Source organism: Pinus tabuliformis, chromosome 9, assembly GCF_031772625.1.
Source record: "Pinus tabuliformis cultivar Carrire ecotype Pingquan chromosome 9, CPIR1, whole genome shotgun sequence".
NCBI classification, from domain to species: Eukaryota; Viridiplantae; Streptophyta; class Pinopsida; order Pinales; family Pinaceae; genus Pinus; species Pinus tabuliformis.
This window is the reverse complement of record NC_142307.1, coordinates 33,690,841-33,762,929: the sequence shown is the minus strand read 5'-3', so window position 1 is coordinate 33,762,929 and position 72,089 is coordinate 33,690,841. Positions and strand designations below refer to the sequence as shown.

Sequence of the window (72,089 nt, the reverse complement as noted above, 5' to 3'; positions counted from 1 at the left end):
ATGTTTAATTATTTAGAATTAGTATATTGTTGTAACTAGATATGACTCTCCAAATGTGTCGTATCTTAGGCTATATTTTAGGAGATTTGTTAGCTAGTTGGTTTGAATAACATTTATTGTAAATTGACACTTTTTATTTAATAAGTGATCCATAATTAGGGGTAGTTAGGACATGGAGCTTATAAATAGCTCATTGCAAGTGTGTTTTGATGTTTGGGTGTAAACTCTTGCAAATCAATTATGTAATTATTTTTTCTAATTAATAAAATTACATGTCTGAGGACACTTCTGCCATTATTGTGGTATCAGAGCTTCAGTAATGTTGCAGTGGATGTGAAGGGGAGATTCCAACTCTACAAGTTTTTGGAAAACTCTATTAAATTGCTCAGCGTATGATTGGTATGGAATTTGTCCAGTTTTTTGTTTTAAAAGAACATAAATTTTATTATTGATTTTAGATTTGTAAATTCTAAAATCATTTTTATTATCAAAATATGAAAATCTGTTTTGGTTTCTGATCTTCTTGGAGAAGTTCTTCAATCCTTGGTGTAATTTGAGCACTGATTGAGCTATAAAGCTGGGTCATCATTTCATCCTCAGCTTTCTGAACTTGACAAAGCACCGCAACCTTTGAGAACATATGCAGCAAGACTATTCAAAACCGCTTCTACATAACCGCGAACAATATTTTGGATTTGGATGCCAGATTGACTTCTTTTTTTATGTGTAATCCGTACACAACAACCTCACGTTGCATCGCTTGTTGTAGCTGAAAATAGTAACGTAGTCTGATTGATTTCTATTTCAGAGAGCAGATCATGGAACGCAAAGCTTGATTTTCTCTGCGGCTTGTAGGGTGAATCGTCATGTTTTTATTCACAAAGGCTAAGATGAAATGAGCTATTGTAGAGGAAAGCGGAGTTTGTATCTTCAATTTGTTGTAAAAAATTTAAGAATATGCTTGTAACTTCATGCTTTTGAGTCATCATTTCAAATTGTTTGCAAACTGCAATTTATTGCTGCGAATTCCTTCAAAGGCTCTGAACGCTTTCCGTATCTCTAAATGTATTGCTATTTGATGTGTAAAAACCCCACCCATTCTTGCCGCGGAGCTTGAGGTAATTTAACTGTTTATCGCCATCGAAAACAACAGATGAAGGAAGAGGAGTCGAAGCTTATTGGATTCGATATCGCCATGGTATTACCTTGTAAGTAGCCGTGATGTCACACAGAATGCCCTAATATTCTTTATCAGAGATATTATGCTTGGACAATAAGATTCAGAGTTGTCATTTCCTCGAACCTGTATAGTATGGTCAGAATTTTATTCTTCAACAAATTCAGATTTGTAGATTTGGACTCAGCAAACAAACTTGGATCTTGAATAGAACAGTTTGGCCTTGCTGAAAAATGAAAAACCAACGGTGAGGAACATTTAAAAAGTTTGGAGAGAATTAATTTAATAAAATTATATGTTTTAGTGTTTCCTTATGTAGCCAGCTAGTGTGAAGCCAGAGTGAAGTACTCAGCATGAGCTAGCCCGCGTAAGCCAGCCAGCGTGAGAAAGAAGCCTGCCAGCAAGAAGCCAGCAGAAGCCATCCTAAGCCAGCAAGAAGCTAGCCTGCAGCCAGTGTGGAGGACAACCTGGAACAAAAAAAACAAAAATTCAGCCTCTTAAAGTGTTTTTTATTTGAAAGTTTATAGCTGAATTGAAATTTGAAGAAATGAGAAATAGTTTTTTAATTTTGTAATGTTAATGGAGTGATAAGGATTATTTATTTATTTTATTTTATTTTATTTATTTATTTTATTTTTTATTTTTATTTATTTTTATTTTTTTTTCCATTGTTTGTAATTTTGTGAATTTTGTGGAGAAATAAGGAATATTGTATTTTGGAGTAATAAGGGGATTATTTTTGAAGGGATAAGTGTAACTCAAAGTAATTTTACTTTGAGGGGGGTAACGTTTTTTACCAAGTTTTGCAAGAGCATCATTGTAAAAGTCAAATTTTGAAAGTTACCTTGTAATTTTTTGAGAAATTGACTAGAGCCAAGTGCAAAGCTCAGTCATTTTTCTCCTGCTTCAACGACTATATGAGGGTCAAGGCCAAGCCCTGATAGATCGTGTTTTTTGCGTGGTGTTTTGTGTTGTCCATCTTGTCATTTCTGTTCTGATTCTTGGTGCGAATCTTCAACGCTACAATGTCTAAGTTGATTAATTTGTTTTCTGATTCCGACAAACTTGAAGGCACAAAATCTTATAAAACATGGCATTTTCTCATCGAAAGCACTCTCATTTACAATGAATTATGGCAGGGTATATGTGATGGAGATGTTAAGCCGAATAAACCCACAGATGCAGCTGCACTAGCAAAATGGGAAGTTAAGAATGCCAAAGCCTTAGCTCTTATTAAATCTTCTGTGAATGATGAAATGTATGTCCATATAGAAAATGCCACAGATGCATGGTCTGCTTTGAAAACTTTTAAAGACCTCTTTGATACTTAGCCTGAATCAAAGAAAGTTGATTTACAATTAAAATTGTTACAACAAAAATTTACTGAAGGAGTGATGTACTTGAATATATCTCAAGACTTAAGAATATTAGGCAAGAAATCATTAATGTTGGTTTTCTAGCAATTGATGATAGATTTATGGTCACAATTGTAATTGCTGGACTTCCTTCTTCCTACACGCATTTTTTGGAGACTCTACAATTAACTGGGAAATTAGAGAAACTAAAGTTTGATGAACTCTGCGAAATGTTGACTCAACATGATAAAACTTTTGGGAAGAAGAAGAAAGTTGGTGAAGATGTTTTTCTCACAGAGGCCAGCACTAGTAAATCATTAGTAGACAGTTCTCGAGGCAGAGGCAGAGGCAATCAGAATCAAGCAGCACATAATGTACAAAGTCGAGGTCGAAGCCAAAGCAGAGGAAACAACTTTAATAGAGGCAACAGTTCAGGAAGGAATAATTTTCAAGGTAGAGGAAACAACCAAGGAAGAGGCAATTTTCAAGGACAAGGAAATAATAATCAAGGTAGAGGACAATCTCAACATAGAAGTCAAAGCAGAGGCAGAGGACAATCTTCAGGAAGAGGAAGAGACTTAAGTCAAATTGTGTGTCAAAGATGTAACAAAGTTGGCCATTATGCTGAAGATTGTCGAACTTCACTTAATAAAATTCCCAAGTTTCAGCAGCATTCAGCGCAATTTGCAAATGATCAAGATGATGATAACTCAGAATATGTTTTTACTTCCTCGCCAGCATCACAACTTTCATCCCATCTTAGAAGTGACTATGAAGATGCCTGGATCTTGGATTCAGGGGCAACTCAACACATGACTTGTCGATGTGATTTTTTTTGGAATTTTCAAGATTGCCAACTTAATTCCATTTTTCTTGCTGATGATACAAAACATACTCCTTATGGAAAAGGAGCAGTTAAAGTTTTTCTCCCTGGAATTGGAGAAAAATGATTTCCAATGTATGGTATGTACCAAGTTTTAAGAAAAATTTGCTCTCTTTAGTCACGATTCAACAAGCAGGACATCAGGTGATTATGGAAGATGGTTTAGTCAAGATTAATTCAGTCAAATAGAACTTGAAAATAGTCATGATAGGTTATGAAGATGGAAAACTGTTACAGATGAAATGGATAGTTATTCCAAGGCATTCTGATTTTGCAAGGGCAGTGAGTACAGGTATTTCACCTGTAAGACTATGGCATGTAAGATATGGACATTTAAATTTTGAGAGTCTTTCTCAATTGCAGAAACAAGGAATGGTTAAAGGACTTCCCACTTTCAAAAGGGAAAATGTAAAATGTGAAGCTTGCATTTATGGCAAACAAAGTCGAGAAAGTTTTCCAACAAGCTCATGGCGTGCAAACATGCAGCTACAACTAGTTCACAGTGATGTTTGTGGTCCACTACAAACTTCATTTGGTGGTTGCAAATATTTCTTACTATTCATTAATGATTTCAGCAAAATGACTTGGGTTTACTTCTTGAAGAACAAGTCAGAAGCATTTGAGAAGTTTAAAATTTTTCGCCAACTTGTTGAAAATGAAGTCAAAGAAAAGATAGGTACTCTCAGGACAAATAATGGGGGAGAATCCACTTCAAATGAATTCAAAACTTATTGCAGTGAAAATGGAATAAGACGACATCTTACTAATGTTTACACTCCATAGCAAAATGGAGTAGTCGAAAGAATGAATCACACCTTGTTAGGAATGGTGAGATCCATGTTAACTTTCAAGAGGTTAAGTCCAACATATTGGGAAGAAGCAATACATACAATTGTCTACTTAAGAAACAGATCTCAAACTACTTCTTTAGACGAAATCACACCTTATGAAGCTTGGTTTGGTTTCAAACCTCGAGTTAACATCTTAGAGTTTTTGGATCAGTATGTTATGCCTTAGTTCCGAAAGAAAAACGAACTAAGCTTGACTCAAGAAGTTTAAAATGCACAATGATTGGATATTCTGATGAGAAGAAAGGGTATCGTCTTTTGACCAATGGAAAATTCATTGTGAGCAGGGATGTCATTTTTGATGAAACTGAGAGTAAGAGTGCTGAAGAAATTGAAAATCTTCTTCACAAGTTAGAAACTAAGGGAAGTAAAAGAAATGGAAAAATGAAAAGCCAACCAACTTCACCAAATTGGTATGAACTTGATTTTCCTTCCTCTGAAGATGAGTCATCTAGTCCATCTACATCAACAACATCATCTGGGTCTTCTAGCAGTTGATCTGCATCTCCAAGCAGTAGCAGTTCTTCTGACAGTGATTCTCCACATTCTTCACCAGAACGAAGAACATCAGTTTATATTAATCCTCTTTACAATGATGGAGATTTTACAGAAGCGTAAAGAAGTGAGCACCAACTACCGAAATGGGCAGTTCAACTTTTTAAAGATGTAAAGCCTGATGAGCAAAATAAAACAGGCATCAGAAGGGAACATAGAAGTGAAGGCAATTTTGCCTTGATAGCAAATGATTTTACTGAACCTTCCATATACAAAGAAGTAGTAAAACATAAAGAATGGAAACATGCTATGGTTGAAGAATATCAAACAGTAATTGATAACAACACTTGGAAACTTGTTGATTGTCCATCAAATGTTAAACCCATAGGATGCAAATGGGTTTACAGAATTAAGTATAATCAAAAGGGAGAACTTGAAAAGTATAAAGCACGACTTGTCGCAAAAGGTTTTGCGTAGCAGGAAGGCATTTATTATGAGGAGACGTTTGCTCCTACAGCTAAATGGAACACCATCCGATGAACACTTGCATTGGCCACTCAGAAAGGATGGAAAGTTCATCAAATGGATGTGAAAAGTTATTTTCTCAACGTAGATTTACAGGAGGAAGTATATATGACCCAACCGCCAGGTTTTGAAATTGAAGGACAAGAACATAATGTCTGCAAATTGATCAAGGCTTTATATGGGTTAAAACAAGCTCCCCGAGCTTGGTATGCAAAGATGGATGAATACCTTAAGAAAGTTGGTTTTCAACGAAGTGAATCTGATGATACTTTGTATGTGCGACAACCGGGAAAATATCTGGTAATTCTTGTTATGTATGTAGATGATTTGATCATTACTGGCAACCATGATGATCATATTGCACAGGTGAAAAAGGAGTTACATGCAGGTTTTAAGATGACAGATTTGGGATTACTTCACTATTATCTTGGAGTTGAAGTCTTCCAACGTCCGCATCATATTTTCATTTCTCAGAGTAAGTATGCAGCAGAGGTTCTTCAGCGATTTGGCATGCAGGATTGCAAGCCTGTTCTCACCCCCATGGAGCAAACTTGAAACTTTCAAAATTTGAAGGGGGGGAAAGGTGGATAGTAAACTTACAGACAGTTGATTGGCAGCTTGATTTATTTGACAAATACTCATCCTGATCAATCTTATGAAATCAGTATTCTTTCACGTTTTATGCAGGAACCACGAGACAACCACTGGAATGTAGCCAAAAGAGTTCTTCGATATATCCAAGGAACAAAAGATTTTGGTCTTCTTTACACAAAGACTAAAAATTTTGTACTTGGTGGATATTCCAATGCCGACTTTGCTAGGAGTATTGATGATCGAGCATCAACATCAAGTTATTTAATGAACATCGGGTCAACAGAAGTATCTTGGAGTTGTAAGAAACAAGCTACAGTGGCCACCTCTTCAGCAGAAGTAGAGTAAATTTCAGCATGGGAAGCAGCGTGTGAAATTGTTTGGTTGCACATAATTTTGCAGGACTTGGGCATTTCTCAGGCAGAAGCTACATCATTATTCATTGACAGCCAGTCATCCATAAAACTTGCCAAGAACCCAGTTTTTCATTCAAAGACAAAGCATGTGGACACCAAGTATCATCATATCAGATCTCTCATTGCCAAAGATGTCCTCAAGCCAATTTATTGTCCTTCCGAAGATCAGATCTCCGACATTTTCACGAAACCGCTTGGTAGAATAAAAATTACTAAGTTCAGGGATGAACTTGGTATCTGTTGTAATGTATCTTTGGATCATAGGGGGGAATGTTAGATGATCCAAAAATATTATCTCATCATAGGTTATAAAATTAGAATAAAATAATTTAAGATATTAAATTAATAATTATTATTCTAGAATGTTTAATTATTTAGAATTAGTATATTGTTGTAACTAGATATGACTCTCCAAATGTCTCGTATCTTAGGCTCTATTTTAGGAGATTTGTTAGCTAGTTGGTTTGAATAGCATTTATTGTAAATGGACACTTGTTATTTAATAAGTGATCCATAATTAGGGGTAGTTACGACATGGAGCTTATAAATAGCTCATTGCAAGAGTGTTTTGATGTTCGGGTGTAAACTCTTAAAAAATCAATTATGTAATTATTTTTTCTGATTAATAAATTACGTGTCTGAGGACACTTCTGCCATTACAATTTAATAAATTATTACTCATTTATGAGAGAGGAGATTATCACTTAATCCACATTCTAATATGCACCCAATTTTATAATTATCTTATGGAGTGACTTAAAAGGTGGACAAAATCAACCTTTAAGATACATGTTTTTTTAGTAGGGGTGAAGTTTTAATTAACAAAATTCAACTTAGAAATATATCACTGGTTAATGGGAGCGGAGATTATAACTCAATTCATATTCTAATATGCACCTACATTTATAATTATCTGATGGAGTGGCTTAATAAGTGGACAAACTCAACCTTTAAGGTGAACGATTTTTTTTTAATGAGAGCAAAGTTTTAGTTAACATACTTCAACTTGGAAATATGTTTATGGGATAGGAGATTATCCCTCAATTCACATTCTAATATGTACCTAAATCTATAATTAATTTTTGGAGTGATTTAATAAGTGGACAAAGTCAACCTTTAAGGTGAAAGGTTTTTTTAATAGAGGAAATGTTTTGATTAATGAACTTACTCCACTTTTAAGATGAAAGCCTTTTTTTAATGGAGAAAATGTTTTGATTAACAAACTTATCAATTTTTAACAAATTTAATTTAATTATCAAGTTATTATTATTATTATTTTTTAACAGAAACGGATATGATCTTTCATTGACTGGGCGGCCAGAAGCCATGAAATGGCTTACAATAGGTTGATGGATTTTCTACTTGACTTTTCAGCCAGCAAACCATGCCCTCTACTCTAAACAGTCTCTTCTTTTTACATTTAGCAAAGTGTGTTTCTGCTGCTAATTTCCCTAGATGGAAGATACAAACAAACTGGTATAGAAGGAGACAGAAAAAATTTCACTTTAGGGAATTGGGTCCCAAAGGAATTTATTATCTCTGAGAAGGGAGCCAATGTCTAGTTGGGCTGCCTTATTTGCCTTGCTGTCTGCTTCTCTATTGTTTGTTCTCAAGACATGGAAGAAATTCAGTTTCATAGTCTTTGTCAAGCCTTTGATCCTTGAGATTATTCTTGCAAGTTTTAGGTTCGTTGAGATGGAATTGTTTGCCAATGCATGGATAATTACCTGGGAATCTCCAAAAACATTTGCCTCCTTATAGCCCAGTTCTTTGAGAAATTTGGATCCTTGGTAGAGGGCCATCGCTTCTGCTTGGATGCTTGTAGAGTGGCCTAATCCCCAATCTGTGGACAACTGCTCTGTCTGGTTTTATTATGATACCTCCGGCTCCCGCAATACCTGGGTTCCCTTTAGCAGCCCCATCAAAGAAGAGCGATGGTAGAATTTGGTTGGACAGCCAGGTTTGAAATTCTTGTTCATTTTTCCTGATTTGCCAATCTTTGGAAGGAGGGGGAGAACTGTTTACTTTTGGGAATTTGAAGTTAAGAGCCAAACCAAGCTCTATGTCCTGTTGGCTTAGATTGGCATCATCCCCTTTGTCTTCCAGCCACTCAGTTAGCTGGCATTTTGCTGCATTGGCCACTAATCTGAAATCCTGCTCTTTATTTCTAAAGATCCTGCGGTTCCTCTCCAGCCATACTTGCCAACTGATAAACTTTGGTAACGCGCTCCATGCTGATCTGACTGTTTTATTTTTTGGAGGATGGCCGAGATATTTGGTCATCCAATTTGCAAATAATTCAGGGACTGAAGGAGGAAAGGTGAACTTATGGTTCCAAGGGAATAGGAGCTCCTGCCAGATAGAGGATACGAATATGAATTCGATCATAATATGAAGGGCAGTTTCAGGATTTTCCTTAGATAAGGAGCATCTAGACGGCCCATGGAAGCCCCTTATCTACAGCCTGTCTTCAGTCAATATTTTCTGGTGGAAAAGGAGCCAGCAGAAGTGGTCAACCTTGGGGATTGAAGGAATTCTCCAGATACCTGTCCAGGGAGCAGGGTTGGGTGGCACATGAGGCCTCTCTAGGCATTTGGCATAGCCCTGAGGTACAGAATAGCCTGAACGATTTACTCCCCAGCCTCTCACATCGTGCTTGTTTTTTAGAGAGGAAGCAAGCCCATGCAAATGCGAGTATAGAGAATTCAGATCAGAGCGAAGTTGAGTAGGAACAATGAGTTGTTTCCAACCAGCCCACACGTTTTCCTCCCAATTCGAAAGATCCCACAGCGTAATTATATTGGCTTCTGTCATCCAACACTGTAATACAGGCTTGCGCAAAACTTCAGCCAACGGGGGTTTGTTAAGAATGCTATCATTCCATATTTGAGTACGCTTTCTGTTGCCTGGAACCCAGAACGCATGATATCGAATCAAAGAGCTGGTTTTGTTGATGAATTTGTTGAAAGGGGTGTTAAAATTGTTCTTGGGCTGGTCTAAGCATCGAGTTCTTGGTCCTTTGTAATATTTTCTCCATAGTGCAATTTGTACCTAGCCAGGATTTGGAGCTTTGATCCTCCATATTACTTTGGCTCCTATGGCTATGTTTTGTGCATTGATATCTTTTAGATTCAAGCCTCCCTCCTGGAATGGTCTGGAGAAAGTATCCCAATTTATCAGTGAAAATCTTTTCTCGTTTTGTTTACCTCCCTTCCATAGAAAAGTTTTTATTAAGTCCTCCATCTTTTTTATGATTCCTGCGGGTGCCAATAGGACTAAAAAATTGAAAAGAGGGAGACTGTTGAGGACAGATTTTATGAGAACCATTTTCCCTGCTAAATTTAGCCAGGAGGACCCCCAAGCCTGCAATTTTTGTTTAAATTTGTCTAACAATGGTAGCTAGTCTTTGCCCAACGCCCTTGAGTGAAAGATGGGCAGACCCAGGTACTTGAACGAGGACCATGAAACAGATATTGTAAATCCCAGGTAGCGAGCAATATAATTTGTAGTAGAGGCGGGAATGTTCCAACTGTATATGTGAAATTTGGAGTCGTTTAGAACACTGCCTGAAATCTTACAGTATTCATCCAGGACTTCTTTGAACTTGGACGCTGAATGCATTGATGCAGCCCCCAGTAAAATGGTGTCATTCGCGAAGAGCGCATGGTTGATGCTTTTGGCCCCTCTAGCTATGCATAGGCCGTCTAATTCATGGTCCTATTGTTTGCGCTGAAGATAGAAGCTGAAAACAGAGGCTTGAAGAACAAAAAGGAGAGGGGACAGGGGCACCCCTGCCTCAACCCTCTAGAGGCTTTGAAGAAGTCAACTGCCCTTCCATTTACCAGTGGGGCAATCCATGGCTCCGATATGCAGACTCTAATCCATTTGATAAAGCTTGGGCCGAACCCTATTTTTTGCATAACATCAAACAAAAAACTATGTCTAACTCGGTCAAAAGCATTTGCAAGATCTAGTTTGACAACCATACCTTTCTCCTTGTGGTGGAGGGTGGAGTGAATTGCCTCTTGGACCAGCACAAAGTTGTCCACCAATTGCCTGCCATGGATAAAACCACCTTGATTATCAGGGATGATTTTGGGGAGGATCCTTTTCAGCCTATTGGCTATCACTTTAGTTATGACTTTATACCCAATATTACAAAGAGAAATTGGGCGAAATCCGCTGAATGTATTAGCTCCTTTCTCTTTGGGGATTAGAGCGAGAAAGGCTGAGTTTGTACTGCCACCTATCTTTTGGCAATCTTGAGATTTCTGTATCATTTTGTACAAATCATTTTCTACTATTTTCCAAAAAACCTGGAGGAACCTGGGCGTGAAACCATCAGGACCTGGGGCTTTGTCCGGGTCCATTGAGAGCAGGGCTTCCTTAACTTCCTTTAGAGTGATTTTTTCTTCTAGAGACTGGTTCATTTTAGAGGAGATCATGAGAGGGATAGCATCCAACCAGACAACGTTGACATCATCTCCAGCTTCTTCTCTGTACAACTATTCAAAGTGGCTGTAGCTGCCTTTTTTATGCTGATAAAGTCCTTCAGTACGTGGTTGGCTTCCTTTATCCCACTGATGGAGTTGCGGCCTTTCCTGGCTTGGGCTTGTTTATGGAAGAATGAGGAATTTCTATCTCCAGATTTGAGCCAGAGGCTCCTAGACTTGAGCCTCCAGAATTCTTCCTCTGCCAGACAGGCCTTGTGGAAACTTTGTTGAAGTTTGGCCTCCTTTTCCAATTCAGCCTTAGTAATTTCCGCTGTTTCAAAGTGCAGATGTTGTCTTTCTAGCTCACTTTGGATTTTTTTCCTTTCCGCTGCCGGGTTAGGCAGGGTTTTGGCCCAAGCTTTTAGCATGATTTTAACTCTTCTGAGTTTTTCCTCCCATACAAAAAACGCTGATCCATTGACTGGCTTCTTCCAGCACTCTTTGATTTTATCCATAAAGTCTTTTTCTTTGATCCATAGGGAGCTGAATTTGAAGGGAATAGGTCCCAAGTCCTTAGTGGTCATTAGTTCAAGGCTGATGGGTTTAAGATTTGATATGCTGCTGTGGAGAATATGCGATTTGGCTTCTAGACCAAGGAGAAGAAAGGAGCTTTGCACTAGAAATCTGTCTAGTCTTGCTGCTATATGTCCCGCGCCAACCCTCTTGTTTGTCCACGTGTATTTGCTGACAGTTGGCTTGATATCTATCAGATCCCAATTTTGCATGAGGTCTTCCTCTGTTTCTCTTGCCGGGTCTCTGACTATACTGCCTCCTCTTTTTTCTGACGAAAGGAGGGTAGGGTTGAGGTCCCCGGCTATGATGACATTTTCCAAATTTTCCTGATCTTCCAAGCCTTTGATGGAGTCCCAACATGTTTTCTTTTCACTTGCATTGTTAGGGGCATATACATTGACCAGACTAATAATTTCCTTAGTTTCTAAATGCTGTAGCTTTAAAAAAATCCAATGAGTATTCAGGGACTCAGAGATAAGGGAGAACTTATTTGAGTTCCAGAGCAACCCAAGTCCTCCAGATGCTCCACGGGCGAAGGTTGCATGCGCTCCATATTTTTTCCAAAACTTTCTGCTTGCTTGGAGGAAGGTTGTATCCTCCAGCTTTGTCTCCTAGATGAGAAGAATGTCCGGGGCTTCCAGCCTTATTAGGCTATTCATTGCTTCTTCTTTGGCTTTGGAGCCCATTCCCCTGCAATTCCAGGAGACTATCTTCATCATTTACTTTTGTTGTGGTGAGCTCCTTTGGAGCTCTGGGTATGAATCTTCTTCGTCTTCGGGGTTTTTGCTAGAAGTTTCTCTAGCGTTGGCTGGCTGCCTGGAGATTTTCATTGTATGTTTCTTGCTCCCTTTTTTCTTTGGATGACATTCGACCTCTTGTAGATCTTCTGGGGGTGGATTGAGACTCTCCTATTTCCCCTTCTTCCTCTGAGTCCTCGGACTCTTGGGTTTCCTCCTCATCTTCTGATATCTTCCCTTTAGTCCTCTCTGGTTCGCCTTTATATTTGGGTGGGGAGACTTCTTTCGCAGTTTCGGTCTCCTGGGTGGTCATGTTTTCAGATCCTAGTACCTCAAATTTATTTCCTTGGCTCTCTATGGGTGGGAGCTGAGAAGGGCCCGATTGGGTGGCTTTGGGGTTAGTATTTGCAGTCTTCCTGAACGCCGTTTTGGATCTTTTAGCCTGATTCCATCCTTCTTCTTTCCCTTTTTCCTCTACCCCTTTGGACGGGCAATCTCTAGCGAAGTGTCCATATACTTGACACTTCTGACATTTGAACGACAGCTATTCATAGTCCAATTTCTGTACATGCGTTTAGGGACCAACCCTTATTTTGATGGTTTATGGTAGTCCGACCTCCAGATCAACCTCCACACAGATTCTAGCGTAGTCGTACTGATCCTTGCTATTGGCCTTGTCTATGAACTTCCCAAGGGTGTTTCCGATGTGTTTCAAAGACAATGAACCGGGAGGTTGGGGAGCCTTACCCAAACCGGGACCGCTGAAGGCACGTCCATCGCCGGATCGAAATCCGGTGTCCATTTATTCAGGTATGTTATCACTAAAAAGCCTGTTGTCAAATTTTTTTAGCATATCTAAAACACAGGGTGTTTTCGAAGCGCATAGACTTGTTAACAGTTTCGCAGCGCCATCTGTTTTAGTAATTTCGTAGCGAAAGCACTGACCTTGCACTGGCTGCGCTACGAAATTAAAGATTTGCTCAGTTTTTCAGCTGAAGGTTCATATACTAAAATTAGATGATGAGAGCAGTGACAGTGTGTTCAAGGAGGCACCCTATGATGATACAGCTATTGTGGGATTGGCATCAAAGTACATTAAGGGAGTATCTCTGAATTCTGGCTCATGGGTGATTGTGAAAGATGTACATACTAATGTGGTAGACTTGCAAGAGATTTTCTGTTGAATCCTCCAGACAAAGAATCTATTAAATTCCAGAAATCATAGAGTGTTTGACATTTGGAATTGTCTTTTCACCGTCTGTAACTTCTTTCACGAAACAGGGTGCTACAATGGATTGAAAGATTAAAAAATATTTATGATTAATTTCATGTTCACACCATGTTCAAGGATACAGATAAGAATACTTCAGTGTTTCAATCTGAGGATGATTGATTTTTCTGTCATAAGTGATCTCTAAGGTAGGTAAGCGCCATGCAGGTGTTGGTATTGATGCATTGAAGGAATTATTTTTAATCAGTTTGCTTCCAGATAGGAAACTGAAGTATTTTGGCCAGCAATCTCTCCATGTCCTATCAGAATCAAAGGATGCAAATTCATTTCTTCTATTTTGGTATTGGGAAGATTGTTTAAAGCAGAGGTTTGAGCGCTTTGTCGTTGCATTGGAAGATGTTTCAAAAGATGCGCTACCTTTTTTAGAAGACAAAGCCTTGAAGACAATGTTTGATCTTCTTAAGGATAAACCTGAACAATAACGCAAGCTCCTTTCGACACTTGTGAACAAGCTTGGTGATCCAGAAAGAAAAGTGACCTCAAACGCTGGGTATCTCCTCTCATGTCTAATAATTGCTCACTCAAATAGAAGGTATCCCGTTGTTGATGGCATTGTCATGAGGAGCCTTGATGGGAAATAGGAGAGAAGATTCAGTGAATGACTCAGTCATTTCGGTTAGCTGATGATGATTGTAAAACCAAACTAGCCATAGTGCAGAAAAGACTTCCCGCACTTACAGAGTCTGGTTACAGTGCTTCTTGATATTAATAGTGACCTGGCACATTTTATGAGAAAAAAGAGCAAAGATTGAGGGTTGCGCATTTGATTATAAGGCGCGTATGAATGCTATATATTGCCATGTCCGTGAACTAGCATGGAGGATGCGCATTAACTGTTTGACAATATCAGCATTCGAATTTTCTCTTATGCAATGCAGTGATTAAATGCCAAATGTAAAGTGGTTTTTATAAAGGTTTTGATTGCCACAGGGTCGCCATGATTAATGACACCGAGATAGAGATGTGGCAAACGAAGATATTAGCTGTTCGTTCATTTGCTCTGCCACCGATGAAAGTCAGAGACACCTGGTTGATATTTGTTTTTCATTGCCATCTGCAGATTGCGCAAAAGGGGTCGTATTAGTTAAAGTCATTCCACCAGCACATTGATACAAATGGTATTGTGACTGTATCTGCTAGAGAAAAAGCAATGAATACTGGTGATTGGTATCGTAAAGTCTATGAATTCAGATTTCCGAAGATGTAAAGTTTATATCTTGCGTTTTCTGCCGAGAAAGAAGGGAGGGCGACGGCAAGGCGGAGGAGATGGTTCTGCGGGTGTTTGGTTACGGGTTTCCACTATGACAAATGATGAGTTGATTTCATCAGAGACTAGTGACACGGAAGGAGATGGACAAAATGCAGACGCTGTCTTATCTTTTGATATCATGTCTGAGGAATTTTGCTGAACAGTTGCAGAACAGAATTGAAGGAAGATCACAGTTTGAAACCATAAATTTGAAGGGAAACGTGCTAACATGGTCTCCCAACTAGCTGAACTCTCTGTGGAGAAGGAAACTTTGTCGTCAGAGTTGGCTGCTGTTCAGAGGGCATTCGTAGAACGGGAAGAACTGATGAAAGACACTTTGGAGATGCAGTCTAAATCAAAAAGGCACTTGGAAGCCATGTCAGAGAAGTTGGTTACTGTCATCAAAGAAGTTATTCAAGATGAAATCTCTGTTGCTGATCCAGACATGCAAATAATTTCTCCTCTAGAAAGTTATGTACATTTGGTTATTGGAAAGTACAAAGCATCTCTTGAAACAAAATGACAGGTTTCAGAGATATGTAGAAGAGTTGGTATCACGACCTGATGATGATTCTAAGGAGGAAACTCAGTTGCCTCTGGATGTTGCCTTGAGAGAAGCCTTCAATTGCAAAGAGAAGGAACTGTCTCAGTTACGTCAGAGACTTGATGAGGTGGATCCAGTAATATCTCAACAGGAGGAACAAATGAGGGAACTCAAAGAAAAAAAAATCATCTCTGAGAAAAAAGCTTAGCATGGCTGTATCTAAAGGCAAGGCATTGGTTCAACAACGTGATGCATTGAAACATTCATTGACTGAGAAGTCAAATGAGCTAGATATGTGTTGGCAAGAACTGTAGGCGAAAACTGCTGCATTGCATGAGGCTGAACAATCTGATATGTTAGATCAGTCTTTACTGGAAAGGAATCATCTTATTCAAAGATGGGAAGGGGTCTTGGACAGTGTTGAGATGCTAGCTTCAGTAAAATAACCGGAACCAGAGGATCGAATTGAGTGGCTAGGAAGAGCATTGAATCAAGCTCATTAGGATGTGGCTGATGCTCAATAGCAGATTGAAGATGTGCAGAATGCTAGTAATTTACTTGCCACTGAACTAGAAGAATGTCTTAGGAAGCTTGTTGATAGGTTTAAAGTTTTATCTGAAGAAGTTAACATGCTTAAGGTAACTAATCAAGAGGAAGTCGTGGGCACTGTTACTCCTTCACATGATGCACAAGTGCTGTCGAGGTTTCAGGTTGAATTTGATGCAAAGAGTGATGACTGCATTAGATGTTATTGATTCTATTCATCAATTTCAGTTTGGGGATCCAGTGGAGGTGATTGAATGGCTCGGTAAATCATTTCAAAACTTGCAAGGTAAAATAGTATCAGCTGAAGAAGATGTTAGAAAATCAAAAAGAGCTGCAGAATTACTGGTTGCAGAGTTAGATGAGGTCCATGGAAGAATGCATACCCTGAGAATTGAAGAATAAACTTCAAGGTCATGTGTCTACAACATGCAAATATATTGCTTGTTCTGTGCTGGAAAATGATGGTCAAAGACTCAGCTGAGGGGATCATTAATAAATGTAGCACAATGTTAGCAGAAAACCAGTGAGGAGGACTGTGTTTTTAAACCACACAGCAGTTTCGTAGCGCGCTACGAAACTGCTGTAGGTGATGTTTTCAATGCAAAATGAACAGTTTGACCAGGAATGTTAAGAGGAGAGACACCTGTACATCAAGGCAGAATACAGCTCATCTGGAAACATGGTATGGTATTTGGTAGCAGCGTTCAAAGTTATTAAAGAGTTGGGAACATACTTCTACACTTTCGGAGAGTGCTGGGAGACAGAGACCGTTAAGATAGGAGCATCTCTTCTGGTCAATTAATGGGCCATCAGCGCTCTTAAGCATCCTAAATCAGCATCCATTGCACCTGTAGCTCAGCCATATCAGATTAATTGAAGGAGGACAGCTGTCAAAGCATTCAAGAAAGCATCGAAGTCTACGAGGAGAAAAGAATTATTGTTTTAGTTTGATTAGGACTTTATGTAATTATAGTTTAGCATGTATGTAATTAATGCAGTTAGTTAAAGGCATATAGGAGTAGTTAATAGGAGATTCGAACTCATTCTAGAGAGAGGAATGTATTCCTATATATGGTGAAAACTAGGAGGTAATAGGGGTTGGATACTTAATAGAAAAAGTGTGTTGTTTTGGGCCACTGTAAGATCTTTTTTGACAGTAATAGTAAAACAGAGTTATACTCTTCTCAAGATTCTCGAAGGATTGCCATGGTCAAATGAAGTGATGATGTGTTATACCTTATGTTATTTTATGGTTTTGTTGTATGCAATCACTCAGAATTCATACTTGTATGCTCTGACTTCCTGTGTATACAGCAAGCTATGTGTGGTGGAATATGTTTGACTTGTAATGCTAAGAGCCTTGATTTCTATGAGTTCACTGTGTTTTCTTGTTTGCTTGATATTATAGACTCCATAGCCCAATGAGATATCTTTTGGTGTGTTTCCAACCAGTTATGCTTACATTAAATCTATTGTACAAGAGTTAGCCCTCTTACCAACATTCAAAATCAATAACCTTTTCTTGAGAGAGCCCTCTCAGGCTAGGGAGGCCAATCCTTAGTCAAAAGCTTGGTCTGAAATAGTTACACAGAGTCTGCCTGATCAGCAGCCCTTCAGTTGTGATTTTGTGATAACATTTTGGTGCGTCTGCCGGGAGCTTAAGATTGAATTTCTGAAGGTAGCAGGGGTTCAAATTATTTTTAAGGCTGCAAAACTACCTTGGCGACTCCATTGTTGAAGAATTCAAGATTTATATATTCATGGTGATTCCACTGGAGTTATGAAAGACCCAGAAGCTGACATTCTTTGTTCAAGGTATGCATGCATAGATTTCTCAGGAATTCATGGTTTTCCAAACCATTTTCCCAAGGATGAATATTTTCTAAGGAATGGTCCCAAATACAACGGAGAAGATTTGAGTTTAACCTTGGATCATATATCAGATTTTTGTGAATTTGCACAGCTTCTTAGAATTAAACATGAGGATGTTTGCATAAGGTTATTTTATGATTCATTCCAAGGGAAATGCAAACAGTGGGTTGAATGCTTGCCTGCCAAGTCCATTAAGTCATTGCCAGACTTTTGGCTTATGTTCTTGGAGGAATGGATAGATAGGTTAGAGGTGGAAGCAAACTCTCCTTCAGTTGAGGGTTTCAAACAATGGAATGATGATCATAATAAAGAGGAAACAAATGAATCTTTTTCTTTGTCCCTGTCCTCATATCTGAAATCTTTTGACTGCAAGTCAGAGGATAAGATGAAATTTTTCGATGAATTTGCCAAAGACATTGAGAAAGAAATTGAAGGTTTAGAAGGACAAATTCAGGCATACAGTTTTCCTGATCATGATTATTATTCTCAGAAATGTTTTATGGCTGAACACAAGGAGACTATGCTGCTTCCATTTTCTTTCACGACTGAGGAACTGAACACTGTGGTTGAAGATCAGTTTGCACAGCTGGAAAGTTTCAAGGAAGGACAAGCTGATCATGTATACTGGGATCCCGTAGCTGATTACATGGAAGAGTTTTACTCTCCAGTGTTTCAGTTTTCCTATGAAGATCAGAGACTATTTCAGTGGCAGCGGTCTTTACAATATCACATTGGCTCTGAAATCCGATACAGTCAGAGACAATTTCAGTGGCAGTGGTCATCACACTATGGCTCTGAATTCCGGGACAGTCAAAGAAATCAAATATCAGATGAGGCTAATGATTGGCTGCATTGGAAGTTTCATATTGATTGAGCTAAAGAAGTTGAAATGGTTAGGGTAGGTAGGTAGGTGATTGCAAATAAGCTCAAGGTTAACTGAGCATTTTTCTTTTTCAATAGATATAGTTTTCTTTCTCCTACAGTCATGCTTATAAGGCACTGGAGCTGCATGTTCTTAGTGTACCACAAGGGCACACTATCCCAAGTGGAGCCACTGTTATCACTAAAAAGCCTGTTGTCAAATTTTTTTAGCATATCTAAAACACAGGGTGTTTTCGAAGCGCATAGACTTGTTAACAGTTTCGCAGCGCCATCTGTTTTAGTAATTTCGTAGCGAAAGCACTGACCTTGCACTGGCTGCGCTACGAAATTAAAGATTTGCTCAGTTTTTCAGCTGAAGGTTCATATACTAAAATTAGATGATGAGAGCAGTGACAGTGTGTTCAAGGAGGCACCCTATGATGATACAGCTATTGTGGGATTGGCATCAAAGTACATTAAGGGAGTATCTCTGAATTCTGGCTCATGGGTGATTGTGAAAGATGTACATACTAATGTGGTAGACTTGCAAGAGATTTTCTGTTGAATCCTCCAGACAAAGAATCTATTAAATTCCAGAAATCATAGAGTGTTTGACATTTGGAATTGTCTTTTCACCGTCTGTAACTTCTTTCACGAAACAGGGTGCTACAATGGATTGAAAGATTAAAAAATATTTATGATTAATTTCATGTTCACACCATGTTCAAGGATACAGATAAGAATACTTCAGTGTTTCAATCTGAGGATGATTGATTTTTCTGTCATAAGTGATCTCTAAGGTAGGTAAGCGCCATGCAGGTGTTGGTATTGATGCATTGAAGGAATTATTTTTAATCAGTTTGCTTCCAGATAGGAAACTGAAGTATTTTGGCCAGCAATCTCTCCATGTCCTATCAGAATCAAAGGATGCAAATTCATTTCTTCTATTTTGGTATTGGGAAGATTGTTTAAAGCAGAGGTTTGAGCGCTTTGTCGTTGCATTGGAAGATGTTTCAAAAGATGCGCTACCTTTTTTAGAAGACAAAGCCTTGAAGACAATGTTTGATCTTCTTAAGGATAAACCTGAACAATAACGCAAGCTCCTTTCGACACTTGTGAACAAGCTTGGTGATCCAGAAAGAAAAGTGACCTCAAACGCTGGGTATCTCCTCTCATGTCTAATAATTGCTCACTCAAATAGAAGGTATCCCGTTGTTGATGGCATTGTCATGAGGAGCCTTGATGGGAAATAGGAGAGAAGATTCAGTGAATGACTCAGTCATTTCGGTTAGCTGATGATGATTGTAAAACCAAACTAGCCATAGTGCAGAAAAGACTTCCCGCACTTACAGAGTCTGGTTACAGTGCTTCTTGATATTAATAGTGACCTGGCACATTTTATGAGAAAAAAGAGCAAAGATTGAGGGTTGCGCATTTGATTATAAGGCGCGTATGAATGCTATATATTGCCATGTCCGTGAACTAGCATGGAGGATGCGCATTAACTGTTTGACAATATCAGCATTCGAATTTTCTCTTATGCAATGCAGTGATTAAATGCCAAATGTAAAGTGGTTTTTATAAAGGTTTTGATTGCCACAGGGTCGCCATGATTAATGACACCGAGATAGAGATGTGGCAAACGAAGATATTAGCTGTTCGTTCATTTGCTCTGCCACCGATGAAAGTCAGAGACACCTGGTTGATATTTGTTTTTCATTGCCATCTGCAGATTGCGCAAAAGGGGTCGTATTAGTTAAAGTCATTCCACCAGCACATTGATACAAATGGTATTGTGACTGTATCTGCTAGAGAAAAAGCAATGAATACTGGTGATTGGTATCGTAAAGTCTATGAATTCAGATTTCCGAAGATGTAAAGTTTATATCTTGCGTTTTCTGCCGAGAAAGAAGGGAGGGCGACGGCAAGGCGGAGGAGATGGTTCTGCGGGTGTTTGGTTACGGGTTTCCACTATGACAAATGATGAGTTGATTTCATCAGAGACTAGTGACACGGAAGGAGATGGACAAAATGCAGACGCTGTCTTATCTTTTGATATCATGTCTGAGGAATTTTGCTGAACAGTTGCAGAAGAGAATTGAAGGAAGATCACAGTTTGAAACCATAAATTTGAAGGGAAACGTGCTAACATGGTCTCCCAACTAGCTGAACTCTCTGTGGAGAAGGAAACTTTGTCGTCAGAGTTGGCTGCTGTTCAGAGGGCATTCGTAGAACGGGAAGAACTGATGAAAGACACTTTGGAGATGCAGTCTAAATCAAAAAGGCACTTGGAAGCCATGTCAGAGAAGTTGGTTACTGTCATCAAAGAAGTTATTCAAGATGAAATCTCTGTTGCTGATCCAGACATGCAAATAATTTCTCCTCTAGAAAGTTATGTACATTTGGTTATTGGAAAGTACAAAGCATCTCTTGAAACAAAATGACAGGTTTCAGAGATATGTAGAAGAGTTGGTATCACGACCTGATGATGATTCTAAGGAGGAAACTCAGTTGCCTCTGGATGTTGCCTTGAGAGAAGCCTTCAATTGCAAAGAGAAGGAACTGTCTCAGTTACGTCAGAGACTTGATGAGGTGGATCCAGTAATATCTCAACAGGAGGAACAAATGAGGGAACTCAAAGAAAAAAAAAATCATCTCTGAGAGAAAAGCTTAGCATGGCTGTATCTAAAGGCAAGGCATTGGTTCAACAACGTGATGCATTGAAACATTCATTGACTGAGAAGTCAAATGAGCTAGATATGTGTTGGCAAGAACTGTAGGCGAAAACTGCTGCATTGCATGAGGCTGAACAATCTGATATGTTAGAGCAGTCTTTACTGGAAAGGAATCATCTTATTCAAAGATGGGAAGGGGTCTTGGACAGTGTTGAGATGCTAGCTTCAGTAAAATAACCGGAACCAGAGGATCGAATTGAGTGGCTAGGAAGAGCATTGAATCAAGCTCATTAGGATGTGGCTGATGCTCAATAGCAGATTGAAGATGTGCAGAATGCTAGTAATTTACTTGCCACTGAACTAGAAGAATGTCTTAGGAAGCTTGTTGATAGGTTTAAAGTTTTATCTGAAGAAGTTAACATGCTTAAGGTAACTAATCAAGAGGAAGTCGTGGGCACTGTTACTCCTTCACATGATGCACAAGTGCTGTCGAGGTTTCAGGTTGAATTTGATGCAAAGAGTGATGACTGCATTAGATGTTATTGATTCTATTCATCAATTTCAGTTTGGGGATCCAGTGGAGGTGATTGAATGGCTCGGTAAATCATTTCAAAACTTGCAAGGTAAAATAGTATCAGCTGAAGAAGATGTTAGAAAATCAAAAAGAGCTGCAGAATTACTGGTTGCAGAGTTAGATGAGGTCCATGGAAGAATGCATACCCTGAGAATTGAAGAATAAACTTCAAGGTCATGTGTCTACAACATGCAAATATATTGCTTGTTCTGTGCTGGAAAATGATGGTCAAAGACTCAGCTGAGGGGATCATTAATAAATGTAGCACAATGTTAGCAGAAAACCAGTGAGGAGGACTGTGTTTTTAAACCACACAGCAGTTTCGTAGCGCGCTACGAAACTGCTGTAGGTGATGTTTTCAATGCAAAATGAACAGTTTGACCAGGAATGTTAAGAGGAGAGACACCTGTACATCAAGGCAGAATACAGCTCATCTGGAAACATGGTATGGTATTTGGTAGCAGCGTTCAAAGTTATTAAAGAGTTGGGAACATACTTCTACACTTTCGGAGAGTGCTGGGAGACAGAGACCGTTAAGATAGGAGCATCTCTTCTGGTCAATTAATGAGCCATCAGCGCTCTTAAGCATCCTAAATCAGCATCCATTGCACCTGTAGCTCAGCCATATCAGATTAATTGAAGGAGGACAGCTGTCAAAGCATTCAAGAAAGCATCGAAGTCTACGAGGAGAAAAGAATTATTGTTTTAGTTTGATTAGGACTTTATGTAATTATAGTTTAGCATGTATGTAATTAATGCAGTTAGTTAAAGGCATATAGGAGTAGTTAATAGGAGATTCGAACTCATTCTAGAGAGAGGAATGTATTCCTATATATGGTGAAAACTAGGAGGTAATAGGGGTTGGATACTTTATAAAAAAAGAGTGTTGTTTTGGGCCATTGTAAGACCTTTTTTGACAGTAATAGTAAAACAGAGTTATTCTCTTCCCAAGATTCTCGAAGGATTGCCATGGTCAAATGAAGTGATGATGTGTTATACCTTATGTTATTTTATGGTTTTGTTGTATGCAATCACTCAGAATTCATACTTGTATGCTCTGACTTCCTGTGTATACAGCAAGCTATGTGTGGTGGAATATGTTTGACTTGTAATGCTAAGAGCCTTGATTTCTATGAGTTCACTGTGTTTTCTTGTTTGCTTGATATTATAGACTCCATAGCCCAATGAGATATCTTTTGGTGTGTTTCCAACCAGTTATGCTTACATTAAATCTATTGTACAAGAGTTAGCCCTCTTACCAACATTCAAAATCAATAACCTTTTCTTGAGAGAGCCCTCTCAGGCTAGGGAGGCCAATCCTTAGTCAAAAGCTTGGTCTGAAATAGTTACACAGAGTCTGCCTGATCAGCAGCCCTTCAGTTGTGATTTTGTGATAACAAGGTACAGCCCTTGAGGCCCCATGAAGTAAGGGCCATTTCTAAAGATTAGGTCCTTGTCCTCTTTATCTAAGAATTCGAATAGGAAGTATCCTCTTCAGAGGAAGTAAGACGTTATCTTATTCTTGATTAGGGGAGCCCAGTTTCTAGCAACCCAGCTCTCTGTTGATTTTGGGGAGGGTCAGAGACCTGTAAACTGCCCGACCAGAGCACGATCTGCCAGAGACAAGGCTACTTGAATCGGCCCTTCAGGAGGTAGAGCAATCTCGGGAGTGTCTTCCAGTCTTTTCACGAACTTGTCAGCTTCCACGGCTTTCTTCTTGGTCAGAAAGGCCAACAAGGATCTGAAGGCCTCAGCAGCAGATGGAGGGGGAGGGGAGGAAGGCCCATGAGGGGGATCCGGTTCCTCCATGATGAACCAGATCAAAACCTAGCCAAATGCAGCCAAATACTAAGCGATAAACCCCGCAGCCTGAGGAAGAACACTCTGCGATCCAGCCCGCAGGAGACGGAGGGATGCAACAGCGGGTCTGTCTGCAGGGAGCAGAGGGGAGCAGAGGCTGGCACGAGTGCAGGGATCAAGATCTGCCGGATGCGGATCTCTCAGAGGGAGGGCCGAGACGCGCAGCAGCCAGCTCGTGTAGCACTCCAGCGAAAAAAGTATCAAGTAATTATTAGGTGGATGGTATAAATTATTATCCATGAAATATGTTAGAATATTCTTAGTAATAATCACTAATAAAAAGATAAGATTTCTCTCAAATTTAGTCATATATATATATATCGGGCACGTGGTATTGATAACCCATAGTATTAGTGCATGGTATTGTAACAAAGACTATTTACAAGTTACGAATTTCTCTTATAAAGTGGAGGTGAATCTCCATGGTTAATAATATTGTCACATATTTTTTGAAATGTATATATTAATTATTTTATGGTTTACTGACCATTTAATTTATATGGTTGTATTGATTACCTTATGGAGTGACTTAACAAGTGAATCAAATCAGATTTTTTTTTTTTCCAAAGAAAAAAGCGAACTTTTTTATAAGAAGTAAAAAAGTTACAAGCAGATGAGTTAACATTCTGAAGTGTTCTGCCTAATAAAAGGCCAGCCTCCTCTAGTGAGGATCATCAGCACCCCTACACCGTGCTGCTCAAAAAAGTGCACATGCTCTCGGCCTAGACAGCCGTACCCAGAAAGGAAAAAACATGATCAGAATTCCGAAATCCAGCTGGGCCTCCTTTCAAGAGGAAAACGACCCAGCTGATCCCATACCGATATATAATATCCGCAAACCGCTCTAAAAACCAGAGCATCATGGTCTAAGAAGGTGAAACGTAACAACATAGTGAAAACATATGCCACCAGATTTCCTATGAAAGACAGAACATCTAGTGCATATAGCAAAAAAAGAGAAACAACTATGCATATGGAGGTTGATCCGACACACGGATCTGGTCCTGGATCTGTTCGGTTATTCTCCACGAGCCCAAATTTTGTTGAAGACCTGCCTTAGAAAGCCCATCTGCAACCTCATTGAATTCCCTGTATATATGTTCAATGGAAAAAACATTAAACTGCTGCTTTAAGGATTGAATTTCTTCTAAAAGAGGCAACAACATATAATTCTGGCATCTGAATTTCCCAATCAAATCAGATTTTAAAATGAATGTTTCTTTTTTTTTAATAGAGACAAAATTTTAATTAGCAAAATTCAACTTAAAAATGTATTACTCATTTATAAAAAGCATATTATCACTCAATCCACATTCTAATACACATCTAGATTTAAAATTATCCTATGTAGTGACTTACTAAGTAGACAAAGTCAATCCTTAATGAACCAAAACCCAAAGGAAAAGCTCCAAAGTCAAAAGTAATCATAAAAAATGAGAAACTATAACCGTAAGACCTATTTGAAAGAGAATCTTACGTAAAATGTAGTTGAATTTGTCCACTGATTAACCAACTTTTATATTTAAATTCATTTAGGGCAAAAATAGTTAAAGTGAACCACCTGAACCTACCTATAATTTTATTTTAGAAAATTTAAAAATTTTAAATTATTTAAAAATTTCAAGCCAATTTTTATATTTAAAATAAAAAATATATTTTTAAAAAATTAATAATATATATATATATATATATATAGATATATATATTTAATTAATATTTTTAAAAAATAAAATTATCTATTTATTTAAAATAATTTTTAATATTTGATTTTTTTTAAATAATTTAAATAAAAACTATCAACCTTCCCAGATAATTTAGGCGGGGATACTAGACTCCAAGAAATACATATCCTTACTATTATAGGCCATAACACCCAATTAATTGAATGTCGGTGGGACTACTCAAATGTGGGCATTTCCTTGGAGTTCACTAGTTTATTGTCGTGGAAGAAAACTTCCTTTCTTGAGGTTCACTGGTTTGTTGCGGCGGAAGGAGAATTTTCTTTCTCAGAGTTCACTAGTTTGTTGCTGCCTCAGGAAAATTTTCTTGAGGTTCAGTCGTTTGTTGCTGCCGAATTAGGAGAGCAGAAGCACTTGTTGCCGTTAACCCGAGGCTAGCTCTTTTCAAGGGGTAGAAGATGAATATGTGGAACTACGTTGTAAGTGTCCATAAGCCCACTGCTGTGACTCATTGTTGCGTGGGCAACTTTACTGGTCCTCGCGACATTAATCTCATCATTGCAAAAAGCACCTGGATTGAGATCCATTCTCTCTCCTCTCAGGGTTTACAAAAAGTTCTACAAGTACCAATCTATGGCCGAATCGCAGTGCTTGAACTGTTCCGACCTGCTGGGGAGCAGCAGGATTCTCTTGTTATTTCCACAGAAGAATACAAGTTGAGTGTTGTTCAGTGGAATAATAACGGGGGCCGTGAGCTTATTACCAGGGCTGTCGCAGATGTCTGGGATTTTGTCGCAAATGTCTGGGATTTTGTCGCGATCCCTGTCAAGAGTGGATATGAGATTGGTATGGTTGATCCGGATTGTCGAGTCATTGGATTCCACCTCTTTAATGGCGTATTTACAATTTTAGCATATGATGGTGTTGCAGGAGTTACACACGCTTTCGATATCATGCTGGACAGAACTGTTGAAGTTGTGGATATCAAGTTCTTGTATGGTTGTTCAAAGCCCACAATTGCTGTGCTATACCAACAACAACTCAGTTGTATGAATGGAGATGAAGTGCAAGTAAGAACATACGAGGTAGATGTAAAAGGCAGGGATTTTAAGGAGATGCCCTGGTCTGTGCCCAATTTAGACCATGGTGCCCGTATGTTAATACCTGTTCCCATTGCCTTTTGGAGGTGTTATTATTATTGGTGAGAAGACCATTGCTTATTTCAGTCCCTCTCCCTCTGTAGTATTCAAAGCTGTTCCCACACCCAACTCAATGACTATCATTCAGGCTTATGCCAAAGTCCATGATTCTCAATATCTGCTCGGTGACCACATGGGTCACCTTCACTTGCTTTCTCTCATTCATGAAAAGGGAACGGTTACTGGTCTCAATATAGATCTGCTAGGTGACACATCTGTTGCTTCAACAATCTGTTATTTAGAGAATGGATTTGTGTACATTGGGTCTGATGAAGGAGATTCACAACTTGTCAAACTGCATCTTCCCCCGGATTCTATATATGGATCAGTGGGATTTTCAGTTGTGGAAACATATGTTAACCTTGGTCCAATCGTGGACTTTTGTGTTGTTGATCATGGTGGACAAGAACACGTCGTGACTTGTTCTGGAGGATTCAACCATGGCTGCCTTCGCATTCTCAGGAGTGGCATACGAATCAACGAGCATGCAGCTGCAGAGTTTGCAGATGTAAAGGGAATGTGGCCATTACGAGCTTCTTCGACTCGTGACGATTTCGACACTTATTTGGTGCTGAGCTTTCTTGGTGAGACTCGTGTACTTGCCATTAACTCAAATGATGAGCTAGAAGAAACACATGAAATACAAGGATTTGTCCTTCATGCTCCTTCCTTATTCTGTCAAGATGCTATTCATGACCAGCTTGTTCAGGTAACAGCAAGTTCTGTGAGATTAATGAGTGCGTCTTCTGGACAGCTATTGTCTGAATGGAGAGCCCCCACCGCCACAGGATTGTCTATAACAGTAGCCACAGGTAGTGCTACCCAGGTTTTGTTGGCCACTCGAGGGTGTAATATTGTCTACTTGGAAATTGGAGAGGGATCCCTAACACTGAAGGGACATAAAAAGATTGAGTATGATGTATCTTGCATGGACATAACTCCTATTGGTCAGGATAGTAAACGGAGTGAATTGGCAGCTGTTGGACTATGGAAAGACCAAAGTATCAGAATTTATTCTCTTCCTGATCTGAAACTCATTCAAAGTCTCCAATTTGCCGAGAATGTTGTTACCCGGTCTGTTTTATTTTGTAAATTTGAAGGGATTTCATACTTGCTGTGTGGGCTTGGGGATGGGCACTTATATAACCTAGCATTGAATGTGAGCAGTGGGGAGCTTTCTGACGGGGAAAAGAAAAAGATTTCCTTGGGTACCAAAGGAATAAATCTGAGGACTTTTCGTCATGAGAATGCAACGCATGTGTTAGCGTTAGGTGACAGGGCCACAGTTATTTGCAGTAGTAACCTGAGGTTGGCGTATAGTAATGTGAGTGTGGGAGAAGTTAATCATATGTGTTCTTTCCATTCAAAATCTTTCCCTAACAGCATTGTGGTTGTAAAGGAAGACATGCTTTCTTTTGGTTCAATCGATAATATTCAGAATATTTACATCTCATCAGTTCATCTCGAGGAACACCCATATCGTATTTTCTATCAAGACAAGTCTGGAACATTTGCCATCTGCAGCATGAAGTATGGTTATGATGAAATGCAAAAACACTTCATTCGTCTCTTAGATGAAAAGACATTTGAAAATATTTCATCATATCCACTGGATATGTATGAAGAAGGTTGTTCAATCCTCAGTTGCTCATTTACAGATGATCATAACACTGTCTATTGTTGTGTTGGGACAGCTTATCGGTATCCTGATCAGGAAACTATATTTATTAAGAAGGGCCGAATTTTGGTCTTTTCGGTTGGAAACAGACAACTGCGTCTGGTTACAGAGAAGGAGACAAAGGGATCTGCAATCTCAATGCTTTTAATGGAAAATTAGTTGCAGGAATCAACGAAAAGATTGACTTGTACAAATGGATGATCCGTGATGATGTTTCCAGGGAGCTGGAGTTTGAATGTGGAGTTTGAATGTGAGCACTCTGTGTAAAAACTCGTGGGGATTTTATCTTAGTTGGTGATTGTGTACAATCTATGTATTTGTTGGTATACAAGAATATTGATGAGAGGGGAGGCATATTAGAAGAGAAGGCTCACGATTATAGTGCAAACTTGAAGGTGAATACCATCTTGGAGCTCTTGTTAACCAGTTCAGGCGTGCATCTTTAGCTCAGCCCTTGCCCTTGTATGGGAATACCATTCCTACAGTAATATTTGGAACAACTAATGGTATGATTGGTCTTATTGCATCACTTCCAGAGGAGCAATATCAAATTCTTCAAAAGCTGCAAATGCATCTTGTGAACGTAATAAGAGGAGTAGGAGGCTTAAACCATGAGCAGTGGAGGTCATTCAACACTGGTGACACAAGAAATGTGAAACAGTTGCTGGATGGCGATTTGATTGAGTCTTTTCTGGATCTCAACAGCCAAAGGATGAGCGAAATTGCAACTGCCATGACCATTCCTATTGATGAGTTATGCAAAATGGTGGAATACCTTGCCAGCTTACATTGATATCTTTTATTTTATTTTTTTATCCAATGTACTTTTGAAATTGGAAAAATTATTTTGCTTGGGGTTTGTTTGGTGCCGTAATTGGTTAGCAGAACTGGTTTTGAGTTACATATATTGAATATGCTTTTTGGGTTACATTTCAATTATTTTTTATCTAACCCTGATGATATAATTATTTGTTTTGAGTTTATCATTTGTTAATATAAGAATATGTTTTTCCGGTTATAGTTTAATTATCTTTATTTGTATTTTTAGATCATTTATGGACATGTTAAGTAATAGTTTATGGAAAATTTTCACAAAAATAATTGAAATATAGAATTATGTTAGGAGCACTGGATTTGAGTTACCATTTATTGAATATGTTTTTTGGGTTATATTTCAATTATTTTTATTTGTTGCAGTTATTTGTTTTTGAATATGTTTTTTTGAGTTACATTTCAATTATTTTTATCTGTGTTGCTATTATTTGTTGTGTCATCATTTGTCAAAATAGGTTTACATTTCAATTATTTTTATTTGTATTTTGAAATCATCTATATTTATGGATGGGTTAAGTAATGGTTTATGGAAATTTTTCACAAAAATAATTGAAATATAGAATTATGTTAAGAGAACTGGATTTGAGTTACCATTTATTGAATATGTTTTTTGGGTTATATTTCGATTATTTTGATTTGTTGTTTGTTTGTTGTAGTTGTTTGTTTTGAGTTACCATTTGTCAATATAAGAATATGTTTTCTGGAGTTGCATTTCAATTATTTTTATATGTAATTTTAGATCATCTATATTTATGGGCTGGTTAAGTAATGGGCTGTTTAGATCATCTATTCTCCTAGTAAATGTGAGGGTACATTGGGTAATGTGAAATGAATATTGTCAGGCCAGGTTAACTCCAGACTTGGCATGACATGGTATCAGAGCCAGTCCTAAGAATAGTCGTAACTCCTCTCATTGATTCTCTGCGCATCGGTTTCGCTGCCTCTCCACCCCTGACAAAGGCTCAGATCCCAGCATCCGTTTCGCTGCCTCTCCACCGCTGCCTCTCATTGATTGTCCTGCGCATCTGCGGGGTAAACGTTTCCAAGCAAGTCTTTCTTGCTGTCCGAAGAAACCCACTACCAAAAAAAAAAGGCCTCTGTCATTTTCCCTGAGGCCGAGGCCGGACTGTATTTTCCTCACTGGTCCTTAGCTGTCTCTGGCTATGGAGGCTCGTCCAAGTACTTGAATACATCGTTTAAAACAAAGTAGTCCTTGTCCTGAGGAGCAAGGAAGAAAGACTGTGTGAAATTCCGTTTTAGACCATCTTTTCCATTCAATACGCCCGAGAGTCCACAGTCTTTATCTCTGCTGTATAGTCACTATAGTCTAGTGAGCTAATCTTATCATTTATCGCCGCCATGGTTGTTGTACAGCTCATCTCTCCATTTGGTTCTAGGCGGCCAAGCTTGCTCGAATCCTGATAAAACCTGAATACCATTTGGGGCGACTGGTGGAGAACATGGTAATATTGATGCACAAAGGTGTTTCCAACCGCTGAGTCGGGAGGGACAGCGACAACTGCTGCATGGTTCACTTGCTGGGTCGTCATGTTTCTGAACCGATATGTTGAAGCAACTTTTGGACGCAGTTAGTCTTCAGTTTGGAGATCTTTGAAACCATCTTTTTGCATGCACTCTTGGCGTTGTTGGAGCCGACTTGTTGCGGAGACTTGATACCAACTTTGGAGCTGTATTGAAAGAGCACGTTGGAGCATTTCTTGAATCACTGTTGGAGTATTGAGAGAGCACGTTGAAGCATTTTTTTTGAATAATTGTTTGGAAGAAGATGACATGTTGCGAACAACATTGTAGAGAGAAAGCGGGGGTGCCGAGGTATTTAATCCAATATGTTTTGTTATAGATTGCCTAAGCAGGCTTCCAAGTCTACTTACAAAAGCCATTGTGCCCCTTCAACATGCAAAACCCAGAAGTGCTAATCGGCCCTCAGCACGATTACTTCACTGAAAAATCACCGAACTGAGACCAGGACGAAACCCTGCTTAAACGCTCGTTGTCGGAATCTATTTCTCCCGTCTTGTATCGGTCATACACTCCCTCCACGAGCCCCTTACCGGATTCAAGGCCGTCCTGCTAGTTCTCTACACCAGTGAAGTCAAAACGTTTAAAGTATTTATATATTGCGGTGCTTTCAAAATAGTGATATATTAATAAAGTGAAATGATATAGTCATATACTGCGCTGCTTTCAAAATAGTATTACATATACATTGAAGTGATATATTGATATATATTGAAGTGATATATTGAAGTGATCCCTTGAGCGTGTTTTTTTCAAAACATAGTAGTATTGCAGCGATATAAGAAATGCTCATGCTTCTATCAAACGTTAGAAGAAAATAAAGTGCATAAGTCTGTGGCATAAGGATTTTTTTTTTCAGCAGAAGAATTTTTACAAGTTGCATTCAATCATCTCTATGGTAGGGATAGTTCTCACTAGCAAGGAGAACTATCCTGAATGGTCCCGGATGATCAAACACACCCTCATCTTCAATTAGTTGTGGAAGGGAGTGTGTGTCGGAGAAGGAGACAATGACCCAGTACAGCCTACATCAGACAAAGAGCTCGTCATTTGGGATAACAAGAACAGCAAAGCATATGCATTAATCGCAGCATCTGTAAATGAAGAAGTAAGTCGCCATATTTCATCATATTCAACTGCCTTTGAAGCTCTACAAAAACTCAAAGAACTCTATGACTCACATTCTGCACTTGAAGTTGTTCAGCTCATGATTAAACTCTTCACCCTTGAACTGAAAAATAATGATCCTCTTGCTCTTGCATCTGAAGTTAAATCCATAATGCATGATATCAAATCCACTAAGGTTGAGCTGGATATCCCTCTTATTGCTTTTCTCAAGGCACTTTATCCTACTTACTCCAATTATCTTGAGTCTTTACAATCAAATGGAAATCTTAAAGATATAACCTTTGACTCTCTTGTGAAAAAGTTTGCTGAAAGAGAAAAAGCCTTTGGAAAGAAGACAGTCCCTGAATCTTTTGAAGAGACTGTCTGCCTTGCTCATAAAGAAAAGCATCCTGCTCATGATTCTACAAGAGGAAGAGGTGGACGAAGAGGAAGAGGAAGATACTTCAGAGGCAGGGGGGGCAGACACTCTCAAGCAGAAAAGGCAGATCTGCATTGCATTCGCTGCAAACGAAATGGATCACATGATGCTTCTACATGCAAGCTACCATGGGACAAAATTGAGCAGAAAAGAAACCAGCAGAAAGGTAAAACTGATGATACAGACAAAGGTAAAGCACCTGAATCCGCTCACTATATTGAGGCACAATGTAACATTGGAGTAAATGAAGATTTGTTTAATGCTTCACTTGCTTCTTCGAAAAATGATTGGTTGCTTGATTCAAGAGCAACCTATCATATGACTCATAGGAAAGATTTTTTTGAAGATTTCACTGACAATGTTGATGGAGCAGTATACTTTGCAGATCAGTAAAAAATCAAGCCATCAGGGCTTGGCACAATCAGGCTTAAACTGCCTGGTCTTCCAGACTTTCTTCTGGATCATGTTCTATATCTCCCACAACTCAAGAGAAACTTGTTGTCCTTGGTCCACATCCGCCAACAAGGTTACTCCATTCATATGTTTGATGGCAAGCTTGAGGTAAGAAAAGCTTCTGACCACTCACTTGTCATGAGGGGAATAGAAGAATAAAGGCTTCTCAAACTACACGGAACCTCTGCTCATGCACAACATTTCTCATATATTTCTCATCATGAAGAAGGTACACTTCCATCAAGTTTATTATGGCATGCTAGATTTGGACATTTAAACTATGACAGTCTCCACTTGTTGAAGAAAAATGGTGTTGCTGGTTTGCCTACAATTCCTAGAAAACATAAGCAATGTGATGCTTGCATTCTAGGAAAGCATAGCAAACAGTGTTTTCATGATTCACATTCAAGAGCACATAGGAAGCTTGAACTCATTCATTCAGATTTATGTGGTCCAATGCCTGTTCCTTCTGCAAATGGAAATAAATATATCATGACATTTATTGATGATTACACTAGAATGTGTTGGGTTTATTTATTGAAGAACAAATCTGATGCTTTTCAAACATTCAAGAATTTTCATAAATGGATTGAAAATGATGCACAATCTCATATTGGGTCTATTCGCACTGATAATGGAAAAGAATGTACATCAAATGAATTTGAACACTATCTTCGCCAACATGGGATTAAACATCAAACAACTGTGCCTTATAATCCTCAACAGAATGGTGTAGCTGAAAGAATGAATAGAACAATCTTGAATATGGTACGATCCATGCTTTGCTTCAAAAATGTAAAGATAATGTTTTGGGCTGATGCTGTTCTATGTGTTGCATATATAAAGAATAGATTTCCATCTAGTGCTATAAGAAACAAGACTCCTTATGAATTGTGGTATGGACATGTTCCTTCGGTAAAACATCTCAGGATCTTTGGTTCCACTTGTTATGCTTTAATACCAAAGGTACATAGAAACAAACTTGGTGCTAGAAGTCGTAAGTGTATCTTCCTGGGGTATTCAAACACATCTAAAGCATACCGCCTCTATGATGAAGTAAATAAAAAGTTTGTTTTATCTAGAGATGTCATTTTTCTCGAATCATCCAAATCTGACAATGTTGTTGAGCAGCAACTTGATCGCTTGGATAGATTCGCAGAAAAAAAATCATTTCAAGAATTTGATAATCAGATTCCACATCTTGAAGGGGGGATTCCTATACTAGAACAACATGGGGAATCTTCTTCTGAAGAACAATCTCCTCTGCATGAAACTCCAACAACGGATGATGCTTTAAGTGATGTAATTGATAGAATTGGGAGACTCAATCTTGATTCAATCCCAACTCAATCAACAGAGCAGCCTGGACCATCTCAGAAATGTCCCCCAAAGTGGCTGACAAAGACACTTGAAAGTGTTCATCCTGATGAAATTGGAAAAACAGGAACCAGAAATACAAACCGACAAGATGGAGGTGATGTAGATGACTCTAATTCACCTTTTGATATGGATGTTACTTATGATTGTGAATTGAACTTGTCTACAGATTTTGAACCAACTTCCTTCAAAGAAGCTGCTTCTCATGATGAATGGAAAGAAGCGATGCAAAAGGAGTATGATGCCCTCATAAAGAATGGCACTTGGAAGCTGGTTGATCCTCCATTTGGAACCAAACTAATTGGCTACAAGTGGGTCTATAAGAATAAATACAAAGTTGATGGCTCACTTGACAAGCACAAAGCTAGGCTTGTGGCAAAAGGTTTTGCACAGAAGGAAGGGGTCGATTATGAGGAAACTTTTGCCCCCACAGCAAAATGGGCCACCATCCGGACACTCTTTGCACTAGCTGCTCAGAATGGTTGGAAAGTCCATCAAATGGATGTAAAAACTGCATTCTTGAATGGAGATCTAAAAGAGAATGTTTTTATGTCCCAGCCTGAAGGATTTGCTGTAAAAGGACATGAACATAAAGTATGCAAACTTGTGAAGTCCCTGTATGGCCTCAAACAAGCACCATGAGCCTGGTATGAAAAAATAACAGAGCATCTTCTGAAACTCAACTTCAATCATTTTGATCTTGATGTTGCAACTTTATTTATCAAGAAAGTTGGAAAAACAGTTGTATATCTTGTGGTATACGTAGATGATGTTTTAATGACAGGGAACAATGAAAGCTATATTGCATCCATAAAGAAAGAATTAGGAAAAAGTTTTGAAATGACTGATTTGGGCTATGTTCATTATTATCTTGGCATTGAAGTAACCCAACATCCAAAATCCATATTTCTTTCTCAAAAGAAATACATTGGAGATTTGTTAAACAGATTTGGCATGATAGAGTGCAATCCTCTTTCTACTCCAATGGAACAAAACTTAAAGCTCACATCTATTGAAGGAAAGGAATTTGAGGATGCAACAAAGTATAGACAGCTTATAGGAAGTCTCATCTACCTCACTAATACCAGACCAGACATTTCATTCGCTGTTGGAATCCTCTCTAGGTTTATGCAAAAGCCTTGTGAGGGACATTGGTCTGCTGCAAAAAGAGTTCTCAGGTACTTGAAGGGCACTCAAGACCTTGGAATCAAGTATACACAGGTGGACAACTTTAGCTTGATTGGATACTCTGATTTAGACTTCGATGGAGACAAAGAAACTGGAGTATCTACTTCAGGATATGCTATGAGTCTTGGATTAGGAGCTGTCTCTTGGAGATCACGCAAACAATTAGTTCTAGCAGATTCCACAACAGAAGCAGAATACGTGGCAGCAACTGAAGCAACGAAAGAAATTGTGTGGCTCAGGAAAATTCTTGAAGAATTGCAGGTAAAACAAGTACAATCAACTCCACTCATGATTGACAACACCTCTGCAATAAAGTTGGCCAAGAACCCAAAGTTCCATGATCGTACTAAGCACATCAATACTAAATATCATCTGATCCGACATCATGTTGAGGCCAAAACAATCCATCTCCGTCATTGTTCCACAAATGAGCAAATTGCAGACATCTTCACCAAAGCGCTTGGAAGAGAAAAGCTTGAAAGATTCAGAACGATGCTTGGACTCACCAACATCCCTTCAGATTAAGGGGGGAAATTGTTGACACCTAATCCTCAGCGGTTGGGTGTACCCGGAATGTGAACAGTCATCAAGTAGATGAACTGTTCAGTCACATTCCTGTATATAAGCAATAGTTACCTAATGAAATAAATCAATCAGTTTCCTTCTGCCAAGTCTGGAGTTAACCTGGCCTGACAAATACATATATTATGAAATAATGGAAGGAGACCATATCCTACCTAATATTCAATTTGAGAAGTTAAGTGGGGAATTTGAATAATGGAAATCATGAATTTTATATTAGACCAATATTTTTAGATAATGTAAACATTAACAAAATTTGTAGGATAAGATTTAAGTGGGGCATTACATACACCCCTCCTTCAGAAAACTTCGTCCCGAAGTTAGAATGAAAAGATGCAAGGAGCATAGCATCCAGAGAGAGTTATAACAATAAAATCGGATAATTCCGACAATGACATTTCTTCCCATCAAGAGTCTCCAACTGATCTATATCCTCCTATCCACCCTGGCCTACTTCCGTTCCTGCCCTATCTGTCCTCTGCTACCTTATCAGTGGCAAAGGCCATACTGACCACTGATAAAACCGACATGGTGGAAGCGTCGAATGCATCGACCGAACTTTCTCCAACAGGCATCTGGCAATCGTCATCACATGTTTAGGGGGAGCGTTCAGCTGTCCTCCCCACGATTCCAGGTTTCGGAGGATACACGGTGGGAAACACCTCCACCCCTCCTTCAGAGCACAGACCACACTACAGAGCTGGTTGGACTTGTCATCGAATAATCCAGTCAGGTCATCTTGCCACCTGTCATTTGCATTTTACTCATGTCATAAGAGTGCATATCAAGTAGATACCAAATGTAATAGAACAATGTACATCGTACCTTTCCTCATTGGTTGTCTCGACCTTCCCCAATGGAATAGTAGATCTTGGTTATCATACGGTTCTTTCCAACCTATAGTTTAGTTCTCATCCATGCATATATACAACCACAAAATAGATATAGATACATGATCTTAAACATCATGTTTATTAAGCCCAGTGTCCACGTGTCAATTTTTGTTGTTCATACTGGAAATAAATCTTACATCAGATAGATCATAATTTCACTAAGTCATTGATTAGATAAATCATATCTATATAAGCCTATACGATGCAACAATAACTCTGACAAGTCATGCATTAGATAAATTGTAACCAAGTAAGTCACACATCTGGTCATACATCCAACATTTCCATCATCAATACCAAATCCATCAATTGATTTTCACGTGTCCAACCAAATGTGTATAATGTTCATAAATAGCAACATGGAACTGCAAAATAGAACCTTAACATAGGTGGCTATCTACGTTAAAAGGGGCATCATAAATGCTCATGTGACATCCTTGTGGAACCCTTCAATAACAATTAGAGTTGAAATATATTCAACTATCCGTCATGGAAAATAGCATTTGAACCTAGATATCCTATAAGGTGGTACCAAACCAAAATAATGGTAAGCAATGGATTAGTGCACTATCAATTTCACTATAAGGTGTTAGTATAAGTTTTATGCATATAATTTCTTTAAAACCTTAGTGAATATAAAAGTCCCGCTCTTCCAATTTGATGGTTTTTCATCTTCCAAACCCATTTAGTTAATCTTGGAAATAAACGACTCGAAACTTCAGAAACTATTTCCAACATGATTTTCATACTTTATTTTTTTGTAAATTGAGAGAAATGTCCTCTAAATGCCAAAAGGTTCAAATTTATTATATATTTAATCATTGTTTACTAGTACTAAAACAATTTCATGATATATAATGCAGCTCACAATATGACCAGACAAATGAGAAATAACTAAATGAATGGAATAATTGCCTTCGCCCTGCTGCTATTAGTACTTCCCTTCCAAATGGCACTGCATCTCTAAAGGTGCCTACTCCTTTCACAAGTGGCCAGTGACCACAAAAGTTGTGAAGAAAGTTGAGGGTCCTTTTATCCAAAATTAGAGACACATTATTTTTCACGGCTTCTTATTTATTTATTTATTTAGGGTAAGAGTGTGTTCTAATATTTTCACTGGTCTTTTATTGACTAAATAAGCTTCCATTTTAAAATCCCAAATCTTTAGACGGTTCCTCAAATCAGCATTTGTTTCCAACTATCATAAAACTGTGATTTCCCAACAATGTGGCACAATTGGATGGGTCTTTGAAAGAGTTTTAATCATTTTCAAGCCGAGGAAAGCTTTCTTTGCATGCACCAATACATTTTCTCTTCTGTCATATCACTGTGAGGGGCATAAACTATGAGGCATAAGCATTGCTTTCCTTTAAAGAAGGACCATTGTCCTCCCCCTCACAAATAGTAGCATAATGAAGCGGTCTTTGGCATTCTTGGTTTAGTGTTTTATCTTTTCATGGCTAACAATGGTGTCTTATCCACATGAGCAATCCTTTCAAACATTGACAACAAAAGAATACAATGCAAGAGAGAAATAAGAATTAACATAAAATATTCCTTGAAAGAGTTTGATTCAGTTATTTCCCTATCTCTACAACCAAAATCAAACAACTATTGATAAAAATATTTAGCATTTATCAACTCAACCATACATCAATCAGGTTATGAATCTCTGTCAGGTTGAGATTTAGGACGGGTCTTCTTAAGCTTAGTCCTGCGCTCAACAAAGTGATATCTTCCAAGATTGTCTCCACCAACTCTCATATTGCGCCATTAATTTTTGCCTGGAAAACACTTTCTTTAACACCTGAGCTTCAATTTCCACATGTCTAATACAAGGCATGTTCATAATTTCTGATATTTGAAAGACCATCGTTGATTCGTTTTCTTGTTGTTAGGCATTTTCCTTCCATCCATTGTTATTCTATTCAAGTAAGATCACTCAGTGGATATTACAAATCTCCATGACCACCTTAATGTACCAATTTTCTAGGTCTCACATGATTTTTCTACCTAGGTCTTGATTCTCATTGAGTTGCTTTGTATACAGGTGATTTCCTTGCTCTCGGATCACATCTCTCAAGTCTGCAATGTGTATCTTATTGTCCCAACCTAGGGTTTTGATTTGGTGTACTCTACTTTTGAGTCGGTATGTCTGTAATACTCATTATCAATACTATCATGGATTTTTATTCTCAAGTGATATATACATATCTGTGTGCTCTCAGGTGTCACCTTGATGGATTTTCACTACTAGATCCATGCTATTCCATTTTTATCATTGTACTGCCTTGAACAACTCTCGTTATTGTTAACTTAACTTTTCATGATATTGCATGGTTTCTTTGACGTATTCGCTTAACCCTTAGACCCTTAATCAATTATATGGATAGTATTTATATGTTCATGAATGCTATTATTCTTGAATTGAATTGATATATTTCAAATTCTCTACTCTGGCATTCCAAGGCATAATCTTAATGCATACTGTTCTTGGAAAGAAGGTCTAATTTGAACAATAATGCATAGCTCTAGTATCTTCTGACTTGTGCTGTTGATTCCCTAGCAATATGCCCAGGTTTGTACACTTTGAATTCATTATTCTTGTAATTGCCCCATTCTTAGTGTGCAATTAAGTAACACATGTTGCAGTCTGACTTTTGCAACGATTCTAGATTCGCTTATCTGGAAGATTATGTAGCTCATCGTAACTCATAACTATGCATTCCTCTGCCTCAGGATTATTAATGGCATTTTGTAAGTACTCATTGGTATCTATGTAACATTCCACACAGGTCTGAAGACTAACGTAGGATTTCCTTTGAATAGTAACTGATTGGGCCTTCTCTGCACAGGTAACAACTCTATCAATACAAATGTAGATGCCATACTGTGTAACGATTCATGCCAATATATTACTGGCCAATACTGGTGTCATAACATTTCTACTGCCATGTTGAATAACGCTAATGCTCTGGTCCAATGCAATGCTACCATTTCCATAACATTGTCATCTATGCCTACTAACCCACATTTAGGCTGATTTACATGATCAAAGCTATGCATTACAGAATGGTGTCATCTCTCTAAACTAGAACTTTATCTTTATGTTTTTCATTTGTCTTTCTTGGATCCTCGTGGCAGTTGTTATAGGATTGATAACATATAGATTTATGCAGCCACTTGCACGGAATGACAATACAATTTCCTTTTGCAAAGTTGGTTCTTTTGATCTTGATCAATAATAGTATCAAAAGGAAATAAATGCATGCATATGCAAATATTTATAAAAGTTGAAATCATTCCAGTAAAAGAAAAGATGAGGGGAAAACATATACAACATAGACTTTCTTTTGAAAGAATCAAATTCTATTTGGAAATTTAACATTTTCAAGAAATGGCCATGGAATAAATATCCTATATCCCTTTGCATGCTTTCCTCTAAGGTTTGTACTACTCATTGTTTCCTTTCTTCCAATTTCTAATAAAGTTTATATTTGAGAAAAACAATTGAGGATCTCACTAGCCTCAATCCAAAGGATTGGCAGTTGAACAACGAAATGGTAGTTTATTGACGTCATGAAAAGGATGGCAAAATGCAGCCATTTTGTTTGAAACTAAGGTAACTTTTAAATTCAGCAACTCTTCATTTTCTTTTCTGCCATAAATTTATTTTATTTGATTAGAGAATAATATATATATATATATATATATATATATATATATATATATATATATATATATATATATATATATATATATATATATATATATATATATAACTATTTCCATTTATTGAGCCTCGTAAGTGAAATTTTATTTTATACCTAAATAACATGATAACAAAAATTTCCTATCTGACCTTTGGTCGACAATCCAAGTTGAGCAAGTGTTGGGACCTTGCTCCACCCATCAAGGTCACCCACACCATTCTTTGAAAAAGGTCCAAGTGAGGTGGGTAGCTTATAGCAAGGTCGGACTTTGCACTTTGACTCCACTGTCTTTCGGAATTCAGTATACACATCAGGGATGTATTAATGTAAGTTAAGATGGAATGAAAGAGGATTGGGACTGATTGGATTATGTGTGGAACTCATATATCTCTGTATTGAAATATCCAGTTTTCCAGTCTTGAACTTTCACTTTGTATCACCACACCTATGATACTTCCATATATATATATATATATATATATATATATATATATATATATATATACTTTTGTTGGTTAGACCAAGTGATTGGCATACTTAAATACTTATCTATGTTGTACTTTTCTTTAGCTTTCTTTATCTTGATTCCAGTGTTACCTAGGAGTTGCTTTTGCACTCCCACATTTTATTCACAGGGCATGTATCATTTTGTGGACATTAATGTACTTATCTTATCTTATCTACAATCTGGCCAAATATAATAGAAAGACAAAATCCTGACAAACTAGAAGAGTTTTACAATCATACCTTAGGGCACTTTCATTGCTGCTGTATATGTGTGTTGCAGACAGCAAAGGAAAACAGATAAGTCTTGGCCCATGAAAGCTCATATATTAAATATATGAAACATATCTGTGTTGAACAACCACTGAGATAATCATACAAATTCTAACCTTTATTATAATGCATATGTGCCATAATATGCAATTAAACTATGGAAACAGAGTGTTTGCGTCTCAACCACAAAGAATGTCAAACAAGTGGCTATCATCAGTCATTGGTTGTGGTAGTAGTGAAAAACGATTAGTGTTGTAAATTGATTGTGCATGCACTGATTGCTTCACAGTTGGACAGTTGCCGTAAACACGGAAACAACTTGCTAATTCAGGGTAATTAAGGGTTAGACCCACTCCACATGCAACCCCCTTGAGAAAATGAATATTCAATATACGTTCACACTCTCCTGGAATTTCATACTTGCAAGTATACCTTACTCCATGTCAGGACTCATCACGAACCACCATTACTTTATACTGTGTATCCATAAAATTCTGCCATTTTATTATTGCTTTTAGTGGCAACTAAAGACATAGCTAATATAGCGAAACCAGCATAAATATTAAAAATGCAAATATCCATTAACTACATAATTAATTTCATCAGAAACACTCAATTAGTGAAGCATAATAATGGAACAACGTATCTAATGTCATAACAAGAATTGCATGTATATAGCAGGAAAGGAGGAGCCTTCCAAAATTTTCAATCTGGCACTAAAATTCTTGGGTCTGTCAACAATAACTTATGTTCTTTCTCATCTTCCATAAGTTATGACGATTTGGATGCCATGAAGTGAACAGATCATGCCTATGTCGATTAATTTTATAGTCTCAGGGAAGTTGTTTGACATTGAGCCAATAACATGTTCAGATCAAGACATAATGGGTGGTCAGGCCAATTGGTGGTCCATGGAGTCATGGCTCTGCTCATTTAATCAATGTACATTGTTCCTTCCATCGCTGATTACACAAAGAGCTATTAAAGTGTTACCTGGCAAATGGTTTGGAAGTTTGAAATAATATCTCTTCTCGTCCAGCTAGAAACCCAAATTTACCTGCAGCTCAGGTCATCAATATGGAAAAAGTATCCTGTTTTATTTTGTGAAGTGTCACCATCCTCCTTGACTACAAGTGAAATACTATGTCTAATTCCATTCTATGAGGAAATTAGGCAGAGTCGAATTGATTCTAAATATGATTCGATCCTAAGTCAAACTCATCAATTTGAGTCATAATGAGGACTCAAACTCCCAAGTCAAACATGAGTTAGGTTGACTTGACAATTCTAATTCAAATCGACTTATTATGTCCAAAATCCATATTGTTTTGTAGTATGTACCATCATATGTACTTTGAAATGCATTAGAATTGAAAACTTGCATTATATGTTAAAGGGGAACCTCAACAGCTAAGGATGCACAAGTTCTCGTTGCATCCCTTCGATATGCATACTCTACAACTCCTACCAAGTTGAAGATCATCGATTTGTATGTGGTCTACGCAGTTCTCACGGCAGTTGTGCAGGTTGTCTACATGGCAATAGTTGGATCATTTCCTTTCAATGCTTTTCTTTCAGGAGTTCTATCTTGCATGGGGTCAACTGTGCTTGCAGTTTGTTTGCGGATGCAAGTCAACGAAGAAAACAAGGGATTCAAGGATCTTCCTCCAGAAAGAGCATTTGCAGATTTTGTTTTGTGCAATTTTGCACTTCACTTGGTGATAATGAACTTCATAGATTAGTGGATAAGGACTTGCAGAATTGGAATGAGAGGGTACCCATCATAAAGCAACAACATTATAGGGGCCTGATTCATATTTTTCTGTTATTATAGCTACTATTCTATGCTGTTTTATGAAGTTTCTTTGGCAATATGATCTAATAATTATGCATAGATGAAAATTATTTATGTAGGGTCTGCGTGTCACTCATTTTCTTTTCCCAATTTTCTCAAGCTACAACATGATACGCTGGCGTTTATGCAGGTTGATAACCTAGCTGTAATTCTACCTCGATACAGTGATATTATAAGATTTATAACCTAGATCAATTTATCTGAGTGTTTTATTTTTTGGAAGATGGTCGGGGTATTTGGTCATCCAATTTGCAAATAATTCAGGGACTGAAGGAGGAAAGGTGAACTTATGGTTCCAAGGGACTAGGAGCTCCTACCAGATAGAGGATACGAATATGCATTTGATCATAATATGAAGGCAAGTTTTAGGATTTTCCTTAGATAAGGAGCATCTAGACGGCCCATGGAAGCCCCTTATCTACAGCCTATCTTCAGTCAATATTTTCTGGTGGAAAAGGAGCCAGCAGAAGTGGTCAACCTTGGGGATTAAAGGAATTCTCCAGATACCTGTCCAGGGTGCAGGGTTGGGTGGCACATGAGGCCTCTCTAGGCATTTGGCATAGCCCTGAGGTACAGAATAGCGTGAATGATTTACTCCCCAGCCTCTCACATCGTGCTTGTTTTTTAGAGTGGCAGCAAGCCCATGCAAATGCGAGTATAGAGAATTCAGATCAGAGCGAAGTTGAGTAGGAACAACGAGTTGTTTCCAACCAACCCATGCATTTTCCTCCAATTCGAAAGATCCCACAGCGTAATTATATTGGCTTCTTTCATCCAATGTTGTAATATAGGCTTGCACAAAACTTCAGCCAGCGGGGGTTTGTTAAGAATGCTATCGTTCCATATTTGAATACGCTTTCTGTTGCCTGGAACCCAGAACGCATGATCTCGAATCAAAGAGCTAGTTTTGTTGATGAATTTGCTGAAATGGGTGTTAAAATTGTTCTTGGGCTGGTCTAAGCATCGAGTTCTTGGTCCTTTGTAATATTTTCTCCATAGTGCACTTTGTACCTAGCCAGGATTTGGAGCTTTGATCCTCCATATTACTTTGGCTCCCATGGCTATGTTTTGTGCATTGAGATCTTTTAGATTCAAGCCTCCCTCCTAGAATGGTCTGGAGAAAGTATCCTAATTTATCAGTGAAAATATTTTCTCGTTTTGTTTACCTCCCTTCCATAGAAAAGTTTTTATTAAGTCCTCCATCTTTTTTATGATTCCTACGGGTGCCAATAGGACTGAAAAATTGAAAAGAGGGAGACTGCTAAGGACGAATTTTATGAGAACCGTTTTCCCTGCTAAATTTAGCCAGGAGGACCCCCAAGCCTGCAATTTTTGTTTAAATTTGTGTAACAGTAGTAGATAGTCTTTGCCCAATGCCCTTGAATGAAATATGGGTAGGCCCAGGTACTTGAACGAGGACCATGAAACAGAGATTGTAAATCCCAGGCAACGAGCAATATAATTTGTAGTAGAGGCGGGAATGTTCCAGCTGTATATGTGACATTTGGAGTCATTTAGAACACTTCCTGAAATCTTACATTATTCATCCAAGACTTCTTTGAACTTGGACACTGAATGCATTGATGCAGCCCCCAGTAAAATGGTGTCATTCGCGAAGAGCGCATGGTTGATGCTTTTGGCCCCTCTAGCTATGCATAGGCCAGCTAATTCATGGTCCTATTGTTTGCGCTGAAGATAGAAGCTAAAAACAGAGGCTTGAAGAATAAAAAGGAGGGGGACAGGGGCACCCCTGCCTCAACCCTCTAGAGGCTTTGAAGAAGTCAGCTGCCCTTCCATTTACCAGTGGAGCAATCCATGGCTTCGATATGCAGGCTCTAATCCATTTGATAAAGCTTGGGCCGAACCCTATTTTTTGCATAACATCAAACAAAAAACTATGTCTAACTCGGTCAAAAGCATTTGCAAGATCTAGTTTAACAACCATACCTTTCTCCTTATGGTGGAGGCTGGAGTGAATCGCCTCTTGGACCAGCACAAAGTTGTCCACCAATTGCCTGCCATGGATAAAACCACCTTGATTATCAGGGATGATTTTGGGGAGGATCCTTTTCAGCCTATTGGCTATCACTTTAGTTATGACTTTATACCCAATATTACAAAGGGAAATTGGGCGTAATCTGCTGAATGTATTTGCTCCCTTCTCTTTGGGGATTAGAGCGAGAAAGGCTGAGTTTGTACTGCCACCTATCTTTTGACAATCTTGAGATTTCTGTATCATTTTGTACAAATATTTTTCTACTATCTGCCAAAAAACCTGGAGGAACCTGGGCGTGAAACCATCAGGACCTGGGGCTTTGTCCGGGTCCATTGAGAGTAGGGCTTCCTTAACTCCCTTTAGAGTGATTTTTTCTTCTAGAGACTGGTTCATTTTAGAGGAGATCATGAGAGGGACAACGTCCAACCAGGCAACGTTGACATCAACTCCAGCTTCTTCTCTGTACAACTATTCAAAGTGGGTTGTAGCTGCCTTTTTTATGCTGATAAATTCCTTCAGTACGTGGTTGGCTTCCTTTATCTCGCTCATGGAGTTGCGGCCTTTCCTGGCTTGGAATTGTTTATGGAAGAATGAGGAATTTCTATCTCCAGATTTGAGCCAGAGGCTCCTAGACTTGAGCCTCCAGAATTCTTCCTCTGCCAGATAGGCCTTGTGGAAACTTTGTTGAAGTTTGGCCTCCTTTTCCAATTCAGCCTTAGTAATTTCCGCTGTTTCAAAGTGCAGATGTTGTCTTTCTAGCTCACTTTGGATCTTTTTCCTTTCTGCTGCCGGGTTAGGCAGGGTTTTGGCCCAAGCATTTAGCATGATTTTAACTCTTCTGAGTTTTTCCTCCCATACAAAAAACGTTGATCCATTGACTGGCTTCTTCCAGCACTCTTTGATTTTATCCATAAATTCTTTTTCCTTGATCCATAGGGAGCTGAATTTGAAGGGAATAGGTCCCAAGTCCTTAGTGGTCATTAGTTCAAGGCTGATGGGTTTATGATTTGATATGCTACTGTGGAGAATATGCGATCTGGCTTCTAGACCAAGGAGAAGAAAGGAGCTTTGCACTAGAAATATGTCTAGTCTTGCTGCTATATGTCACGGGCCAACCCTCTTGTTTGTCCACGTGTATTTGCTGACAGTTGGCTTGATATCTATCAGATCCCAATTTTGCATGAGGTCTTCTACTGTTTCTCTTATCGGGTCTTTGACTATACTGCCTCCTCTTTTTTCTGACGAAAGGAGGGTAAGGTTGAGGTCCCCGGCTATGATGAAATTTTCCAAATTTTCCTGATCTTCCAAGCCTTTGATGGAATCCCAGCATGTTTTCTTTTCACCTGCATTGTTAGGGGCATATACATTGACCAGACTAATAATTTCCTTAGTTTCTAAATGCTGCAGCTTTAAAAAAATCCATTGAGTATTCAGGGACTCAGAGATAAGGGAGAACTTATTTGAGTTCCAGAGCAACCCAAGTCCTCCAGATGCTCCACGGGCGGAGGTTGCATGCGCTCCATCTTTTTTCCAAAACTTTCTGCTTGCTTGGAGGAAGGTTGTATCCGCCAGCTTTGTCTCCTGGATGAGAAGAATGTCCGGGGCTTCCAGCCTTATTAGGCTATTCATTGCTTCTTCTTTGGCTTTGGAACCCATTCCCCTGCAATTCCAGGAGACTATCTTCATCATTTACTTTTGCTGTGGTGAGCTCCTTTGGAGCTCTAGATATGAATCTTCTTTGTCTTCGGGGTTTTTTCTAGAAGTTTCTCTAGCGTTGGCTGGCTGCCTGGAGCTTTTCCTTGTATGTTTCTTGCTCCCTTTTTTCTTTGGATGACATTCGACCTCTTGTAGATCTTCTGGGGGTGGATTGAGACTCTCCTATTTGCCCTTCTTCCTCTGAGTCCTTGGACTCTTGGGTTTCCTCCTCATCTTCCGATATCTTCCCTTTACTCCTCTCTGGTTCGCCTTTATATTTGGGCAGGGAGACTTCTTTCGCAGTTTCGGTCTCCTGGGTGGTCATGTTTTCAGATCCCAGTATCTCAAATTTATTTCCTTGGCTCTCTATGGGTGGGAGCTGAGCAGGGCCCGATTGGGTGGCTCTGGCATTAGTATTTGCAGTCTTCCTAAATGCCGTTTTGGATCTTTTAGCCTGATTCCATCCTTCTTCTTTCCCTTTTTCCTCTCTACCCCTTTGGACGGGAAATATCTAGTGAAGTGTCCATATACTTGACACTTCTGACATTTGAACGACAACTATTCATAGTCCGATTTCTGTACATGCGTTCAGGGACCAACCCTTATTTTGATGGTTTATGGTAGTCCGACCTCCAGATCAACCTCCACACAGATTCTAGAAAAGTCGTACTGATCCTTGCTATTGGCCTTGTCTATGAACTTCCAAAGGGTGTTTCCGATGTGTTTCAAAGAATGCCAGTTCCAGCAATGAACCGGGAGGTTGGGGAGCCTTATCCAAACCGGGACTGCTGAAGGCACGTCCATCGCCGGATCGAAATCCGGTGTCCATTTATTCAGGTACAGCCCTTGAGGCCCCATGAAGTAAGGGCCATTTCTAAAGATTAGGTCCTTGTCCTCTTTATCTAAGAATTCGAATAGGAAGTATCCTCTTCAGAGGAAGTAAGACGTTACCTTATTCTTGATCAAGGGAGCCCAGTTTCTAGCAACCCAACTCTCTGTTGATTTTGGGGAGGGCCAGAGACCTGTAAACTGCCCGACCAGAGCACGATCTGCCATAGACAAGGCTACTTGAATCGGCCCTTTAGGAGGTAGAGCAATCTCGGGAATGTCTTCCAGTCTTTTCACGAACTTGGTAGCTTCCACAACTTTCTTCTTGGGCAGAGAGGCCAACAAGGATCTGAAGGCCTCAACAATAGATGGAGGGGGAGGGGAGGAAGGCCCATGAGGGGGATCCGGTTCCTCCACGATGAACCAGATCAAAACCTAGCTGAATGCAACCAGATACTAAGCGATAAACCCCGCAGCCTGAGGAAGAATACTCTGCGATCCAGCCCGCAGGAGACGGAGGGATGCAATAGCGGGTCTGTCTGCAGGGAGCAGAGGGGAGTAGAGGCAGGCACGAGCACAGGGATCAAGATCCGCCGGATGCGGATCTCTCAGAGGAAGGGCCGAGACGCACAGCAGCCAACTCGTGCAGCATTCTAGCGAAAAATGTATCAAGTAATTATTAGGTGGATAATATCCATGAAATATGTTAGAATATTCTTAGTAATAATCACTAATTAAAAGATAAGTTTTCTCTCAAATTTAGTCATATATATATATATATATATTGGGCACGTGGTATTGATAACCCATAGTATTAGTGCATGGTCTTGTAGCAAAGACTATTTACAAGTTACGAATTTCTCTCATAAAGTGGAGGTGAATCTCCATGGTTAATAATATTGTTACATATTTTTTGAAATGTATATATTAATTATTTTATGGTTTGATATCTCTCATCATTTACTGACCATTTAATTTATATGGTTGTATTGATTACCTTATGGAGTGACTTAACAAGTGAATCAAATCAGATTTTAAAATGAATGTTTCTTTATTTTTTAATAGAGACAAAATTTTAATTAGCAAAATTCAACTTAAAAATGTATTACTCATTTATAAAAAGGATATTATCACTCAATCCACATTCTAATACACCTCTAGATTAAAAATTATCCTATGTAGTGACTTACTTAGTAGACAAAGTCAATCCTTAATGAACCAAAACCCAAAGGAAAAGCTCCAAAAGTAATCATAAAAAATGAGAAACTATAACCCTAAGACCCATTTGAAAGAGAATCTTAAGTAAAATGTAGTTGAATTTGTGATTAACCAACTTTTATATTTAAATTCATTTAAAGCAAAGATAGTTAAAGTGGACCATCCCACTTTTATATTTAAATTCATTTAGGCAAAGATAGTTAAAGTGGACCACCTCAACCTACCTATAATTTTATTTTGGAAAATTTAAAAATTTTAAATTATTTAAAAATTTCAAGCCAATTTTTATAGTTAAAATAAAAAATATATTTTTAAAGAATTAATAAAAATTAAAAATATATATTTATTTAATTAATATTTTTAAAAAATAAAATTATCTATTTATTTAAAATAATTTTTAATATTTGATTTTTTTTTAAATAATTTAAATAAAAACTATCAACCTTCCGAAATAATTTAGGCGGGGATACTAGACTCCAAGAAATACATATCCTTACTATTATAGGCCATAACACCCAATTAATTGAATGTCGGTGGGACTACTCAAATGTGGGCATTTCCTTATGAGAAGATTGTATATGTATATATATATATATATATATATATATAAAGGGTTTGTGGTTCTTGGAGTTCACTGGTTTATTGTCGTGGAAGAAAACTTCCTTTCTTGAGGTTCACTGGTTTGTTGCGGCCGAAGGAGAATTTTCTTTCTCAAAGTTCACTAGTTTGTTGCTGCCTCAGGAAAATTTTCTTGAGGTTCAGTCGTTTGTTGCTGCCGAATTAGGAGAGCAGAAGCACTTGTTGCCATTAACCCGAGGCTAGCTCTTTTCAAGGGGTAGAAGATGAATATGTGGAACTACGTTGTAAGTGTCCATAAGCCCACTGCTGTGACTCATTGTTGCGTGGGCAACTTTACTGGTCCTCGCGACATTAATCTCATCATTGCAAAAAGCACCTGGATTGAGATCCATTCTCTCTCCTCTCAGGGTTTACAAAAAGTTCTACAAGTACCAATCTATGGCCGAATCGCAGTGCTTGAACTGTTCCGACCTGCTGGGGAGCAGCAGGATTCTCTTGTTATTTCCACAGAAGAATACAAGTTGAGTGTTGTTCAGTTGAATAATAACGGGGGCCATGAGCTTATTACCAGGGCTGTCGCAGATGTCTGGGATTTTGTCGCAAATGTCTGGGATTTTGTCGCGATCCCTGTCAAGAGTGGATATGAGATTGGTATGGTTGATCCGGATTGTCGAGTCATTGGACTCCACCTCTTTAATGGCGTATTTACAATTTTAGCATATGATGGTGTTGCAGGAGTTACACACGCTTTCGATATCATGCTGGACAGAACTGTTGAAGTTGTGGATATCAAGTTCTTGTATGGTTGTTCAAAGCCCACAATTGCTGTGCTATACCAACAACAACTCAGTTGTATGAATGGAGATGAACTGCAAGTAAGAACATACGAGGTAGATGTAAAAGGCAGGTGTGTGCCATACCAACAACAACTCAGTTGTATGAATGGAGATGAACTGCAAGTAAGAACATACGAGGTAGATGTAAAAAGCAGGGATTTTAAGGCCATTGCTTATTTCAGTCCCTCTCCCTCTGTAGTATTCAAAGCTGTTCCCACACCCAACTCAATGACTATCATTCAGGCTTATGCCAAAGTCCATGATTCTCAATATCTGCTCGGTGACCACATGGGTCACCTTCACTTGCTTTCTCTCATTCATGAAAAGGGAACGGTTACTGGTCTCAATATAGATCTGCTAGGTGACACATCTGTTGCTTCAACAATCTGTTATTTAGAGAATGGATTTGTGTACATTGGGTCTGATGAAGGAGATTCACAACTTGTCAAACTGCATCTTCCCCCGGATTCTATATATGGATCAGTGGGATTTTCAGTTGTGGAAACATATGTTAACCTTGGTCCAATCGTGGACTTTTATGTTGTTGATCATGGTGGACAAGAACACGTCGTGACTTGTTCTGGAGGATTCAACCATGGCTGCCTTCGCATTCTCAGGAGTGGCATACGAATCAACGAGCATGCAGCTGCAGAGTTTGCAGATGTAAAGGGAATGTGGCCATTACGAGCTTCTTCGACTCGTGACGATTTCGACACTTATTTGGTGCTGAGCTTTCTTGGTGAGACTCGTGTACTTGCCATTAACTCAAATGATGAGCTAGAAGAAACACATGAAATACAAGGATTTGTCCTTCATGCTCCTTCCTTATTCTGTCAAGATGCTATTCATGACCAGCTTGTTCAGGTAACAGCAAGTTCTGTGAGATTAATGAGTGCGTCTTCTGGACAGCTATTGTCTGAATGGAGAGCCCCCACCGCCACAGGATTGTCTATAACAGTAGCCACAGGTAGTGCTACCCAGGTTTTGTTGGCCACTCGAGGGTGTAATATTGTCTACTTGGAAATTGGAGAGGGATCCCTAACACTGAAGGGACATAAAAAGATTGAGTATGATGTATCTTGCATGGACATAACTCCTATTGGTCAGGATAGTAAACGGAGTGAATTGGCAGCTGTTGGACTATGGAAAGACCAAAGTATCAGAATTTATTCTCTTCCTGATCTGAAACTCATTCAAAGTCTCCAATTTGCCGAGAATGTTGTTACCCGGTCTGTTTTATTTTGTAAATTTGAAGGGATTTCATACTTGCTGTGTGGGCTTGGGGATGGGCACTTATATAACCTAACATTGAATGTGAGCAGTGGGGAGCTTTCTGACGGGGAAAAGAAAAAGATTTCCTTGGGTACCAAAGGAATAAATCTGAGGACTTTTCGTCATGAGAATGCAACGCATGTGTTAGCGTAATTACAAAATTACAACAAAAAACTATAACAAAGACACAGGTAGAAATACCAGCAAACGTGAGACAAAGCTCACACAACTTCCTTAATCTCTTTGCTCAATTACATCATACTTATATAGGAAATAACACAAACTAATTCCTAACCACTCATAACTAATTCTGTTCAACCACCTACAACTAATTCAGTTCAACCACTCATAACTAACTATTTCTGCATTATTCTCACATCCTCCCTTAATGGAGAAATGGATTTTCTACAATACCTAACTGACTTCTAAAAACTTCAAATTTGATTTTACCAAGGGGCTTAGTAAATATATCAGCCACATTATCCTTGGTGTTACAAAATATCAATCCAATTTCTTTTGACTCAATTTTCTCACGTACAAAGTGGTACTGTAACTCAACGTGTTTTGTTCTAGCATGGTAAACTGGATTATGTGCTAATTTGATAGCACTCTGATTATCACAATTGATACATGTTGCACCACTTTGCGCTTCTTCAAGATCTGCAAGAATTCTCCGCAACCAAATAGCTTCACAGGTGGCATTGGTCAAAGCTTTGTACTCTGATTCTGTTGATGATAAAGAAACAGTTGGCTGTTTCTTACTACTCCAAGATACGACCCCTGATCCAATATGAAATGCATAGCCAGAGGTAGATCGTCTGTCATCTGGATTTCCTGCCCAATCTGAATCAGAAAAACCTGTCAGTGCAACATCAGATTCATCAGTATACATAATACCAAGATTCACTGTTCCCTTTAAGTATCGGAGAACTTTCTTTGCAGCATTCCAGTGATTTCTTGAAGGCTTAGCCATGAACTGACTAAGGATACTGATTGAGTATGCAATGTCTGGCCTGGTAGTGGTGAGATAGTTCAAACTTCCCACTAACTGACGATATAATGTTCCATCTACCTCTTTCGAACCATCTTCTTTGTACAACTTTGCATTCTGTTCTAAGGGAGTGGACATAGCTTTGCAATCTGTCATATTGAACTTTTTAAGAATCTCCTTTGTATATTTGCTTTGAGTGATCAAAGTTTTACCAGTTTCTCTCCATACCTCAATGCCTAAACAGTAATGCATTTCACCTAAATCTTTCATTTCAAAATCCTGTGACAACTGAACTTCAATTTCTTCAATTAACTTGTGAGCACTGCCTGTTATAATGAGATCATCCACATACAAAGATACTAAAGCAACATTTCCTTTTTCATCTTTCTTAACATACAAGTTAGGATCATTTTTGCTTTTCACAAATCCAATCTGAAGAAAGAAGGTATCAATCTTTACATACCATGATCTTGGTGCCTGTTTCAAACCATACAATGCCTTTCTTAACCTGCAAACCAGATGCTCCTGTCCCTGTTTGACAAACCCTTCAGGTTGAACCAAATAAACTTCTTCCTTTAAATCACCATTTAGAAAAGCAGATTTAACATCCAATTGATGTATGTTCCATTTATGTTTTGTGGCTAAGGCAATCAGTAATCTAATTGTATTCAACTTAACTACTGGTGCAAAAGTATCTTCATAATCAATTCCCTCCTATTGAGCATATCCTTTTGCTACTAATCTTGCCTTAAATTTATCAATTGTACCATCTGCTTTAAATTTTGTTTTGTACAACCATTTGCTTCCAATTGGAACTTTATTTTCAGGAAGTTCCACTAATTCCCATGTTTGATTTTTCATAATAGAAGCATATTCATCATTCATAGCATTAATCCATGGTTCATGTTGTTTAGCCTGCTCATAATCAATTGGTTCTTCAACATTCATTATATTAGACATTAAGGCATTGTCTCTATACCTTTCAGGAAGCTGAGTCTGTCGGGACGACCTTCCTGGTGTGGATGTTCCATCCATGATTCGTTGGCTTTGAGGTGAATCACCCCCTTGTGATGACTCACTGCTGCTAGATGTGCTCATACTGCTGCTATCATCCTGATCCTGTACCTGGACCTGTTCCTGGACCTGTTCCTGTTCCTGCTTAATCAAAGTATCAAGCTTGAGATGTGCATCATTAGAAATATGACATGTATCATTCTTTGTGTTACTTTTATCAGTCTTCTCATGAAACAATACATCACGACTTGCAAATAGTTTATGGGAACTTGGATCAAACAATTTATAGGTTTTCTGATCCGTACAATATCCAATGAAAACACACTTGATGGACTTGGCATCATGTTTGCCTCTGTTAGCCTTAGGAATATGAGCAAAAGCAGTACATCCAAAGACTTTGAAATGACTCACATCAGGTTTATAACCATAAAGAACCTCAAAAGGAGTCTGAAAAACTAATTTCTTAGTGGGACATCGATTCTTCAGATAAACAGCAGTTTTAATGGCTTCTGCCCAGAAACCATTAGAGATGTTCTTAGCTTGCAGCATACTACGAGCAGATTCCACCAAGGTTCTATTCCATCGCTCTGCAACACCATTTTGCTGAGGGGTATGTGGCACTGTGAACTGTTGTTGAATTCCATTAGATTTACAATAGGTGTTAAATGCTTTTGATTTATATTCACCCCCTTGATCAGATCTGAGTATTTTGATGCACTTTCCTGTTTGTTTTTCAACCATATTTCGAAACTTTTTAAAATACTCAAATATGTCACTTTTCCTTCTAATGAAATAGACCCAGGTATATCTAGATCTATCATCAATAAAAATAACAAAGTATGAAGCACCACCAAGAGACCTAGTTTGCATAGGTCCACATACATCAGTGTGAATTAATTCAAGTATATCATACTTTCGTTTCTCAGTATGAACAGGAAACTCTTCTCTATGCTGCTTACCAAGTGAACAAGCTTCACATGGTAAATGTTCACACTTCATAACAGGAAGACCTTCAACCATTGATTTCCTTTGTAACAACGATAAATCATTGTAATTTAGATGCCCATACCTGTGATGCCATAAATCTGTTGTCGATGTCTCTGTGGATGTCAATGCAACATGGCGCTTCACTGTCACATCCAATCTGTATAATCCTCCAACCCTGGTACCTGTAGAAACAACCCTGTAGTGGTCCTGAACATCTTTCACTATACACCCCACTTTACCAAATTCTACTTTGAAATGATTATCAGTGATAGTGGAAACAGATAGCAAATTCTTTTTGAGAGCAGGGACATACATCACATTATGAATCTGTCGCATTTGTCCATTAGGTAAGTACACATTTACTATGCCATAGCCTTGAACTTTAAGTGACCTATCATCTCCTAGGTAAATGTGTGTACCATCAGATTTCTCATAATATTTATCATACCATTCTTTATTACAAGTCATGTGTGCTGATGCACCAGAATCTATAAACCAAGCATTCTCATCATCAGATTCAGCAGACAATGCAGCATCAGAAAGAAATAACTTAAGATTTTTAAATCCATCATTCACTGAGGTGTCTCTGTTTATGTAATTTCCGTTATGCCTGTGATGTCTTTGATTTGATTCATTATTCTTTCTCCTATAGCAATCTTTAGCCAGATGTCCAGGTTTTCCACAATAATCACATTCAATGTTCCTTTTAACATAAGAATCGGGAGGTGCCATACCTTTTTGCTTTGCTTGAAAACGGCCTCTGTTTCTGTCCCATGGTCTCCCTCGGAATGGTCTTTGGCCTCTTGCAGTCAAAGCCAAATCAGAACCATTTGACTCCAGTTCAAAAGTTTTCATGCGCTCTTCTTCTTGAAGAAGAATTCCAGCCAATTCTTCAAATGTAGGAGGTGTCGGTCTAGCGGAGAGAGCTGAAATAAAGACTTTATAATCTGGGACTAACCCCTTTAAAGTAACAGTTACCAAGTCTGTACTAGAAACCTTTTCACCAATATCACCAAGCTTATCACTGAAATCTTTAATTCGGGAAAGAAAGTTACTAATGCTTTCATTGGCATCCATTTTGATAGATAGCAGCTTTGTTTTTAAAAATAAAATACGGTTTGCATTAATAGTCTCATACAAACCTTTGAGAGTGTCCCATGTCGCCTTCGAAGTTTCACAGTCCCGAATGTGAGGAATAATATTGTCCTTCACTGACATGCGAAGCAGCACCCTTGCTTTCATTTCATGCTTCTCCCAATCTTGAGTATTAGTAGGAGGTTGAGGCTTGGTCTCGTCACCTTTGACAATCGGCCAGAGATTGTATGCCTCCAGTACTGTCATGATCTTAAATTTCCAATTGACATAATTTTCTCCATCAAGTCTTGAAGACTCATTTAAATATGAATCTGCAAGGGGATTAGCCATTGCTCCACCAATGACCAAATTCAAAAAATTGCAAGTTTCTTACACACGCTATTTCAAAAAAAACTTCAAACAAAACTTGCAAACTTGCTCCAGGAAAGCTGGCTAATACATAAAACGCTGCACACGATCTTAAAAATGCAACACAAAAACACCTTTAATAATATGCTGCCACTGTTTTTTTTTTTTTTTAAAACTGATAATCCGCTGCCAATTATACAAAGCCTGAAATGGGTTCCAGAAGAAAATGTAAACAGTCAAAGAAAACTACTTGACTGTATTCTCAGGAGCAAAGATTAATGTAATCGATGCACAGTCAGAAAAGTACACAATAATGTCCGGCAAAATTTGAGTGGTCAGTCCTCCTGGCCTTCCCTCCACATGCCAAGTCGAGTAGTTGATTTCGGTCAACTGAAAATGGTTGGAGAATACGGGCTGCGAAATAAGAGAGAACTCTGGAGGGTTCAATACACGTTGAGCCGCATACAAAATGCAGTGTGTATGCTTCTCACACTGGACGAGAAAAACCCTCGCCGTATATGCGTATGAACAGGTATGGTCTACTGGACGAGACTCAAAGCAAGCTTGATTACGTCCTCGCTCTGATACCAAATTACAAAATTACAACAAAAAACTATAACAAAGACACAGGTAGAAATACCAGCAAACGTGAGACAAAGCTCACACAACTTCCTTAATCTCTTTGCTCAATTACATCATACTTATATAGGAAATAACACAAACTAATTCCTAACCACTCATAACTAATTCTGTTCAACCACCTACAACTAATTCAGTTCAACCACTCATAACTAACTATTTCTGCATTATTCTCACAAGCGTTAGGTGACAGGGCCACAGTTATTTGCAGTAGTAACCTGAGGTTGGCGTATAGTAATGTGAGTGTGGGAGAAGTTAATCATATGTGTTCTTTCCATTCAAAATCTTTCCCTAACAGCATTGTGGTTGTAAAGGAAGACATGCTTTCTTTTGGTTCAATCGATAATATTCAGAATATTTACATCTCATCAGTTCATCTCGAGGAACACCCATATCGTATTTGCTATCAAGACAAGTCTGGAACATTTGCCATCTGCAGCATGAAGTATGGTTATGATGAAATGCAAAAACACTTCATTCGTCTCTTAGATGAAAAGACATTTGAAAATATTTCATCATATCCACTGGATATGTATGAAGAAGGTTGTTCAATCCTCAGTTGCTCATTTACAGATGATCATAACACTGTCTATTGTTGTGTTGGGACAGCTTATCGGTATCCTGATCAGGAAACTATATTTAAGAAGGGCCGAATTTTGGTCTTTTCGGTTGGAAACAGACAACTGCGTCTGGTTACAGAGAAGGAGACAAAGGGAGCTGTATACAATCTCAATGCTTTTAATGGAAAATTAGTTGAAGGAATCAACGAAAAGATTGACTTGTAAAAATGGATGATTCGTGATGATGTTTCCAGGGAGCTGGAGTTTGAATGTGGACATCCCGGGCATGTGCTTGCACTCTGTGTAAAAACCCGTGGGGATTTTATCTTAGTTGGTGATTGTGTACAATCTATGTATTTGTTGGTATACAAGAATATTGATGAGAGGGGAGGCATATTAGAAGAGAAGGCTCACGATTATAGTGTAAACTACATGACTTTTGTAGAATTTCTGGATGATGATACGTACGTTGGTACAGATCAGAAAGATTTCGACATTTTTGTGGTGAAGAAAAAGAACGATGCTGCAATTGATTCGGAAGAGGAAAGAAAATTGAAACTTGAAGGTGAATACCATTTTGGAGCTCTTGTTAACCAGTTCAGGCGTGCATCTTTAGCTCAGCCCTTGCCCTTGTATGGGAATACCATTCCTACAGTAATATTTGGAACAACTAATGGTATGATTGGTCTTATTGCATCACTTCCAGAGGAGCAATATCAAATTCTTCAAAAGCTGCAAATGCATCTTGTGAACGTAATAAGAGGAGTAGGAGGCTTAAACCATGAGCAGTGGAGGTCATTCAACACTGGTGACACAAGGAATGTGAAACAGTTGCTGGATGGCAATTTGATTGAGTCTTTTCTGGATCTCAACAGCCAAAGGATGAGCGAAATTGCAACTGCCATGACCATTCCTATTGATGACTTATGCAAAATGGTGGAATACCTTGCCAGCTTACATTGATATCTTTTATTTTATTTTTTTATCCAATGTACTTTTGAAATAGGAAAAATTATTTTGCTTGCGGTTTGTTTGGTGCCGTAATTGGTTAGGAGAACGGGTTTTGAGTTACATATATTGAATATGCTTTTTGGGTTACATTTCAATTATTTTTTATCTAACATCTAACCCTGATGATGTAATTATTTGTTTTGAGTTATCATTTGTTAATATAAGAATATGTTTTTCGGGTTACAGTTTAATTATCTTTATTTGTATTTTTAGATTATTTATGGACATGTTAAGTAATAGTTTATGGAAAATTTTCACAAAAATAATTGAAATATAGAATTATGTTAGGAGAACTGGATTTGAGTTACCATTTATTGAATATGTTTTTTGGGTTACATTTCAATTATTTTTATTTGTTGCAGTTATTTTTTTTTGAATATGTTTTTTTGCGTTACATTTCAATTATTTTTATCTGTGTTGCTATTATTTGTTGTGTCATCATTTGTCAAAATAGGTTTACATTTCAATTATTTTTATTTGTATTTTGAAATCATCTATATTTATGGATGGGTTAAGTAATGGTTTATGGAAAATTTTCACAAAAATAATTGAAATATAGAATTATGTTAGGAGAACTGGATTTGAGTTACCATTTATTGAATATGTTTTATGGGTTATATTTCGATTATTTTGATTTGTTGTTTGTTTGTTGTAGTTGTTTGTTTTGAGTTACCATTTGTCAATATAAGAATATGTTTTCTGGAGTTGCATTTCAATTATTTTTATATGTAATTTTAGATCATCTATATTTATGGGCTGGTTAAGTAATGGTTTATGGAAAGCTTTCACAAAAATAATTGAAATATAGAATTATGTTAGGAGAAATCTTTTCGAGTTACCATTTATTGAATATGTTTTTTTGGTTACATTTCAATTATTTTTATCTTCGGTTGTTTGTTTCTTGTAGTTTTGTTTTGAGTTGCCATTTGTCGATATAGGAATATGTTTTTGAAGGGTTACATTTCAATTATTTTTATATGTATTTTTACATCATCTATATTTATGGACAGGTTAAGTAATGGTTTATGGACAACTTTCACAAAAATATTTAGGAGAAATGATTTTGAGTTACCATATATTGAATATGTTTTTTGGGTTACCTTTCAATTATTTTATTTGTTGTTGTTTGTTTATCGTAGTTATTTGTTTTGAGTTACCAATTGTGAATATAGGAATATATTTTTCTGGGGTTACATTTTAATTATTTTACCTGTATTTTCAGATAATCTATATATATATAAAATAAACTGGTAGTATTTTCATTATATTGACTAGAAATGGGCCAGGTCCGTTACAAAATTCAGATTTGTTCTTTTTGCAACTTCCATCAAATTACATTGGATAGGGACCTTCTTGCTACCACTATTATTTACATACGTTCTTATGACAAAATTATAACTATATATTTTCCAAAAAAACACCACTATATTCTATACATCAATATTGCATATATGTAAATTAAGACGAATTCAATCAGCTGCTACCAGGCTCAGCTTCTTCACCCGCAAGAATGTCCACATAAGTGGTCAGTTCCTTCGCATCATTCTCTTCTTCTTAACTACCGTCTTAATACTCTGACGACCCGTACCACCACAATACAACATCGTCCTGATGCATCATTCAAAGGATGTGACATGAAGAATTATGTTGGTTTTTGCAAATTTGACCTTGTTCTAATAACACGCCCGCGTTGGCCTAACCATCTTCCAGATGGTTATTGGCACACAACACGTGGAATAGATGAACTTTTTCAAATTTTTTATAACATATATGTAATCCTTACCATGATTGAAGAGGTTTCATCTTCTAGGAGAGTGACATTCTTGAGAAGCTTAATACATTTTTGGATGATCATCATGGAATTGCCAACTATATACAGAGTTTTGATACCAATATCCAAAATTATTTTCAATCATTGCCAGAGTGAAAGGGATTCTGCCTGATTATTGGTCGTAACGCCCATATCACATGCATACTTTACTTTTGGTTTTTCTTCAAGGTTGATGATTACCCCTCCTGCTTCAGCCTCCCCGAGTTACCTTTCAAAGCTCCATCAAAATACAGTTGATTGTTTCCGCCTTTCCTTTGCCATTTAGTAAATTCATTATCTTTCAATCTAATACAAAATTTCGGTATTTCATAGGACCTTAAGCAAGGAGATTTGTGGATGGGGGAGGAGATCTCGATCCAACGTTTTTCAGAACTATATATCTCTTTCATATTCGAAGCATCGAATCCCTGGGAGGATATGACCTCAAATAGAAGCATCATTCCTTTTATTGTTGTAGTTTCAGAGCTATGTCATTGATTTTGGAAGATAATATGATTACGACACAACCATATCGACCAACACATACATTTAGGGATTGCCACCCAACATCGCCTTAACAAAGAATTTGGAGAACAAGGGAATTTATGTTTCCAATGAATAAACATATCACTCCAATCATCTGAAACTTGGGAAATGGAGGCCAAAGGTGCTAGAGTGTAAGATCCTGATTCCAATTATTAGAGCCTCAATCTATTATACACTAACAGATCTATTCTCATGTTGATTTAAAAGTAATAAAAGGAGCTTGCTGACCTCTCACAAAGCTTCAAACATTTAACATCCTATCATTTTATCATAAGCAACATAAATTAAGGTGAGCATTCCATTGATATCAACTTAACAAGAGTAGTCCATGGAAAAATACCTGTTCCGGCGGTTGATGATGATACCCTTGTCCTATAGCTCCAGCTGAACGCTCCTTCTTACCGACCCAACCGGATTTACCTCCCAGCCAACTAGGAAACAAATTCCTAGCCCAGGAAACCTCCACATGTTCCCTAGATCTCCGTGCCCAAGTCCAACCAGACATAGTGTGTCCTCAAGAAGAATGTTCAAAACCAGATAACAATACTTTCCTCCTCTCAAACCCAAGAAACCTCCATAGATTTCCAAGGTCTCCCAAAATCATAACAAGTCCAAACAATCACCACCAACCCCCACAATCATAAGCAAGACCCCCAACCCCCCTTTATTCCTTCCCCCTTCCATTTTTATACCCTCCTACCCTTCTCCATCTCAACCACCTCTCATTAATGTCATTAACTTCTCATCCATCCTTACAGTTGACTTCTCTTCTCCCAAGTAAGCTAGGAGTACATTTGGAAATGTGACATGAATATAAAATTGAGAATTTAATGGGAAAGGATCATGTCTCCTCCCAAGTAAATCTGAAAAGTACATTTGGGAATGTGTGGTGTAATTACATGGAGAGGACCATGTCTTCTCCTTAGTAAATGTGAGGGTACATTGGGGAATGTGAAATGAATATATATATATTGATAATAAGATGGAGAGGACTATGTCTTCTCCCAAGTAAATGTGAGGGTACATTGGGGAATATGAGATGTAATTACACGGAGAGGACCATGTATTCTCCTTAGTAAATGTGAGGGTACATTGGGGAATGTGAGATGTAATTACATGGAGAGGACCATGTATTCTCCTTAGTAAATGTGAGGGTACATTGGGTAATGTGAAATGAATATTGTCAGGTCAGGTTAACTCCAGACTTGGCATGACATGGTATCAGAGCCAGTCCTAAGAATAGTCGTAACTCCTCTCATTGATTCTCTGCGCATCGGTTTTGCTGCCTCTCCACCCCTGACAAAGGCTCAGATCCCAGCTTCTGTTTCGCTGCCTCTCCACCGCTGCCTCTCATTGATTGTCCTGCGCATTTGCGGGGTAAACGTTTCCAAGCAAGTCTTTCTTGCTGTCCGAAGAAACCCACTACCAAAAAAAAAAGGCCTCTGTCATTTTCCCTGAGGCCGAGGCCGGACTGTATTTTCCTCACTGGTCCTTAGCTGTCTCTGGCTGTGGAGGCTCGTCCAAGTACTTGAATACATCGTTTAAAACAAAGTAGTCCTTGTCCTGAGGAGCAAGGAAGAAAGACTGTGTGAAATTCCGTTTTAGACCATCTTTTCCATTCAATACGCCCGAGAGTCCACAGTCTTTATCTCTGCTGTATAGTCACTATAGTCTAGTGAGATAATCTTATCATTTATCGCCGCCATGGTTGTTGTACAGCTCATCTCTCCATTTGGTTCTAGGCGGCCAAGCTTGCTCGAATCCTGATAAAACCTGAATACCATTTGGGGCGACTGGTGGAGAACATGGTAATATTGATGCACAAAGGTGTTTCCAACCGCTGAGTCGGGAGGGACAGCGAAAACGGCTACAGGGTTCACTTGCTGGGTCGTCATGTTTCTGAACCGATATGTTGAAGCAACTTTTGGACGCAGTTAGTCTTCAGTTTGGAGATCTTTGAAACCATCTTTTTGCATGCACTCTTGGCGTTGTTGGAGCCGACTTGTTGCGGAGACTTGATACCAACTTTGGAGCTGTATTGAAAGAGCACGTTGGAGCATTTCTTGAATCACTGTTGGAGTATTGAGAGAGCACGTTGAAGCATTTTTTTTGAATCATTGTTTGGAAGAAGATGACATGTTGCGAACAACATTGTAGAGAGAAAGCGGGGGTGCCGAGGTATTTAATCCAATATGTTTTGTTATAGATTGCCTAAGCAGGCTTCCAAGTCTACTTACAAAAGCCATTGTGCCCCTTCAACATGCAAAAATCAGAAGTGCTAATCGGCCCTCAGCACGATTACTTCACTTAAAAATCACCGAACTGAGACCAGGACGAAACCCTGCTTAAACGCTCGTTGTCGGAATCTATTTCTCCCGTCTTGTATCGGGCATACACTCCCTCCACGAGCCCCTTGCCGGATTCAAGGCCGTCCTGCTGGTTCTCTACACCAGTGAAGTCAAAACGTTTAAAGTATTTATATATTGCGCTGCTTTCAAAATAGTGATATATTAATACAGTGAAATGATATAGTCATATACTGCGCTGCTTTCAAAATAGTATTGCATATATATTGAAGTGATATATTGATATATATTGAAGTGATATATTGAAGTGATCCCTTGAGCGTGTTTTTATCAAAACATAGTAGTATTGCAGTGATATAAGAAATGCTAATGCTTCTATCAAACGTTAGAAGAAAATAAAGTGCATAAGTCTGTGGCATAAGGATTTTTTTTTTCAGCAGAAGAATTTTTACAAGTTGCATTCAATCATCTCTATGGTATGGATAGTTCTCACTAGCAAGGAGAACTATCCTGAATGGTCCCGGATGATCAAACACACCCTCATCTTCAATTAGTTGTGGAAGGGAGTGTGTGTCGAAGAAGGAGACAATGACCCAGTACAGCCTACATCAGACAAAGAGCTCGTCATTTGGGATAACAAGAACAGCAAAGCATATGCATTAATCGCAGCATCTGTAAATGAAGAAGTAAGTCGCCATATTTCATCATATTCAACTGCCTTTGAAGCTCTACAAAAACTCAAAGAACTCTATGACTCACATTCTGCACTTGAAGTTGTTCAGCTCATGATTAAACTCTTCACCCTTGAACTGAAAAATAATGATCCTCTTGCTCTTGCATCTGAAGTTAAATCCATAATGCATGATATCAAATCCACTAAGGTTGAGCTGGATATCCCTCTTATTGCTTTTCTCAAGTCACTTTATCCTACTTACTCCAATTATCTTGAGTCTTTACAATCAAATGGAAATCTTAAAGATATAACCTTTGACTCTCTTGTGAAAAAGTTTGCTGAAAGAGAAAAAGCCTTTGGAAAGAAGACAGTCCCTGAATCTTCTGAAGAGACTGTCTGCCTTGCTCATAAAGAAAAGCATCCTGCTCATGATTCTACAAGAGGAAGAGGTGGATGAAGAGGAAGAGGAAGATACTTCAGAGGCAGGGGGGGCAGACACTCTCAAGCAGAAAAGGCAGATCTGCATTGCATTCGCTGCAAACGAAATGGATCACATGATGCTTCTACATGCAAGCTACCATGGGACAAAATTGAGCAGAAAAGAAACCAGCAGAAAGGTAAAACTGATGATACAGACAAAGGTAAAGCACCTGAATCCGCTCACTATATTGAGGCACAATGTAACATTGGAGTAAATGAAGATTTGTTTAATGCTTCACTTGCTTCTTCGAAAAATGATTGGTTGCTTGATTCAAGAGCAACCTATCATATGACTCATAGGAAAGATTTTTTTGAAGATTTCACTGACAATGTTGATGGAGCAGTATACTTTGCAGATCAGTAAAAAATCAAGCCATCAGGGCTTGGCACAATCAGGCTTAAACTGCCTGGTCTTCCAGACTTTCTTCTGGATCATGTTCTATATCTCCCACAACTCAAGAGAAACTTGTTGTCCTTGGTCCACATCCGCCAACAAGGTTACTCCATTCATATGTTTGATGGCAAGCTTGAGTTAAGAAAAGCTTCTGACCACTCACTTGTCATGAGGGGAATAGAAGAATAAAGGCTTCTCAAACTGCAAGGAACCTCTGCTCATGCACAACATTTCTCATATATTTCTCATCATGAAGAAGGTACACTTCCATCAAGTTTATTATGGCATGCTAGATTTGGACATTTAAACTATGACAGTCTCCGCTTGTTGAAGAAAAATGGTGTTGCTGGTTTGCCTACAATTCCTAGAAAACATAAGCAATGTGATGCTTGCATTCTAGGAAAGCATAGCAAACAGTCTTTTCATGATTCACATTCAAGAGCACATAGGAAGCTTGAACTCATTCATTCAGATTTATGTGGTCCAATGCCTGTTCCTTCTGCAAATGGAAATAAATATATCATGACATTTATTGATGATTACACTAGAATGTGTTGGGTTTATTTATTGAAGAACAAATCTGATGCTTTTCAAACATTCAAGAATTTTCATAAATGGATTGAAAATGATGCACAATCTCATATTGGGTCTATTCGCACTGATAATGGAAAAGAATATACATCAAATGAATTTGAACACTATCTTCGCCAACATGGGATTAAACATCAAACAACTGTGCCTTATAATCCTCAACAGAATGGTGTAGCTGAAAGAATGAATAGAACAATCTTGAATATGGTACGATCCATGCTTTTCTTCAAAAATGTAAAGATAATGTTTTGGGCTGATGTTGTTCTATGTGTTGCATATATAAAGAATAGATGTCCATCTAGTGCTATAAGAAACAAGACTCCTTATGAATTGTGGTATGGACATGTTCCTTCGGTAAAACATCTCAGGATCTTTGGTTCCACCTGTTATGCTTTAATACCAAAGGTACATAGAAACAAACTTGGTGCTAGAAGTCGTAAGTGTATCTTCCTGGGGTATTCAAACACATCTAAAGCATACCGCCTCTATGATGAAGTAAATAAAAAGTTTGTTTTATCTAGAGATGTCATTTTTCTCGAATCATCCAAATCTGACAATGTTGTTGAGCAGCAACTTGATCGCTTGGATAGATTCGCAGAAAAAAAATCATTTCAAGAATTTGATAATCAGATTCCACATCTTGAAGGGGGGATTCCTATACTAGAACAACATGGGGAATCTTCTTCTGAAGAACAATCTCCTCTGCATGAAACTCCAACAACGGATGATGCTTTAAGTGATGTAATTGATAGAATTGGGAGACTCAATCTTGATTCAATCCCAACTCAATCAACAGAGCAGCCTGGACCATCTCAGAAATGTCCCCCAAAGTGGCTGACAAAGACACTTGAAAGTGTTCATCCTGATGAAATTGGAAAAACAGGAACCAGAAATACAAACCGACAAGATGGAGGTGATGTAGATGACTCTAATTCACCTTTTGATATGGATGTTACTTATGATTGTGAATTGAACTTGTCTACAGATTTTGAACCAACTTCCTTCAAAGAAGCTGCTTCTCATGATGAATGGAAAGAAGCGATGCAAAAGGAGTATGATGCCCTCATAAAGAATGGCACTTGGAAGCTGGTTGATCCTCCATTTGGAACCAAACTAATTGGCTACAAGTGGGTCTATAAGAATAAATACAAAGTTGATGGCTCACTTGACAAGCACAAAGCTAGGCTTGTGGCAAAAGGTTTTGCACAGAAGGAAGGGGTCGATTATGAGGAAACTTTTTCCCCCACAGCAAAATGGGCCACCATCCGGACACTCTTTGCACTAGCTGCTCAGAATGGTTGGAAAGTCCATCAAATGGATGTAAAAACTGCATTCTTGAATGGAGATCTAAAAGAGAATGTTTTTATGTCCCAGCCTGAAGGATTTGCTGTAAAAGGACATGAACATAAGGTATGCAAACTTGTGAAGTCCCTGTATGGCCTCAAACAAGCACCATGAGCCTGGTATGAAAAAATAACTGAGCATCTTCTGAAACTCAACTTCAATCATTTTGATCTTGATGTTGCAACTTTATTTATCAAGAAAGTTGGAAAAACAGTTGTATATCTTGTGGTATACGTAGATGATCTTTTAATGACAGGGAACAATGAAAGCTATATTGCATCCATAAAGAAAGAATTAGGAAAAAGTTTTGAAATGACTGATTTGGGCTATGTTCATTATTATCTTGGCATTGAAGTAACCCAACATCCAAAATCCATATTTCTTTCTCAAAAGAAATACATTGGAGATTTGTTAAACAGATTTGGCATGATAGAGTGCAATCCTCTTTCTACTCCAATGGAACAAAACTTAAAGCTCACATCTATTGAAGGAAAGGAATTTGAGGATGCAACAAAGTATAGACAGCTTATAGGAAGTCTCATCTACCTCACTAATACCAGACCAGACATTTCATTCGCTGTTGGAATCCTCTCTAGGTTTATGCAAAAGCCTTGTGAGGGACATTGGTCTGCTGCAAAAAGAGTTCTAAGGTACTTGAAGGGAACTCAAGACCTTGGAATCAAGTATACACAGGTGGACAACTTTAGCTTGATTGGATACTCTGATTCAGACTTCGATGGAGACAAAGAAACTGGAGTATCTACTTCAGGATATGCTATGAGTCTTGGATCAGGAGCTGTCTCTTGGAGATCACGCAAACAATCAGTTCTAGCAGATTCCACAACAGAAGCAGAATACGTGGCAGCAGCTGAAGCAACGAAAGAAATTGTGTGGCTCAGGAAAATTCTTGAAGAATTGCAGGTAAAACAAGTACAATCAACTCCACTCATGATTGAAAACACCTCTGCAATAAAGTTGGCCAAGAACCCAAAGTTCCATGATCGTACTAAGCACATCAATACTAAATATCATCTGATCCGACATCATGTTGAGGCCAAAACAATCCATCTCCGTCATTGTTCCACAAATGAGCAAATTGCAGACATCTTCACCAAAGCGCTTGGAAGAGAAAAGCTTGAAAGATTCAGAACGATGCTTGGACTCACCAACATCCCTTCAGATTAAGGGGGGAATTGTTGACACCTAATCCTCAGCGGTTGGGTGTACCCGGAATGTGAACAGTCATCAAGTAGATGAACTGTTCAGTCACATTCCTGTATATAAGCAATAGTTACCTAATGAAATAAATCAATCAGTTTCCTTCTGCCAAGTCTGGAGTTAACCTGGCCTGACAAATACATATATTATGAAATAATGGAAGGAGACCATATCCTACCTAATATTCAATTTGAGAAGGTAAGTGGGGAATTTGAATAATGGAAATCATGAATTTTATATTAGACCAATATTTTTAGATAATGTAAACATTAACAAAATTTGTAGGATAAGATTTAAGTGGGGCATTACATACACCCCTCCTTCAGAAAACTTCGTCCCGAAGTTAGAATGAAAAGATGCAAGGAGCATAGCATCCAGAGAGAGTTATAACAATAAAATCGGATAATTACGACAATGACATTTCTTCCCATCAAGAGTCTCCAACTGATCTATATCCTCCTATCCACCCTGGCCTACTTCCGTTCCTGCCCTATCCGTCCTCTGCTGCCTTATCAGTGGCAAAGGCCATACTGACCACTGATAAAACCGACATGGTGGGAGCGTCGAATGCCTCGACCGAACTTTCTCCAACAGGCATCTGGCAATCGTCATCACACGTTTAGGGGGAGCGTTCAGCTGTCCTCCCCACGATTCCAGGTTTCGGAGGATACACGGTGGGAAACACCTCCACCCCTCCTTCAGAGCACAGACCACACTACAGAGCTGGTTGGACTTGTCATCGAATAATCCAGTCAGGTCATCTTGCCACCTGTCATTTGCATTTTACTCATGTCATAAGAGTGCATATCAAGTAGATACCAAATGTAATAGAACAATGTACATCGTACCTTTCCTCATTGGTTGTCTCGACCTTCCCCAATGGAATAGTAGATCTTGGTTATCATACGGTTCTTTCCAACCTATAGTTTAGTTCTCATCCATGCATATATACAACCACAAAATAGATATAGATACATGATCTTAAACATCATGTTTATTAAGCCCAGTGTCCACGTGTCAATTTTTGTTGTTCATACTGGAAATAAATCTTACATCAGATAAATCATAATTTCACTAAGTCATTGATTAGATAAATCATATCTATATAAGCCTATACGATGCAACAATAACTCTGACAAGTCATGCACTAGATAAATTGTAACCAAGTAAGTCACACATCTGGTCATACATCCAACATTTCCATCATCAATACCAAATCCATCAATTGATTTTCACGTGTCCAACCAAATGTGTATAATGTTCATAAATAACAACATGGAACTGCAAAATAGAACCTTAACATAGGTGGCTATCTACGTTAAAAGGGGCATCATAAATGCTCATGTGACATCCTTGTGGAACCCTTCAATAACAATTAGAGTTGAAATATATTCAACTATCCGTCATGGAAAATAGCATTTGAACCTAGATATCCTATAAGGTGGTACCAAACCAAAATAATGGTAAGCAACGGATTAGTGCACTATCAATTTCACTATAAGGTGTTAGTATAAGTTTTATGCATATAATTTCTTTAAAACCTTAGTGAATATAAAAGTCCCGCTCTTCCAATTTGATGGTTTTTCATCTTCCAAACCCATTTAGTTAATCTTGGAAATAAACGACTCGAAACTTCAGAAACTATTTCCAACATGATTTTCATACTTTATTTTTTTGTAAATTGAGAGAAATGTCCTCTAAATGCCAAAAGGTTCAAATTTATTATATATTTAATCATTGTTTACTAGTACTAAAACAATTTCATGATATATAATGCAGCTCACAATATGACCAGACAAATGAGAAATAACTAAATGAATGGAATAATTGCCTTCGCCCTGCTGCTATTAGTACTTCCCTTCCAAATGGCACTGCATCTCTAAAGGTGCCTACTCCTTTCACAAGTGGCCAGTGACCACAAAAGTTGTGAAGAAAGTTGAGGGTCCTTTTATCCAAAATTAGAGACACATTATTTTTCACGGCTTCTTATTTATTTATTTATTTAGGGTAAGAGTGTGTTCTAATATTTTCACTGGTCTTTTATTGACTAAATAAGCTTCCATTTTAAAATCCCAAATCTTTAGACGGTTCCTCAAATCAGCATTTGTTTCCAACTATCATAAAACTGTGATTTCCCAACAATGTGGCACAATTGGATGGGTCTTTGAAAGAGTTTTAATCATTTGCAAGCTGAGGAAAGCTTTCTTTGCATGCACCAATACATTTTCTCTTCTGTCATATCACTGTGAGGGGCATAAACTATGAGGCATAAGCATTGCTTTCCTTTAAAGAAGGACCATTGTCCTCCCCCTCACAAATAGTAGCATAATGAAGCGGTCTTTGGCATTCTTGGTTTAGTGTTTTATCTTTTCATGGCTAACAATGGTGTCTTATCCACATGAGCAATCCTTTCAAACATTGACAACAAAAGAATACAATGCAAGAGAGAAATAAGAATTAACATAAAATATTCCTTGAAAGAGTTTGATTCAGTTATTTCCCTATCTCTACAACCAAAATCAAACAACTATTGATAAAAATATTTAGCATTTATCAACTCAACCATACATCAATCAGGTTATGAATCTCTGTCAGGTTGAGATTTAGGACGGGTCTTCTTAAGCTTAGTCCTGCGCTCAACAAAGTGATATCTTCCAAGATTGTCTCCACCAACTCTCATATTGCGCCATTAATTTTTGCCTGGAAAACACTTTCTTTAACACTTGAGCTTCAATTTCCACATGTCTAATACAAGGCATGTTCATAATTTCTGATATTTGAAAGACCATCGTTGATTCGTTTTCTTGTTCCTAGGCATTTTCCTTCCATCCATTGTTATTCTATTCAAGTAAGATCACTCAGTGGATATTACAAATCTCCATGACCACCTTAATGTACCAATTTTCTAGGTCTCACATGATTTTTCTACCTAGGTCTTGATTCTCATTGAGTTGCTTTGTATACAGGTGATTTCCTTGCTCTCGGATCACATCTCTCAAGTCAGCAATGTGTATCTTATTGTCCCAACCTAGGGTTTTGATTTGGTGTACTCTACTTTTGAGTCGGTATGTCTGTACTACTCATTATCAATACTATCATGGATTTTTATTCTCAAGTGATATATACATATCTGTGTGCTCTCAGGTGTCACCTTGATGGATTTTCACTACTAGATCCATGCTATTCCATTTTTATCATTGTACTGCCTTGAACAACTCTCGTTATTGTTAACTTAACTTTTCATGATATTGCATGGTTTCTTTGACGTATTCGCTTAACCCTTAGACCCTTAATCAATTATATGGATAGTATTTATATGTTCATGAATGCTATTATTCTTGAATTGAATTGATATATTTCAAATTCTCTACTCTGGCATTCCAAGGCATAATCTTAATGCATACTGTTCTTGGAAAGAAGGTCTAATTTGAACAATAATGCATAGCTCTGGTATCTTCTGACTTGTGCTGTTGATTCCCTAGCAATATGCCCAGGTTTGTACACTTTGAATTCATTATTCTTGTAATTGCCCCATTCTTAGTGTGCAATTAAGTAACACATGTTGCAGTCTGACTTTTGCAACGATTCTAGATTCGCTTATCTGGAAGATTATGTAGCTCATCGTAACTCATAACTATGCATTCCTCTGCCTCAGGATTATTAATGGCATTTTGTAAGTACTCATTGGTATCTATGTAACATTCCACACAGGTCTGAAGACTAACGTAGGATTTCCTTTGAATAGTAACTGCTTGGGCCTTCTCTGCACAGGTAACAACTCTGTCAATACAAATGTAGATGCCAGACTGTGTAACGATTCATGCCAATATATTACTGGCCAGTACTGGTGTCATAACATTTCTACTGCCATGTTGAATAACGCTAACGCTCTGGTCCAATGCAATGCTACCATTTCCATAACATTGTCATATATGCCTACTAACCCACATTTAGGCTGATTTACCTGATCAAAGCTATGCATTACAGAATGGTGTCAGCTCTCTAAACTAGAACTTTATCTTTATGTTTTTCATTTGTCTTTCTTGGATCCTCGTGGCAGTTGTTATAGGATTGATAACATATAGATTTATGCAGCCACTTGCACGGAATGACAATACAATTTCCTTTTGCAAAGTTGGTTCTTTTGATCTTGATCAATAATAGTATCAAAAGGAAATAAATGCATGCATATGCAAATATTTATAAAAGTTGAAATCATTCCAGTAAAAGAAAAGATGAGGGGAAAACATATACAACATAGACTTTCTTTTGAAAGAATCAAATTCTATTTGGAAATTTAACATTTTCAAGAAATGGCCATGGAATAAATATCCTATATCCCTTTGCATGCTTTCCTCTAAGGTTTGTACTACTCATTGTTTCCTTTCTTCCAATTTCTAATAAAGTTTATATTTGAAAAAAACAATTGAGGATCTCACTAGCCTCAATCCAAAGGATTGGCAGTTGAACAACGAAATGGCAGTTTATTGACGTCATGAAAAGGATGGCAAAATGCAGCCATTTTGTTTGAAACTAAGGTAACTTTTAAATTCAGCAACTCTTCATTTTCTTTTCTGCCATAAATTTATTTTATTTGATTAGAGAATAATATATATATATATATATATATATATATATATATATATATATATATATATATATATATATATATATATATTTCCATTTATTGAGCCTCGTAAGTGAAATTTTATTTTATACCTAAATAACATGATAACAAAAATTTCCTATCTGACCTTTGGTCGACAATCCAAGTTGAGCAAGTGTTGGGACCTTGCTCCACCCATCAAGGTCACCCACACCATTCTTTGAAAAAGGTCCA

At 38.1% G+C, this 72,089-nt stretch overlaps 5 pseudogenes; all 5 read left to right on the top strand.

The window, feature by feature from the left end:
• The first annotated feature begins 26,456 nt into the window (after positions 1-26,456).
• Positions 26,457-28,220, top strand: LOC149146979 (DNA damage-binding protein 1 pseudogene; annotated as a pseudogene).
• A 51-nt stretch (positions 28,221-28,271) lies between these two features.
• Positions 28,272-28,854, top strand: LOC149146978 (DNA damage-binding protein 1 pseudogene; annotated as a pseudogene).
• Positions 28,855-41,847: 12,993 nt separating this feature from the next.
• On the top strand, positions 41,848-42,705 carry LOC149146977 (dolichyl-diphosphooligosaccharide--protein glycosyltransferase subunit DAD1 pseudogene; annotated as a pseudogene).
• A 6,692-nt stretch (positions 42,706-49,397) lies between these two features.
• LOC149146976 (DNA damage-binding protein 1 pseudogene) lies at positions 49,398-51,395 on the top strand (annotated as a pseudogene).
• A 5,712-nt stretch (positions 51,396-57,107) lies between these two features.
• LOC149146975 (DNA damage-binding protein 1b pseudogene) lies at positions 57,108-57,839 on the top strand (annotated as a pseudogene).
• The last annotated feature ends 14,250 nt before the right edge of the window (positions 57,840-72,089 follow it).